This window comes from Pleurodeles waltl, chromosome 3_1 (assembly GCF_031143425.1).
Source record: "Pleurodeles waltl isolate 20211129_DDA chromosome 3_1, aPleWal1.hap1.20221129, whole genome shotgun sequence".
Taxonomy (NCBI): domain Eukaryota; kingdom Metazoa; phylum Chordata; class Amphibia; order Caudata; family Salamandridae; genus Pleurodeles; species Pleurodeles waltl.
Genome location: NC_090440.1, coordinates 540,461,397 through 540,528,428, shown reverse-complemented (window position 1 = coordinate 540,528,428; position 67,032 = coordinate 540,461,397). Strand labels below are relative to the sequence as shown.

At 44.8% G+C, this 67,032-nt stretch overlaps 1 protein-coding gene across 1 annotated transcript; it reads left to right on the top strand.

The window, feature by feature from the left end:
• The first annotated feature begins 12,230 nt into the window (after positions 1–12,230).
• On the top strand, positions 12,231–52,331 carry LOC138284278 (uncharacterized). The gene is made up of 2 exons (XM_069222864.1): positions 12,231–13,353; positions 47,739–52,331. Exon 2 carries the CDS (start codon positions 47,989–47,991, stop codon positions 49,060–49,062), a length of 1,074 nt encoding a protein of 357 aa, XP_069078965.1. The 5' UTR covers positions 12,231–13,353; positions 47,739–47,988; the 3' UTR covers positions 49,063–52,331.
• The last annotated feature ends 14,701 nt before the right edge of the window (positions 52,332–67,032 follow it).

Sequence of the window (67,032 nt, the reverse complement as noted above, 5' to 3'; positions counted from 1 at the left end):
TCCACGCTGGCAGTCACGTGGCGGCAATGAGTTCCGAACTCATAATGACCCCCCATAGTATTGATTACAAGAGAGAAGAAGGGAAAGAAGGAAGTTCCAAGAAAGCAACTAAGCTATCCCTCCAGTACTTTCATCTGGTCGACATGGGATTTCTGTGGACTTAGGGGGGTTATTCTAACTTTGGAGGAGGTGTTAATCCGTCCCAAAAGTGACGGAAAAGTGACGGATTTACCACCAGACGTATTACGAGTCCATTATATCCTATGGAACTCGTAATACGGCTGGTGGTATATCCGTCACTTTACCGTCACTTTTGGGACGGATTAACACTCCTCCAAAGTTAGAATAACCCCCTTAATGTATAAAGAAGAGCATTGGCCGGATGGAACAGTAAGAGGTCCTTTGACTCTGAGAGAGAAGAACACCTGGCGTGTGGCTAGTTATATCTTTGTTGTGAATATACTAAAAATGATTTAGCCCTGTCCTAAATGCCCCTTAAGCAATGCTGAACGTTTTCAGTCTTCTCCTGGGAAGAATACAGGCGCGCTCTAGGTCTCTTACAGTGCACCTTTTATGAACAATGCTGATAATCATTGTTCCTCTTTCTATCTGTAATATAAAGAGAAACAATATTTTTGCCTCTGCATCGTTGGGATAGTTGTTGTAGTATACTTATTGATCTGGATGGTGCCCCATAGAATAATAGTCATAAAAGACTTAAGAAATAGCTTTGGGTCCTACATCTACAGCTACAGAGTAAATCAGTTGCAGAAGCGAAAACCTGTTTCAAAAAGTGAAGATCCTTCAAAAGGCAAGATAAATATGCTGATGAAATAAGATCAAATTCTGCTTCATTTTTACCGGCAGAGAAAGTGTGGCTTTCTTTTCGTTTTCTACCAGTTCATTCATTGACAATCATTTCAAACACATTTTCTGTTCCATTTTTGATAACTCGTGTAATCAGTCTTGTGACGTTCTGGCTGAAGTTGCCTCATACTTGGAATATTCATTCTGTTTTTATGGTACAAGGACATTTTGAAATGTGTGGTTGCTGGATGTTTCCAATTTGGCTTCAGTTATTGATCCAGTGAAAGGGTTACCCGCCTAGTGCACACTCTTGGGATAATGCTCCTTAAGTTCACAGCCCTGTAGTAGCTTTCCATTTCTTTCAGTGGCACCCTGAGAAATTATTTTCTCCGAAGGTTGGTCAGGAGCATACTGTACTATTACGTTTCTGCTGGGATTGATGCTGATGGCAGTATCAAGTGCTAATTTGAAAGCACCAGTGTTCAGAGGGGGAAGAAGTTTATCATGTGCGTTTCATTGGCACGTTGTTAAATGCACCAATCAGAAAAACACAAAGCGTTCTAACCACTTGGGTCGTTCTGCACTTTTGCGATGACCCAGGTGGGATTTTGCAAGTTATGTGAAGGGTGGTAGTGGAACTCCCTCCAAATTTATGCACACAGGAAGTTTAAGTTTGGCTTCTTCTTGGTAGTTGAACGGATATCATTGTCCGGATTCCCGTATAAGAGGGAAGGGGTCACAGAGGCCGATGTTCAAACCGAGACACACCTGAATTATGTATAAACAGTCACATTATCATTCTGTTGGCCCTAGTATGCATCTCCGAAACACCTGATTCAAACATGGAAGAAAGTGGAAATTGGAAGATTCAGCAATGACAAGTGGTATGGTTAGACCACTAAAAACAGAAGGGATGAGAACTTCCAGACCATGATTGCACTCCTTGGTTATTAGTGGGCTGTACGCATAGTTTTCCTTGCATTACAGCGATTCATAGTTCTATTGGATTTTCACTTGCATTTAGTTCACTGTAGGAAAGTACCATCTTGCCTGGCATGTTACCCCCATTTTTTACTTGTGTGCCAGTTTGTTTTTGCCTGTCTCACTAGGATCCTGCTAGTCAGGACCCCAGTGCTCAGAGTTGTGGCCTGCATGTGTGTTCCCTGTGTAGTGCCTAACTGTGTCACTGGGGCTCTGCTAATCAGAACCTCAGTGCTTATGCTCTCTCTGCCTTTAAAATTGTCACTGCAGGCTAGTGACCATTTTCATCAATTCTAATTGGCACACTGGAACACCCTTATAATTCCCCACAAGTGTCATATAGGGGTGTATAAGTTTAAAAAGCTTTTTCTTCACCATGCTTGATAGCCGCAACTATCCTTGACTATCCTCAAATATTTAAGGATATTTGAGAATATTCAAGAAAATGCAAACAAATTAAAAAACAAAAACATTCACAGGCTCATTCATACATTAATTCATTCATTAATACATGGACTCAGAGACTCATGCGCCCACTCAGACCCACTCATAGACTCACACACCCACTTTCAGACCCACTCAGACACTCACACACCCACTCACTGATCCACTGACAGACAGGCCCTGTGGCCAACCCCTGCTGTGCACGGCCAAAGGCAGTACGCGCTGTGGGGTTGGGTGGTTATAAGTGTTTGGCTGCAGTGCCTGGCTGCAGGCCAGGCCCTGCGGCAGCCCCGCCACACACAGCCAAAGGCAGTGAGTGACAGTGTTCAGATTAACATATAGTAATTAAAATTACTTTACGTTAAAAAACCATCGAAATTCACTGAAAAAAATCAAAGGTTACAAGGACGTTATATTTAGGTTCTGAATTTACTCGAACAAAACCACAGAAATTCAGCAGTTATAGTTATTTCAATAACCATAACTCGTGCCCTAAGGTAACTATAACTTGCGCCTTCGCCATGCACAGCTAATTACTCCACATATTATATCATTGAAGACATCTTCTATGGCATCTTTGATATTGTCACTGCAACATTTGCAATGAAATTATTGATAAGAAAACTGTGCATGGCAAGAGCTTGAGTTATAGTTAGCTTAGGGCACGAGTTATAGTTACTTGCAATAACTATAACTATAACTGCTGAATTTCTATGGTTTTGTATGAGTAAATTCAGAAACCTAACTATAACATCCCTCTAACCTCTGTTTTTTCAATGCACACACACATATATATATATATATATATATATATATATATATATATATATATATATATATATATATATATATATAGGAAGCTAGTCTGGTGTTTGGTGAGCACCTATGGTGTTATCACCTTACTCCGGGTATCCCCTATTAGTGAGGTATAAACAGTGTCAAGGAAGCTAGGGCTCTCTAGAGGTAGCTGTGGATAAGCAGCCAGGACTTATTTAGGAGACATGCAAAGCTTAGGCAATACCACTGTAGTCACACAGCACTTACACACATGAAAGATCCACACAGTGTTACAAAAATAAAAGTACTTTATTATGGTAACTTTATTATGGTAACACAAATACTAAAATACTGTATAGGCAATACTCCACTAGCAGGTGAGTAAATACACTAGCAGGTGAGTAAGTACACTGTTTTGTACACATTAGAAGTCAGGAATTGGCATAGAAAGCAATAGAAAACAGTGAAAGAACAGAAAATAATAGAGACCCTAGGAGGAAACCAAACCATATACTAAGTAAGTGGAATGCGGAGGTCAGACTCCCACCCAAAGGAGTGGAATCTGTAGAGGGGAGCTGGAGGAAGTAGGAACCCCAAAAGGAGGTAAGTACCAGAGTGCCCCCCAGCGACCAGAAGAGAAAAGAGAAGCACCTGGGTTTTCCCCAAACCCACAGGCAAACTTTGTGAAAGGACTATGCAAGACCCAAGCAAGACTGGAAGGAACAGAAGATGGATCCTGACAGAAGAGGTCCTGCAAATGAAGGGGACTAAGTCCAGTTCCATTTGGGGTGTCCGGTTGGGGCAAGAGCCACTACCCACCCTTATGGATATGCAGGACCAGGTGGACTGTGAAGACCAGGAGTGATGCAGTCAGTGTCCCATGTAGGAAGAAGACGTGCAGTCACTCAGTGATGTGGAAAAAAACACCAAGAAGCTTTGGCAAAGGCAAGAGTTGCAAAACAAGAGTTACAGAGCTGCTGGGGACCAGGAAGATCCAGGGGGGCTCAACCCCAGGAGGGGAGTCCCCGGTGACCCTCAGCAGTGAGGAGAGTCAAAAGTTGAGGAGGCAGCCCCCACAGACAACTCACAGGCAGCAGGTACAGGAGACGCAGTGAGGTGCACTCAGCACACCTGGACAGGAGTTCCAGATCGCTGGAGCAACAGGCAGGAGACTATGCTTTGCAGGTAAGAGTGCTGGAGGCCGGGGCTACACAGAGCCTGAAGATCCCTTGGAAGAACAGCCAACAAGCCTTGGTAGCTCCAAGAGTCGCAGTGCACAGAGGTACAGTCCTGCAGGGACAGGTAAGGGCTTGCCATCTCCCAAGTTGCATTGCTGATAGAGAGGACCAAGGGGACTACTCCAGACCACCACCCGTGATGCAGGATCCACGCAGTTCCGTAAGAGAGAGGACCCATGCAGCTGGCCATCATTGCATTTGGTGTGTCAGAGTCACCAGATCCTCGGGGTCTGTGCATGTTCCCAACACGTCCACCACTGAACAGCTCCAAGACTCTGATAGATAAATCACAGAGGCTAAGAGAGTTCAAGAGGGGAAGAGGGGATTAGGAAGGGAAACAGCTGGGAAGGAGACCTGTAGTAAGAAAAAGGTTAGAACACACAATATGAAAATTATATCTCCTGAAATCAATACTAGACTATGTATGATTCTAAGCATAGTTATTCTGAAAACATGAACAATCTAAGAATTAAGTTTAAAATAACTAAGTTTCAAGATGGCCGGATACCTGTAAGGGAATCAAGATGGATTAAATGAAAACTTTCTTATTCAAGTACTTTCCTTTACATGAGAATCAGAAAAACGTTCTGACTAAATTTTAAACCAGTCATATAAATCCTTTTTTGAGAATGCATACTAGGACCATACAATATTGCATCTAGACACTCTGATCTTCTGTGTAATGTTTCAACATAAATTGCGCACATTGTAGATTTATATATATATATATATATATATATGTAGTAAACACTATAAAAGGATTGTGCACCATGAATAACACAATATGGATTCAGGAAAAACAAATCACATAACTTGTCAACTCGAATATTATATGATAAATATCTTAGAATAGTGGCATACAATAAACAACATGAATTAAACTCGAGGAGAGAGTCGTGCGTCTTGCCGATTCGAGTGTCACCATGTAAAAAGCCAAGAAATGGTAGTACGCAATGAATATCAAAGTCAAATCATCATTAAACGAATCGTGCGTATTGCCGATTCGTAAACCACGATGTAAATGCCAAGAAATAACATCTCACAATGAATAACAAAATCAAAGTACAGTGAAACGAATCGCGCGTCTTTTGCCGATTCTTAAGCCACCAGGTAAATGTCAAGAAATGGTAGCGCGCAATGAACAACAAAGTTAAAACACCATAAAACGAATTGCGTGTCTTGCCGATTCTTAAGCCACCATGTAAATGTCAAGAAATGGTAGCGCGCAATAAATAACAAGACTAAATTATCATGAAACGAATTGCGCGTGTTGCCGATTTGCAAGTCACCCTGCAAATGTCACAAACACTCAAGCGCATATTTCACACGCGCAAAGTACTCTGCCAAATCATAAAAGAATTAGGCCCAAGAACATAAGAGTTCTCGATAACGGCGTCGGGAGGCCAGCCCAACCACCGTCTTACCACCCAGAACAAGGATCTCCAAATGAAGAATGAAAGTCAGATGTCTGGAAGATCAAATAGGCCACCGGGACAGGAGCTCAGGAAGTAGCTGCTGCTCTGCACCGGGACCTCTGAATAGTGAGCACTTGGAGCTGGGCTGGCTCCTTTTTATAGAGTCTTGGCCCAGCCCACAACACACCCAGGCATGTTGCAGGGAAAGTCTCTAGAAGGCCCTGGAAAGGGACCACACCCTAACACACTCTGAAAGCCTGCAGCAATACATTGCAAATGAACAGCATTTGTAATCACATTAAAAATAAGTCTTCAGGATTAAACTCTGCAATGCAAAAGGTTAAACAACAACATATCAGCACAATGCATAAATTACATTGTTTTGTGAGTGCTGGGTTTTTGCATTCTAGTCGCCAATAGAGCGCGCACTGCCCTGGTGTTGACATGGTGCCTGCGGATGCAGGGGAGTGACTCCTTTTCTCCAAGGGAGATTCCTACCTGCTTCTTGTGAAGGCTGAAGACTCGTTGCCCTTAGAGGATGCAGAGCCACGGAAATGTTGCAGTTGCTAGAAGGAGCTGGAGAAACAATGTTGCAAAGTCGTCATTAGAGTTGCAGATTAACGGTTCCTGGAGCGTCCAGTTGCAGCCCCGGTGGCTAGAAGATGAAGTAAACGATGCAGAGGAGTCCTGCTGGAATTTTTCACGTCAAATCTGTGGATCCACTCAAGAGGGAGACCATAAATAGCCCAGGAAGGGGGATGGGTCACCCAGCAGGTTGACCAACTATCAGGAGGGGGCTGTGACGGCACTTGCCTTACCTGGCCACTCAGATGCTCCCAGGGTCCTCTGCTCACCTTGGATTCAAGATGGCAGAATAAAGCGGCCACCAGGAGGAGCTCTGGACACCACCCCTGGGGTGGTGATGGACAGGGGAGTGATAACTCCCCTTTCCATTATTCAGTTTTGTGCCAGAGCAGGGACTAGGGTCCCTGGACTTGTGCAAACTGGTTTATGCAAGGAGGGCACCAAACGTGCCCTTCAAAGCATACTGGTGGCTTGGGAAGGCCATTCTTACCTAGCCATGTAACACCTATTTCCAAAGGCAAAGGGTGTTGCCTCCTACTCCCAAAGGACATCCTTTGTTCTGCCTTCCTGGGCTTGGGCTGGTCAAAGCAGACGGAGGGTGGAAACTGTCTGTAGGATGGCAGCAGCGTGAGCTGCCCGGGAAAACCCTGCAAACTGGCAGGAGCAAAGCTGGGGTCCTCTAAGGAGCCCCCAGAGTGTGTGGAGCCATACAACCAATATTGGCTACAGTACTGGGGCATGATTCCGACATATTTGATACCAAACATGCCTAGGTTCGGAGTTACCATTATGTAGCTGGACACAGGTAGTAAGTAACCTGTGCCCATCACACGGGTAAAATGGCTTTCCGGCACTGACGAAGTCCAGGAAAATGGAGCTAAAGAAACCAAAGGTTACAGAGATGTTATATTTATTTGAATTAATTCGGTCTAAAAGTCTAGACCATTTGAGGTAATAACAACAATCATACATGACAAAAAAGAATGTGATAAAAACATGGTGACAATATAAGACAAGTAATCGTCAGAGCATTATAACAATAAAAACAGCAGGGCAAAGCAATTAATCATAAATATAAATACAATAAATAGAACATAAATAGGTATAGTAAAAAAGAGAAAAAGATAAAAGCTAGAATATAAAGCTTTTGTCTAGAAGGCCAGTGTACACAACCAGAAGGCAAAAAACAAAAATAGAATTCCCATTTGAGTAAAAGAAACGATATCAGAATACCAATCAAAGATCAACAAAAAAAGCTATAAGGAAAAGCTCTATAAGCTAATGCAGTCTCTGGTAAACATATAAAAGGCAACAAATTCCTAATGGAGATTCCTGCTAAAAATAATACAAAGAAGATAAAAAGAACAGATTAAAATCCTTCTAAACATTAATATAAAGGTAACTCAGGAGCCTTTGGGTATAATGAACTTGCGACGGATGTACCAAGCCTCCGATAAATATTTGGTGACTGGAATAGCTACCATAGGAGAGGAATCATGCGTGCAGATTCTAGTGGCAGTCACTCTGTACTGAAGTGACATATTTTTGCAAAGGGGAATAATCCACCTCTTTCTGGGTATCTTGTACAAAGGGCAGAAAAATAATACGTGCTCTGTTGTTTCTTTACAGTGTTGGCAGAAAATACACCTATCATTTGAAATGATATTAGATGACCAGTGGGCCGTGAAACCATTGGTAGGCAATGTGCCATATCTTAACTGCAGGTATAGAGCACGAGCATACGGAGGGATAGGGAGGTTCAGGAAATTCTCAGCCCAGGGTTCGTGCTTAATTTGTAGAAAATCCATTGTTAGCCTGCCCACCCCCTTTTGATGCAAAGAATCTTCGTTAACTTTCTCCCAATATCTGCTTGTAACAAATCTCCTAGCCTTGTCAGGAATTTGATCCGGGTACTTCCAATAATGGGGAAGACCCAATTTGTCCCAGGCAATTTTCATCTCTTTCAGCCAAGGGATTTTCAGAGATGTTATAGTTAGGCTGATGTTTTATATTTTACTCATGCAAAACGATAGAAATTCAGCAATTATAGTCATACTTATGTTAAGAAACTACTTGTTGACCAAAGTTACTTTCCGGCATGAGTTATAATATGGTTTTGTGTGGGTAAAACTTCAACCTTTGGTTTCTTTAGTGAATTTCTGTGTTTTTTGTAACGCATACGTTAATATTTCTGCCAGGTTGAAGCGAGCCAATCAGGGTCTTGCTTTTCCCTTGGATTCGAGGAGAATACGCAGAGGATTTGAGGAGGATTTTAGGATCTGCAGATCAGCTGAAAAAAGAGCTATTTCAGGGGGGTTCTGTGGTATGTTCCAGTACCATAGAATACTCCTTTGGACATATGTGTCTAAAATACAGAGATGGCATCCAACATACAAAGGTATGCATTGTAGAATTTCTGCTATTTGGCCAAGCTACTGAGTCACATGTCATGGCCTCCCAGGAATCTACACACTGCCTGCACTATAGTTCTGTCTTTATGACTTATGTGAATGTGACAAAAAAAGCTATGGGAGTAAGGGACCTGTCATGAGTCAAAGACATGCATTAACATTGATGCAAAATGCATATATGGACTAGTTCAGGGATTTACCTCTGTACCCATTCCTAACCTAGTCAATGGACTGAGGCATTCAGGGCAAGGTTTGCCACTAGAACATCATATTGGACACATGACAGGATCTACTGGTGTACAGGGAGTGGGCACAGTGCCACAGTTACATAGCAACAGTGACTCTCCCACAGCCTGTAGTATGTCACATACTGAGAGATACATTTGACAGGCCCTGGTCTCTGCAGGCTGAGGATACAAAACCTACATGACACACACATTTCCATCACTTCCATGCATGACTGCATGACAGTACATCATGTGGCCATCATCAATGTGACATGTGCTCTGTGCGGCAACCTGGAGGGCAGAGTGAGTCATGATATGCCTTCCAAACAACAGTATTGCAAGGCCAGTGGTGGGTTGAAAGTTCTGTGGCGCTATCCACATTAGCATTTACATCCATCAGAAAGGAAGAAATGCCATTGGTTGGCAGTAAAGTCTCCTTGCCTAGTTATGTTCATTGAACACCAGGAGAATCTAGGACCCCAAAACACAGCACTAATGAACACAACATATAGTACTGTTCACCAATACCTGCACCATATACATCCCATTGATGTCACACAGTCTGCAACAGGCACACAAGAAGTCCAACTGGCACACAGGAGCACATTGTAGCCTATGAGGAGGGAAAGGAACAGAGTAAAGTGTGCATTTGAGATATCGACCTCCTCCTCTGGTGAGCCACAGAGCTGTCCATACAGGGGAAGGACCTGGCCCTTTTTGCAGGGTAATTCCCAAACTTTTTACCTCCTTCCTCCTAATTTTTCTAACCTGTTTTGTTGGCTTTAGGACTCTGGGCACTTCACCACTGCTAACCAGTGCTAAAGTGCATATGCTCTCTGTCTAAATAGTTTTGATGATTGGTTTATTCATGATTGGCATATTTAATTTACTATTAAGTCCCTAGTAAAGTGCACCAGAGGTGCCCAGGGCCTGCAAATCAAATGCTACTAGTAGGCCTGCAACACTGATTGTGCCACCCACATGAGTAGTCCTGTAAACATATCTTAAACCTGCCACTGTGTCTGTGTGTGCAGTGTGGTGTTGCCAATCTGACCTGGAAAGTGTGCCCCCCTGCCAGGCCCAAACCTTCCCTTTTTCTACATGTAAGCCACCCCTAAGGAAGGCCCAGGGCAGCCCCCTGGGCAGGATGCAGTGTATTTAAAAGGTGGGCCGTGTACTGGTGTGTTTTATATGTCCTGATTGTGAAATACTGCTAAATTTGTTTTTTCACAATTGCAAGGTGTTTCTCTCCCAATGGTTAACATGAGATATTGTTTAAGTACAGTTTCCCATTGGGAACAGATAGAGATATTGAGTTTGGGGTCTCTCAACTCACAATTTAAAGATACATCCTTTGTTGAGGTTAGATTTTAAATTGTAAGTCTAAAAATGGCACTTTTAGAAAGTGGGCATTTTCTTTCTTAACCATTCTATGCCTCTGCCTGGCTGTGGAATACATGTCTGGGTCAGACTGACAGTTGGGCTGTTTGTGAATTCACTCTAGACAGTCACACAAAGGGAGTTGAGGGATGTCATGCATATCCTGATGAGTCTTCCTGAGCTAGAGTTGAGGGAGTAGCTGACACCTGCACCTGAATAGGGCTGTGCCTATCTTCACACAAAGCAGTCTCCAACTCCCTAGAAGAGGCAGGGTCTTGTGCACTACAAACACTTTCCTTTGAAGTTTGTCTACTTCATAGGCAGAAATGAGTATAAGTATTGGACTGCTGACCCCACAACTTTAGAACACTCCTGGATTAAGGATTCTTCCAGGGAGAATAGCTGGATGCTTAAGGAGGACCTGCCACTCTTCCTGTTGCTTTGCTGTACTGGCCGGCTGATACTGCTTCTGCCTTGGGAGTGAAAGGACTGGACTTTGCTTTCTACATCCTGCTTTCCAAGGTTTTCTAAGGGCTTGAACTGAGCTTGCCTGCTGTTGTGAATTCTCAGGGACATCAAAGACTGCATCTGTGCCTGGGCCCTGCTGCTGAGAGTCCTGACTTTCTAAGTGGTGCCAAATCAAGTCCTTGGGCCCTGGTAACCTGAGTGAAAATCCACTCACTGGAGCCATTGTGGCAGAAAAATCGACACTGTGCCTGTACTGCAGCTGAAAAATCAATGCAACACCTGTCTCACAGCTGCAAAATTGAGGCATCGCCTGCTTCATTACGGATCCATTGTTGCTGTGCCTCTGGATTTCCCACGCATCGTCCCTGGGTGTCAAATCTTCAACAACAATGCACATACCTGAGGCTACGTGTCTGGAAATCGACGTATCATCCTCCTGCGGGGGAAAGAAACCATGCATCACCTGACCGGAGGGGAAAGAATCAACACACTGCCTCACTTGCAAGTAAGGAATCAATGCATTGCTTGCCTTTATGACGCATCACCTCCCTTGCGGCTTTAATTGTGACGCTTACCAGGTACTTCGTGCTAAAACAACTCAACCATTGACTTTTATGGATTAAGACTCTTTTAATTCTAAACATTGATATCTTTACTTGTGTGTGTGGGATTTTTGTCGTTTTGGTGTCTTGTTTGATTTAGATAAATGTTGACTATTTTTCTACACTGTTGTGGAGTCCTTTTGTGATGTTTTTGTTGTGTTACTCTCTGTGTGTGTATAAACACACAGTAACACAGGCAATGTGTAATCTGTTACACATTGCCTCTGAGATAAGCCTGACTGCTTGTGCCAAGCTACCAAGTGGGTGAGCAGGGGTTATTTTAGGTGTGTGACTCCCTGATTAGAGAGAGGGTCTCTACTTGTACAGGCTGTAAACTAACATATGGATGTGTACACTGCGTTTGGAACCACCTAGCACGTGGATGACTTCCGCCGGCGGTCGCGGGTGGTTCGAAATGTCCAATGGAGTAGGTTAGGCATCTGCCATTTTGATGGGTGAAAATACTGTATATGGCTTGTAAACTGCGTCACACATTCAATATATGTTTAGATTCATCACAAACATCCCAATGCTGTCTTGTAGGTCCTACTACACAGCTACCAGTGTAGTGTGTTGAAGGGCACAGATGGCATATGACAGCGGTGCAAGGGCTACCACCGCCACAGTAGTTTTTGGCGGTCATGAAATGCAGTCATATTTCTAGGGGCAATTGTGTAGCATTTAGTTGGGTATCGCCCAAATCCATGTTGTGCACACAAGTGTGGACAACCATGGGGTCACATGTGACCCTTGTGTTGTTGCTAGCTGGGTTGTGTACTGTGTGTCATGTCTATCCAGTCAGAAAGGCTTTGTCACATAATATTATTGGCATGCATCATGTATGTTGCTGTAGACACACTGACTAATGTTACAACTCATGTCTTGTCACACATAGGTACCCTTGGAGAGGGAAGATGCGACAACCTCCTGTCTACCGTCCACTGCTAGACCTTCAGACCAAGAAAGAACGCCTCATCATACAGTTGCACCGTCTGAATAGGCAAACAATAGTAGACTTATGCTGTCATTTGGAGCCATATCTGATGCCAGCTAATGGTAATCCAACCTGCATACCATCCATTGTACAGGTCATGTCAACACTGTACTTTCTGGCGTCAGGGTCCTTCTAACATTCAGTGCACTATCTGCTGGTATGTCCCAATCTATGTTCAGTCTGGTGTTGAAGGATTTCCTTTCCACAGTGTTGAAACACTTTGACAGCTACATCATGTTCCCCCAACGTAAGGATTTAGCCAATGTGAAGGTTGACTTCTATGGTTTTGCCCAGTTCCCACATGTGGTGGGGGCCATTGATGCAGACACGTTGGCTTGGTGCCACCACAGGCCACTGAACAAGTCATTGCAACAGAAAGAACTTCCATTCCATCAACATGCAAGCTATCTGTTGGTGGATCTCTACATCTCAAATGTGTGAGCCCGTTATCCTGGATCAACTCATGATTCCTTCATAATGCGTAACAGCACCATACCCCAGCTGACGTCACAACTGCACCCAGAGAGGGCCTGGCTGGTTGGTAAGTCACGTCTGTCCTGAATGTGTGTGAGCAATGTCAGGTGCTATAATCTTGAAGTCAGTGACTCAGTGTTGCACTTAGGTCCCATTCCTTAACAGGAGACTCAGCATATCCAAACCGTCCTTGGTTATTGACGCCTCTGAGGAATCCAACTATGCCAGGGGAAGTCCGCTTCAATGAGGTCCATGAATGAACATGGCTGCCAGTGGAGTGGGCTTTTAGGCTCCTAAAGGACAGATTGTACTGTCTGGACAGGACTGGTGGATCCCTTCCCTACCCACCCGGGAAAGTGTGTTAGATCGCTGAGGAATGCTGCATGCTCCACACCATTGCCCTGCGGAGGAATATCCCATACATCCCAGAGGAGGGGGAACCTGTGGTGCCACCAGGTGAGAATCCTAAAATGCCAAGTGAAGATGACAGAGGTGAAGATGAAGGAGCTGACTTGCAAGAAGATCTCATCCACAACTACTTCTCATGAGTGTAAGTATGTCATGTGATGTAATGACTGTGACTGTACAATGAACTGTCCTTCTGTTCCTGCATGTCCCTATGCATGTCCCTCTGTAGCTGCTTGATTTCCTGGAGTTCGGTCAACACCTGGCCCATCATGGCTTGGGACGCCTGATAGACCCCCAAGACGTAGCTGATGGTGTCCTGGCAAGATCAGCCCCAGTGGCCTCTCCAACTTGGTACTGGACTCTCACTGTCTGAAGTGTTACACTGCAACTCAGGATCTAGGACTGGGGGGCACAAGATGGTAGACACTGTGCTAGGGACACAGGTTGGGGGGCGAATGGTTGCCTGTGATGTTGAGGCAACAGGGCCGGGAGATGACGTTGTGGGCACAGTGAGACTCACTGTTGTCATCTGACCAAGTTGCCCAGATGGTGCCAAAACCATACTCCACGTCCAGGAGAGTCGTCTTCACTGAGGGCTTCATCCAAGGGGGTAGTGACAGTCTATTCCATGGCCTCTGTATGCCCTTCTGTTGATGTAAAATGTGCAATGTTACTGGTTGTATTGTGACAACTACCTCCAACGGTTTAGAGTTACAGTAAGCAGAGATCTTGTAGAAAGATAAGTTAATCCAACTGTGGCAAGTAACCATGGCAGTGGGTGTATTGACATGACATGTGTGAAGCATGCCTACCGATTTTGACCGAAGCAGCTGCTGAAATGTGCAGATCAGTTGCACTTGGGATGCTGGCCTGAAAATGACATCTTGCCACCAGTGCAGGCAAAACAGTGGCTAGGCAAAATATAACTTTGACCATTTGGAGGCCTAGTTGGTTGTGATGTAGGCAGACACAGGACTTTGTTGTATGTGTGACTGGAGTAATCATGTGCACAGTGATGTGTCAATGTGTCTGCTGCCAATACCATTCTGGTGATGCATCTTGAGGCCTTAGGAATATTTGTTGTACACACTGAGTAAGGTGTCATTCTTGTCCTCAATAGTGTCATCTTGGGTTAGCAAGTCTAGATAGAGCTATGTCGACAGACACTTCTGTGATTTGTGCATGATCTGTGCTTGATCACTCCCAGGTGACAGACAGGGGGTTGACAAACAGGGGTATGTGGACAAGTGACCACTGTGCTGGTGTTTGGAGTTACAGAAACAACGCCCACTGGGAGTTGCAGTCAGGTCAATCCCTGTACTATACACACTATATGGATGTTACGCCCCAGGTGAGTACACTTTAATTGAGAGTTGTCACACAAGGGTATTTGGACAAGTGAACATTGGGCTGGTGGTTAGAGGTCCAGACACAAGGCCTGCTGGGAGTTGCAGTCAGGTCAATCCCAGTACTACACACACTATACAAATGTAATCCCCCCAGGTGAGTACACTGTATTTGTGACTTAACAAACAGATGTACTGGGGCATGTGAGCACTGTGCTGGTGTTTGGAGGTACAGACACAGGGCCTCCTGGGAGTTGCATTCAGGTCACTCCCTCTCCTACACACACTATACAAATGGTATCCCTCCAGGTGAGTAAACTTAATGTGGGAGTTGACAAACAGGGGTAGTTGCACAACTGCAGACTGGGCTGGAGTTTGGAGTTACAGACCCAAGGTCTGATGAAAGCCGCAGTCAGATCACTCTCTCTACTACACATACTATACAAATGTTATCCCCCCAGGTGAGTACACTTCATTTGGGAGATGACAAACAGGGTTTTTTGGACAAGTGGACGTCAGTGGTGGGAGTTCCTGAAACAGGGCCTACTGAGAGTTGCAGGCAGGTCACTCTCTCTACTACACACACTAAACAAATGTTATCCCCCCCGGTGAGTAAACTTCATTTGGGAGCTGTCAAACAGGGTCTTCAGACAAGAGAACTCTGGGCTGGTGTTTGCAGTAACAGAAACAGTGCCTCCTCGGAGTTGCAGACAGGTAACTCTCTCTGCTACACACACTATACAAATCCTGGGTATTACATATCTGTTGAAGTTTGGGCATACATTTACATGTTGAGACATACCATGGGTCCTGGGCTTCTTTTTGCATATTGAAAGACAACATACATCATTTGGACATGCGGCATGTGATAGTCCTTGGTAGCTGTGATTTTGCTTCCTACAATACAGATTGACAGTGTTAAAACTCAGATACTTTGGGTATTGAATGTTGGTGGGATGCATGAACACGACAGTGGCAAAAGGTGAGGTATGAGCATGCATGACATTGTATTTTTTGTGACATTATTTGTGTTGTGACTCACCAGACTCCACTCCCCCAGGAATTCCTGTCAATCCCTCAGGATGGCCAATTACCTTCTCCTCCCAAGGAAAGAGTATTAATGGGGCACTGAGAGGGGCATCGCCAGTCTTCTTGGCCTGGAGCTGGTGCCTGGAGACCAGAGAACAGACCTTGCCCCTGAGGTTGTTCCACCTCTTCCTAATGTCCTCCTTTGTGCGCAGGGTTGTGCCTCCAGCATTCACTCTGTCGACAATTCTGTCCCACATTTCCATTTTTCTGGACTTGTGCTCCAAACATTTGTGGTTCTACTCTTATGATTTCATCCACCATGACCCTTTGCTCATCTCCGAAAAAACAGGGATGTTTTTTAACGTGGCATGGTGGAACAAAACTATGGGTGACAAGGACTTACTTAACTGGGGGAGTGCAATAGGGTGTTAATGGACAAAAGTGTATGCAGGGTGTTCTATAGGATTGTGAAAAAAGGGGTCCCTAATCTATTAAGTCTATGGAAAATAAGGTTATTGGGCTGCTGTGTCTTGAAGTGGAAATGCAAAGGATTGTGGTCAGTGATGGGGTGTGTTTTATAGTGTTATTTGCAGGTGTATCCACTGTGCCAATGTGTGCCAGCTGTGTTGTTTTTAAATCCATCTAATGTGCATTTGTCTGTTACTTTGCTGACCGAGAACTGCCGTGGTCCGGACTGCCATTGGTTGACCACCACGAGGGGACTGCCACAGCGACTATGTGATTGTAATAAGCTCAGTGGTTGGCCACCGTGCTGATGGCACTAGAGCTTGGACCACCTATTTCCAGGCCACTGTGCTGCTAGCGGTCTTCCATTTTTTCTTGACGGACAACTGTCCTGTCTGTATAACTCGTAATAGGGCCGTCTCCAAGACCAAAGGCATAGCAGCTTTTTAAGACTGCCAACATGACGGGCTGGTGGTCCGACTGCCAAACTTAGAATGAGGCCCTAAGAGTCTGCCCCATGTGACCTTCATCAGCCAAACATATTAATTTCTTTCTTACTGCATTTGGTGGTACAAACATTTTGCCTCTCACAATGATACTGCACCCATTCAAAGACAATTAATCCATCAACACATGATATGGTTTCACTGCATCAGGAAATGGACTCTTCCTTTGCTCTTCCCCTTTAATCATCCTCACCATCTCCTTAAGGACCTCATCATCGTTCATTGCTTTCTTCCACTCTTCACTAGAAACGGTTCCCTGCATGTTTTCCACCACATCCTCCACATCTGCTAGTGTGGCACAATGGTTAGAGTGGCAGACCCTGGTGCAGAGATCTGGTCCAGGACCAGGGTTAAATTCCCACCTCAGCGGGTCTTGGGCTCAATTCCTTTGGACCAGATAATTCTCGCCTCAGTGCCTCATCTAATTAATGGGTCCCACTCTGTAACTCTGGGCAATAGCTTGCTTAATCTCCACAACGGCCCTCACAGCGCTTGGATGCCTGGCTTCACCCTGGGACTGTCCAGGAGTGAGTGCCTCATAGGGAAAAGCCAGGAGGGGTTCTACAGCGGTATGCGTACAGCACCTTGAGACCCTAACGGGTGAGTAGTGCGCTATACAAGTGCAAAGTTTACAGTTTTACAGTTTTATCTGCTACAACTTCCTCTGTGTACAAATCCTCTTTAGCCACAGCTTCATCCACGGTTTTATCAGGCAATCTCGACAAAGAGTGTGCTTTGCACACGTGGATTTGAATCCCATCCTCGTCGCCAAAGAATGTTGTAATCTCTTCCATAAACAACCACTGGAGTCCTCAATGAGTGTTGAAGTTTGTCTTTATTCGGAGACATGAAACCTGTGTCCGACAGACCAAATACTGATTGTCTCTCACTTTGACAGTTTCACCAACCGTAATGGAATGTTTACACGACATCACAATACTTCTTACATCACAAAACTCCACATACTAAGATACAATGTAGGAATGTTAACCAACAATTACTCAACATACACAACACTTAATATGACAGTAATGTTTTGTGCGGGTGAGTTTTTCACATTTATTTTACAGGTTTTTCTATAGGCTTTTGGAGTTTACATTTTTTAAGGAAGTCAGTTTTGGTTTATTATAAACCAATGGGTTTTGCTTTGATTTCCTTTTTTCAGGTTTCCTACAACGTTTTTTATCAAAACACTTTTTCGTTTTTTTTCGGAACCTAGACTTTGGATTGCTTTGAGGGATTTCAGCTAGATTCCTCATATTTTTGCATATTTGTTTTGGGCCTTTTGGATTTATTTACTTCCTTTTTGTTGGATTACTATTTTTGTTATGTGGCGATGGAAAAAGATCTGCAGCTACACAACAGTAAGTTTTATTTCTCCCTTTTATTTTGGGTGGGAAATGTGATAATCTATTTTTATGTTATGTGATTATTATGTGCCATTGTTTGTATTATGTGTTGTAGTTACTTGATGTGATGTTTTGAGGTATCCTTTACGTTTTTTGGGTTGGCATTTGTTTTTTTAAATAATATATATCAATGTTTATTAACACTGTGATTTAAAATAATTGTTTCACTGATGCAATAAAATATTATGGGCCTGATTCTAACTTTGGAGGACGGTGTTAAACCGTCCCAAAAGTGGCGGATATACCACCTACCGTATTACGAGTTCCATAGGATATAATGGACTCGTAATACGGTAGGTGGTATATCCGCCACTTTTGGGACGGTTTAACACCGTCCTCCAAAGTTAGAATCAGGCCCTATATTTATTACTTTAAAAACGGATTTGGAATGTTGGTTTAGTGTATATTGTAGTGTGTGAGGGCTTTGGTAGATTCGCATTTGCAAGTAGTCAACACCTTTGCTATTTATGAAGAGCTTTACTTTAAATTGTAGCATGTTCTACATTCTTTTAGTTAGTTTGCTATTTTTTTTTTATAAACAAATTTTGATTGCTTTTAATAAGAAACATTAGTAACAAAAAGGGAAAAACTCAACACAGCCTGCACAGGTATGCACAAGTACTACCGGTTCTGATTTGCATCCAGAATAATACAGAACATAAAGGTTGTTAATGGTGCCACTTAGCATAACAAAAGAAAGAAAAAAACACACACACAGGAACGCACATCCACCGAAAAGACTTCAATCAACTAAGCCCATCCATTTCCCCCCACACCTTCCCATGTTTGTGGGGGCACCCCCTAGACACCACTTTTTCTTGGGTCGTGCACTAGTCCACTCCTCGCCTTCATTTCCGTACGGAGGGACTCCTGGTGGAGTTCCAGGCGGCCTCAATGTCCCTCTTTGCCATCAGCAAGGCCGTTCCAACAAAAGTTCGATCTGCTCTAGAGCCCTCCAACTCTTCCATCATACCCAATAAGATCAATTTTGGGGATAACAGTTGTTCCTTTCCCAGCACCTTGTTCAGCTCTTGATTTATCTTTCCCCAATAAGCCTGTATCACAGGACAAGACCACACCATGTGAAAGAAATCGTCCGGGCGTCTGGCACATCGCAGACATTGGACAGATACCCAAAATCCCATCCGGTGCAGTCTGTCGGGAGACAAGTATGCCCTGTGCAGGAAATAAAATTGTATCGCCCTCAGCCTCACCGACACCGCCAACACTCGAGGAGCCATCAAGGCTTCCGCCCACTCAGTTTCGTCAAGCGGCCCCAGCCATGCCTCCCATCTGCTCCTAAGTTGACTGAGGCCACAAGGGGTGTTGTTTATTAACATTTTATAAATTTGGAATACACCTTTCCTCCCCAAGTTACCCATAAGCAACTTAGCCTCAAGTGGGCTGAATTCCGGGTCAGCGCCAGTCAAGTGAACGCCCAGGGCATGCTGGAGTTAAAGGTATCTAAAGAATTGTGTTTGAGACAGTTGAAACTCGTTCTGTAATTTCTGAAAGGACTTCAGTGCATTCCCTCTCCAAACATCTCCCACTAGAGAGATGCCCAACGTGTCCCACCCTGTGAAGCCTTCTAGTGCGGCTGTTTCACTCAACCATTTACCTTGCCACAGTGGGGTTTGTTGGGTGACAATATTGCTCCATCTGGTATGCTGCAGCGCTGCGCGCCAAGCAAGAAAGACCACTTTAGTTACTGGTTCTAAGTCCCGGGGACTGGCATGCCATATAGGAAGTCCATGATATGAGGAAAACCCAGCGATTCTAATTCTATCTGATAAGCTGAGTCCGCCCATCCCCCGTTGAACCAATCATGAACAACCAGGAGTTGAGTCGCCAAGTAATACAGATGCGGATCGGCCATACCCAATCCTCCATCATACACCCCTCTAAGACAGCATTGTGTTGCCACCCGGTGCCTCGCTCCACCCCAAAGAAATTAGGAACATTTTGGAGCACATATAGAAGTCGAGGCGATGCCATCATTTTATATAGGGCTACACGACCCAAGACCTTTAGTGGCAATGCTTGCCACCGTTGTAGATCTGCCCTGGTGCAGGACATGAGCGGTGCCAGGTTCAGGGCCCAGGAGAGCTCCTGAAGAAGAGTGACCCACACTCCAAGGAATTTAAAACTCAGCCGGCGTAGGGGCACCACTTCTTGCCACTCGAAGCAGTCTCTTGACAACGCCAGGGGGACCAACACCGATTTGGCAGGATTCATTTTGAGCCCGGGGCCTCCTAAAAACAACGAAGAAGATGAATCCTCCGGGGACCCGTCACACTAGGTTCCTCCATATACAGCAGGACATCATCTGCATACAAGGCCACTCGGTCTTTATACGAAGGACCCCATTTCCACCCACGGTATATTGGATTTCCCCTTATCAATTGCGCCAAGGGCTCGATGACCAGGGAAAAAAGGAGCGGGGACATGGGGCAAACCTGGCGCGTTACCCGATGGATAGAAAAAAAACAAAGACAAGGTCCCATTCACCTGCACTCGTGCCGTAGGATTAGCGTAGAAGGCCTGGACCATGCGGCGAAATCGCTGTCCAAACATGCCCGCTGGAGTACCAAGAAGAAAAAACCCCGTCAACGGTGTCAAAGACTTTCTCAAAATCAACAAATAGGAGGGCCAGACTCTGGGGCAACCGGTGATGCTTCGCAAGGGCCACGTGAAGCCGTCGTATACAATGGCGTGTACTGCGGCCGGTCATAAATCCACACTGGTCTGGGTGTATCAGTAGCGGCATCACCTTCTTAAGGCGGGAGGCAAGAACCGTGGCATAAATTTTCACTTTGCTGTTAGTTAGGGCTATGGGCCTGCAGTCAGCTCAATGAAGAGACGGGGGTTTGGTTTTTGGTAAAACCACAATGGTGGCTACACCCAGTCCCTCTGGGAAGGAGCCCAGATGGCCCACCTCTGCGTATAAAGCCGCAAGGTGCGGCACCATGTCGTCCCGAAACACCTTATAGTACTCTGGAGGAAACCCATCAGGCCCAGGAGTCCTACCCACTCCCGTCACAGAGATGGCCTCACTGACTTCCATTTCGGTGAAAGGTTCATCCAACGCCCGGACCTCCCCCAGGGGCAATGCCGGGAGGGGGACATCTGCCAAGAACTGCTCGGCATGCCCCGGAACAATCGTAGCCGCAGCCTGGTATAAGACCCTGTAGTATGAAGCACACGCTTCAGCCGCCTCTTGGAGTTTGGAGACGTGCTCCCCTTGATTATTACAGATTTTGGGGATGATTCTAGAGGTCTGTTGGTGGGATGCCAACCAGTACAACAATTTCCTGGTCTTATCTCCCCAACCATACACCCTAGCAGTAGATGCTCGCCAAAGGTGCTTAGCCACCTCTAAATAATGGTTGCGAATCTCCTCCGGTATCAGCAAGAGTTGTCTGGTTACCCTCTCACTGGGCTGGACCCCTTGCTCTGCCTCCAATCTCAGGGCCCACGCCTCCAGCTGGACAATGCGGGATGTCAAGGAACGCTCCAGCGTGCGGACAAGGCTCCTGGCCATCCCCTCTGCACCGCCTTACTCGCAGCCCACAGAACCCCGGGCGACGCCACCGAGTTCTCGTTTATATTGAAGTACTCGCGCAGTGTCTTTTGAAACTGATTAGCATAAGCCTTGTCCTGCAGGTACCATGCATTCAAATGCCAAATGGGGCGGACCACCGAATATGCCTGACCTATAACGAACTGGAGTGGAGCATGGTCAGAAATCCCATGTGGTCAAATTTCAATGTGTGTGAGGTGGCAGCAGTCGGTGGCCGGCACGAACATGAGGTCAATTCTAGATTGCGTATTATGGGGCGCGCCGCAGGTGTCATATTTTCCAAGTGTCACAGAGCCCCGCTGCCGATAGCCAGCTGAATAGGCTGGCAGGCATTGCCTGTCTATGTGCCGAAGACTCCCCACTCGTGTCCATCCCAGGGTCAGGAACTGCATTAAAGTCACCACCCAACATTGTTACTCCTTGGGGCAAGTCCAGCAGCAGTTGAGTCAGATCCCCTAGGGTCCCGCGCACCACTGTCAGCGGGGCGAACACACACACAACATTTATTGTGCGACCCTCTATTGTCCCGGAGATCGCCACATATCGCCCCTGCGAGTCTCTCCATCCTTGGACTACCACCATGGGCAATGAGCGGTGAAGCAATATCGCCACGCCCTGTGAGCCCCTTACAAACCCTGCGTGATATACCCTGTCATACCCCTTACGGGCCAGAAAGGGGCAGTGGTTCCCTAGGAGGTGTGTTTCTTGCATCAAAAGCATATCAGGTTTGTGGCGGTGGGCATATTCAAACACAGCTGCGCGTTTAATCTTGTCTAAAAGACCATTAACGTTCCAAGATATGATATGTGTCAGACCCATTCGTTTAGTTTGTGTGTGCACGGTCACCTCGGATCTCCCCCTCAATTTCCTTTGTGTGCGCCTGGGCAAATACCACTTCCCATTGTGCTGTGTGTGTTCCATGCCATGACAACCTTAATCTACCGCCCCATGCAGTTGTGAGAGATAACAAATCAACATTAAATTCAGATAACACTAACAAACGCCCTCTGACAGGGCCAGAACTCCCATGCCCCCCAACTCCCACCCCACCCCATACTTCCCCCCGAGAAGCATCCGTCGTCCTTATCAAACAGCTCACTCCCTAACATAGTAAGTTGAAAACACCAATTGTCTGAGCAGTGGTGGACCCCTCCATCTCTACGGATTAAAGAATGTTAAGTAATAAATAGACATAATGCGACCACATCGTCTTTGTAAGCCATGCTGGCCTCACCCTCCCCTCCCCATAAGGGGAGCTACAGCACCGGACTCTGGGACAAATCAGTGTCATCCGCTGTCCCCGGGCGTAATTGTTTTGGGCCTTCCTTCCGAGAGCCCTCCCCCACACCTCCCAGGCCAGTATCCGCTGGGTGTTCTGAGGTTGATTCTGTTATAGGCTCCACAGGGGAACCGGAGCGTGAGCCCCGCCGCGCCCCATCCTTCCTGGAGCGTGTTCTATTGCGGGGGCCATGCGGTCGGTACATTTGGTTGTCTGTCTGCCGTGTGACACAAGCTTGCCGCAGCTCTCCTCCGGCAGGGCCCAAGGGGACCTCCTCTGTAAGCCATGTCCAGGCCGCATCCGGGGTATCAAAAAAATACGTCCTATTGTTGTGGACCACCCTAAGTTTTGCAGGAAAGAGAAGGCGTTGGGGCACGTCCATCGCTCTCCGGTTTTGTTTCACATCTATAAAGGAGCGGCGTTGCACCTGCACGTCTCTCATGTAGTCTAGGAACACAAGGACTTTTGCTCCTCCACACTGTAAGTCGCCCCTCGAGTGCACCTCTTGCAGTATTGCGTCTCTGTCTTTGAAGTTGAAGAGGCGGAGAATCACTGGCCTTGGAGGGGAGCCCAGCGGCGGTCTGGCCTGTAGGGCCCTATGGGCTCGTTCAATCGTAAACCACGGAGTGAGGCGGTCTCCGGGCATCCAGGATTGGAACCACTCCTTTCAGAAGGTGGCCAGGCAGGCGCCCGCTGTATTCTCCGGAAGGCCCACAATACAGAGGTTTTTGCGCCGAGACCTATTCTCAGCGTCCTCAGCCCTAAGGTATAGTTCTCCTGTACGGGCTGTTAGTGTATACACTTGTGTTTTAAGGGCAGCCAGGTCGTCTTCTACAGTGGAAATTCTAGATTCCGCTTCTGTGATCCTGGCTGTTCGTTGCGGAGGTCCTGGTGCACTAATGCCACGTCCACCCTTACCTCTCCAATCTTGGCCTCCACTGCTGTCTGGGACGCCTGAATAGCCTGAAGGATGCCTGCCACATCGCCGGTCGCCGCCGGTCTCACCACCACCTCCATCTGACTCCTGATCCTCTTTACGAGCTCCGCCCGGGCCAGTGGCGAACTGGAATATGAGCCTGTTTGTCTTTGCCTATTGCAGCAGAGGCAGTCCTAGCTGTCGTCAAATCTTCTCTTGTGCCTCACTTCACAGAGCAACCCACAAGAGTCCTTAAGGGCTAGGTCTCAGTTTCTGCAGAGCCACCTCCTGATGGCCACGGCCCTACGACTGCTTGCACCTACATGGGTGTATTTTCACCCCCAGGGAGTGTGACTCGCGGGAGTCTCCTTTTCAGCACCCGAGTTCCCGACCTTCTCTCCCATAGTGCAGTCCACCAGCAGCGACCGGGAGGCTCACCAGGTTCGGACTCGAAGTCTAGCATCTTCCTCTAGTGGCGGGGGGCTCCCCCATGGGTCTCCGGCCTGCCCGTTGTATTTCCTCTGTACCTCCTGGTACACGGCGGCCCCCGCTTTGCTCCCAGCTCCGCCCGCCTCCAAGGTCCTCCTGGACCGGATGGGACAGAGAGGGACGTGAGGGAGAAGCCAAGTCTCCTGCTGCGTCTCTCCCCCTCAGAGGGGTCGCCTCACCTTCTCAGCTCCCACCTGAATCACCCGGCGCCTTCCTTCTGTCACAGCACCGGTGGGGAGGGGAAACCGCCTATCCGAACGGCACGCCTCCCCTGGCACCTCTTTTCAACCCGGGAGAGAACCAGGTCTCAACACCGCCTCTATATCCCCTCCAGCCCGCCTGGGCGATGCTCTCTGCTACCTCCCAATCCGTCTGGTGTTCCCCCGCTGGCTGGGCGTCCCGCGGCCGTCCCCGCCTCCTGGGGCCACTTCACCCCTCAGGCCCACTCCTTCACAGCCACTAGCCGCTACTCTCACCGTCCCGGGGGCCCTGGAAATAAGTTGGGGAGCCGTATCAGCCGTGAACTGCCGTTAGCTGCATCTCAGCTCGATCCAGCCGCCGACAGCTCCTCAATCCTGCGAGCCCACCCGCCATCTTGGGAGCGGGCCGCTCTTCATAATTCTCCTGTCTGGTCGGGCCGCTAAGCCTGGGGCACGGCTCGGACGCCCCAGGGACCTCCAGCAGTCCCCCAGAGTCTCGTTCTGCTGCCGGGACGGGCAGATATTAGGCGTTGCTTAGGCAGATGACAGAGGGGATGTAGCACTACGAGAGTGCGACCGCCATCTTGACGCCTAGCCCACGCCCCATCCTAGTTTGCTATGTTTAGGGCCAGTTTGCCCAACAGATTGTTCTATTCTTAGTTCTTAGTACCTTTGTTCTTTTTGTAATGCTTCAATAACTGTGTATAGTGTAGGTTGTGTCCTGCCTTGTGTGAATTGGAAGGGTTTGTGCCATCCGTCCACAACATTGCTTGTTTTGGCTTCCTGTGCCAGGGTGCTGTCGTAGACATTCCACCATGGCACCTGGAATTTGGCTTGCCATCTGTGTCCTAATCTAGTCAGTCTGCCAACTCACTTTGAAACAGCTCTTTAGGGGTCTAATGTTTTCTTCATTTTGTTGGCAGATAGGGCTTTCTATTAGTAAGTTGTAGTGGTTGGCTGCCTCTGTGACTTTGACATAGGCTAGTGGATAATATGTTTATAATGGGTTGAATCATGGATTTCTCAATGTCTACGATTATTTTTTAGGGCAGTAGTTATTTGTTGGTTTTATATAGTTTCATTGTTTGTAGTATGTGCTGCTTTGTTTGTTTGTTAGTAAAGCATGTATGGGATATTAGTGTGTTGATATTAACCATGTATGGTGTATACCTGAGTGAATGGTTTGGACACATTTTGAATGTCCACTCCATCATCTATGTTTCACATTGTTTCATTTTTAGTAATTTATCTGCTGTAGTGAAGATTAGGATTTGTTTTTCGTTATTTGAGTTGTCATATAAAAGGAAAGGTTCATCTTTTTGTGTCATTGTTAAGTGTTCAGCTATGTGTATATCTTGGTATCTTCTGGGGCAGGTGCAGTATCGCTGCTGGCTTTTTTAGTTCATTCAATTAAATATTTCAAAGTGGGGATAGATGGTGTTTGGCATGGTATGTGTTCTGGGATTCTGGGTAGCATGTCTTTCAGTATTTTGCTTGTTGGTTCCTGGGAACTAGTGCTTACCTCTCTTATATCTTGCAAGATTTCTCTAACTTCTATTTTGTCACATTTGGGGAGTGGCTGTGTTCTTTTACATGAATTACAACATCATCTTTTGCAGTTGCCCTCACATGGCATACATTAGATTAATATTTAGTAATCTATTAGAATAATATTTAGTATATAATTTATGTTGCTGCCTTTCTTGGCTGTTGGTGTAGCTCATGTGGTTTGATAACTGTTTTCCTTCGTGTGAAGATATACATTTGGCAGTTTCTGTCATTGTATTTGTAAGTAGTTTAATAGTATAAATATATATTATATTTTATATTTCGCATGTTTGTTATAAATATGGAAAATGTAAATACTTGTATTTTGTTTACTTAATGGAATGTTATGGTGAGATGTTTTGCACAGTTTTGTAGCTTTTCTGTTGACCTCATTTTAATATGGAGCAGCTGCTTTATTTTCTGTTGAAAGAGAAAAGAAAGTTAGTTTAATAATAAATGATATTTTGTTGGTAGTTTGTTGAGGTCTAGGATGTTATGTTTATTTTGTTTGCTTTTTGGGTGAGTTTATAGTTTATTATTCAAGTATACTTACTTTATCATATCATTTTGCTGGTTTGTTATAGTTTATATTTTCTGGCAGTTTGTTGTTGGTCTGGAACTTGTTTTTTCTTTTGGGTAGTCTATGTAAAAAGAATAAAGTTATAGAGTGTTTTAATATTTATTTTTTATTAAAATTCTTAAATTTAATAACAGTTATGTTTTAGTTTAACTATAAGTATGGCTTACTTGATTATGTAGGTGTTGAGATAAATATATTTCTTTTTAATTGTTTGCTGAGAGAATTTGGCAGAGTTTCTTTATTTATTTATTTATTTATTGGATTTGTATAGCGCACAGCTACCCGGAGGTTTCCCGGCGCCAAGACAATGCAAGACAAAAGGCAGAGTCAGGAGATCAACTTGGGCGATTACTGGTTAAAAAGCCATGTCTTAAGCTCCTTACGGAATCTAATGAACACCCTTTCATGCCGTAAATGAAGAGGAAGAGAGTTCCAAAGAGAGGGAGCTAAGAAGGCAAAAGAACGTCCCCCCATTTTGGTACGTCTGAATCTGGGCACCTGGAATTTATGTTGATTAGAGGATCGAAGAGAACGAGAGGGCCGATAGAGTTGGACCAAAGTTTTAAGATAGTTGGGAGCTAGGCCCATAGTAATTCTATGCAAATAGCATAGAGCTTTGAATTTGATGCGATTCTCAATTTTCAGCCAATGTAGTTCACAAAGTGCACCAGAAGTGGGAGCAATTCTGGGAAGTTGACAAAGAAGCCTGGCCGCAGAATTCTGAACAACTTGAAGTTTGTGTAATACTTCTTTATTTGCACCCAAATAGAGCACGTTACCGTAGTCCAGTCTAGAAATAACCAGCGCTTGGACCACGGTTCTTTGAGCAGCCACAGGAAGCAACCAGAGAATTTTACGAAGCCACTTCAGGATAGCAAAGCAGGTAGAAGCTACTTTGGTCACCTGCTGTTTCATAGTCAACTGGTCATCAATAATGATGCCCAGGTTACATGCAGAAAGAGAAGGGATTGGGGGGGCACCCATCTCAGAGGGCCAATGTTGGGGGCCCCAGAGTGATTTTTTGTTTCCAAAAATGAGGAGTTCTGTCTTTCCTCCATTAAGTTTGAGTTTATTAAAATGCATCCAATTGGCTATCTTAGATAGTCCTATTTGCAAAGAGGAAGAGTTAGAGGTTTCTTTGGGAGAAAGTGAAAAAATAAGTTGAGTATCATCAGCATAAGAATAGATAGTTAGACCAGCTTGTTCTGCTATGCTTGCCAAAGGACTGACATATATATTAAAAAGTAGTGGACTAAGAATGGAGCCCTGAGGGACTCCGTAAGGAGATGCATGAATCAGAGAGGAAGCTGTGTGAGAAAAAACCTGAAAAGTCCTATTGAATAAAAAGCTGGACAGCCACAAGAGGGCTTTTCCGCCAATACCCTTGATATTAAGAGTTTTTAAAAGAGAAGAGTGAGATACAGTATAAAAAGCTGCGCTTAAATCCAATAGGATGAGAGCTACTGTTTCACCTTTATCAATTTGTTGACGGATATTTTCAGTCACACCCTTAAAGTTGCCTCCGTTGAATAGCCGGCACGAAAACCAGATTGAGAAGGATGGAGGATATTACTGGTTTCTACAAACTGGGTCAATTGAAAATTAACATGTTTTTCCAGAATTTTGGAAAAAAGAGGAAGGAGAGAAATTGGGCGAAAATTGGAGAAAATTTCCGGATCAGAGTTATTTTTCTTTAATAAAGGAAGGACCATTGCGTGCTTCCACAAAGCAGGAACATAAGTTTCCGTAAGTGACATGTTAAGAAACTGCATAATGGAAGTAAGTATGGAAGGGTCTAGCTTTTGAAGAACCGTAATGGGGATAGGATCATGCGGGGAGCCAGACTTGATGCTTGTAAGAATCTTAGAAAAGGAGGCAGTATCCATGGGGAGCCAATCATTAAGTAAATTAATATTATTAACTTGAGTCATTTCTTGAGTGATAGAAGAAAGAAAAAGGTGGTTGGATTGAGGTTTAGTGCTAGTGCTGGGATTGTTAGAGTCGTTGTGGAATTCAGAATAAATTTTGTCAATTTTATCCGCAAAGAAATTTGCCAGATCGTTGCATTTTTTAGGGTCAAGATCAGGGGGCTTAGATAAACGGGAGTCACCAGAAAGTTCCTTAACTACTTCAAACAGCACTTTGGGGCAATTCTGAGATTGTAAAATAATCTCGGTGGCATGTTCGGCACGCGCGATGTTACATAGTCGGTGATAGTTAAGAAGGGCTAGTTTGTAAGTGGATTTCCGGTCAGGATCATAGTTTTTACGCCATTTCCTTCCCAAGTTCTTGCACTTAGTTTTTTCTGTTTTGAGTATTTCTGAGAACCAGGGGGCGGGGGGATGCTGGTAGCCCTGTTTATTCTTTTTATTAGATAGAGGTAGACATTCATCAATTGCAGAGGTTAGCCAATCACGGATAACCCCGTCATCTCTTATACTCGTAATTGATGGTAGGGTTTTTTCCAACATTAAATTCAGGGTCTTAATATCTACATTTTTCCAGTTTCTATAGGTACTGGATTTGGCAAGGGATACGGAGGGAGTAGGACCCCGTGATTGTGCAATCGTAAATTCCACCAAAAAATGATCCGACCATGGAATAGGAGTGGCTTGTTTACATGAAATGGTATCAAGATTGGAAAAAATGGGGTCTAATAAGTGTCCTGCCTTATGCGTGGGGCCTGAGTTATGTAAGAGAACATTTAATGCCGCTAAGTTAGCTATAAGAGTAGAGCTCGTAGTGCAAAATGTGTCATTGAGATGTAAGTTCAGGTCACCTAAAAACAAAAAATTAGTGGTTTCTAATAGAAGAGGAGCAATCAGGTCAGGAAGGGTCGATGCCCAAAGACCCGCAGGGCCAGGAGGACGGTACATAAGGGCCCCGGAAAGAGTAAAATTAGGTGATAAGTGAAGTTTAAAAAACCCGGCTTCACAATTTATAAAATCCAGGTCTACCCATTTACATACATAGTCAGTTTTATCTGGCAGAGTTTGTCGTATTTAATTGCTTAAATTAGTGTGCCTTTTATATTGTTGTTTTAATTGTTTCTTTAATTTTATTGGTTAAAGTTGTTTATACTTTTATCTTATTGGTTGGTTTAGTGTAGTTTGAACTTTTTTGATCAATTGAGTCCTTCAATGGCTTATTCATATTTTATTTTTAATATATAATATATAGTTACTTACTTGAAATATAAATGTATTTGTTTACATATATTAATTAGTATTTAGGTTTGTGTTTAATTGTTTATAGTCTATTTTGTTGTTGTTTTATTGTATGTATTCTAGGGGTGTACAATTGTTGGGGAATGAATGTTTAATATTTGGTTGAAGTAATATATATTTCTATTTAATTAAATATGTGTATAAGAAGTTTTGGGTTCATTTCAAATAATTGTTTTATGTTAAAGTATTTTTTGCTACTAAGTACTAAGGTCCTGATTACGAGTACAGCAGTCTTGGGACCGCAATCCAAAGTTGGCTGGCAGACCACCGCGTCCTCGGTGCTCAGAGCTGCTGTGGCTGTGGCAGTGTTGACCACAGCTGTCAATCTTGGCGGTGCCAGCAGTGGCTGCAGTGGCACTGCCAATCGTATTTCACCCTGCCTTTTAGCTGAACTTTTCATGGCAGGGACACTGTCATGAAAAGGTCAGCAGAAAGGCAGGAAAAAGGGCCACAGGAAGGGCCCCAGGATGAAAATGTCCATGTCCTGGGCATGGTCCTGGCCCCCCTGGCAGCATTGTGGTGGGCATACTGTCTGCCAAACAAAACATGATGCATGGCAGACAGTGTACTCGTCTTGCTGGCTGCGCAGTCAGTGCAGCCGGCTTTGTGTCTGCATACTTTGACAGCTGGAGCCAGTGCCGGCTGCACTGACTGCACCACCAGCTTCACGGGGATGTTGTGATGCGGTGGTCAGGGGGCCGTCCCCTTGGCGGCTTCCTCCCGACCGCCCCCACGGCAGTCTGTCAGTCTGACCACTGGATTCATAATCGGGCCTTTAGTTATGTTGCTGATAATATTGAAGTCAATATTGTTTGAATTGATATTTTTGATATAGTATTTATTTATTTATAGGTGACAATATTTTTGTTTCTGATATTTTTACATATATGTATATATCTAAAAATCAGTATTTTGTACCACAACATTAGTTTAATCAATATTTCAGATTTTTATAGTTAGGTATACAGAGTCAATATTTATGTTAACAATATTGAATGTCCGACTTTTGTGTATTTCAATATTTAATGGATCAATATTATATCTGATTCTGTTCCCTATTTAGAACTTAGAATAATTTATGATTTTTGTGTTACCTGTATAACTCTCCAGTGGGTACCTTCATGGCATTGACTATGTATTGTCTTATATTTTACATTTGTAATAAAGCAATTTACCTTTTTCTTTGATCTAGAATTCAGTTATTGGGTGGGCCCATTCAATTTCACCCCAAATTATTAAATTAATTTTATTTTCTGATTTCTGATTATGATGCTGTGAGAGGTGCCTTAACGTGCGACACACTGCATCATGAAATTAAGGTTTAACATGTGGGAACATATTTTGAGGTAAATTTTGGATTCTACAGATATTGGGGTACAGTATTTTATTCTAACAGTTTCTTACCTGTGGTCCCCTTTCTGGACAAAAAAGAGGAGTGGTATATCTTGGTGTGAATGAGATAACACTATCCCCAAAACTGGCCTGTGACTCGGAAAGCCCTATTGTTTTAGGGGAGGAGGGGGGCAATTGTAGTTGTGTCCTTGAAAGGGGTTTAAATCATTCTATTCCCACCACCCTCCTTTTACCTAACACCCAACACATGGACTGGTTTTGTATACCTCACCTTTTCACACTAGAATGCACAATATTTCTTAATTTTACACATTCTAGCAGAAGCATTTTTGGTCCTGAAGAAAGCCTCAATACCTCTATGGAGGGTTATTAGCTGAAACATGTCAACCTCACATGGATATTAACAGCGGGTCCAGATTGTTTCCCGCTCTTAATTTTAATCCTGGCCCAGGAATGCAGAAATAAAGTTAACAGTGTAACCTGTAGCCAGTTTTAACTTTATTTTTCACTCTCACATTGATGCTGTTATGCCCCTGCCATCTTATGCTCATCATTGTGTTAGTTGAAATACCATCCTCTACAACTAAAACATCCCTGAGCTCCTCCTTCTAAGAGAGGTTCACGTTTTAAAAGCCTAACATAGAGAAAAGACTGCATTGACACGTATTTTAAAAGTGCTCACACTTTATTTTATGGTGGGCATTGTGCCTACCAGAATTGACAAAGTGCTAATAAGATTAAATTATAATGATGAAGTATATTTTATGCATTAAAGTAACTGCTAGTAGAAATGAATTTGTTGTGATGTATTAGTATAAAGTTATGTGTCCAGAAAAAAATAAATGCACATCTCTTAGTGTGATGTTTTAACAAAGATTGCAATATACATGAAATGCTTTTACATAATCTGATGATGTATTATTAATGCTGAATTTATACATTTTCATATTGTGTGTTTTTATTCATAACTATATTAATGCATTATATTTCTTGTGTTAGCATAACTAGGCCTAGCGAGTTCGTATTCGCAGTCACATAAAGTGATGAATTATTTATTTTCTTTTAACATTATTTTTTTCCATTAGGTTGTTTCTCATGAATAGTAAAGGGTCCCATTGTTCAATGTGTAAAACTTCTGTTTCCCAATGACCTTGATTCTGGTACACTGAGACCTGGTAACTGATAGATAAACAGTTGCTACGGTTCAACAGAACTTTTCTCATGTAATCTGTTGAAATCGCCTTGCACTGTGAGAAAGATTGTTGATTGCAACAAGTGATGTACAAAATTGTTAAAACTATTGGATTCACACAGAAAGGAGAGATGACTTCTCACCAAACCTGGGAACTTTCTATGATCTTGCCAACGCGATTTGTGCTAAAGGTTCAATTGGATATTGCCTCTTTTGCATAATGCTGACTCACAGAACTGAACAATTGAACTGTTTTGAGTATTTTTGCTTAAAGGATGGACTTCCTAAGTTTGAGTCAGTCCCCTTTAGAATCTTGTTCTGTTTACTTGTTCCTTGGATGTTTCCTGATTTCCCTGTGCATTCCATGCTCTGCACTTACCCCTGATGGTGCTTCTAATGGACTCTGCTGATGATCTTCATGCATTTCTGACGAAACTGAATTGAGTGCTGACCCTAGGAGAGGTATATTCAAATGCAAATGGTATTTTCCCCTGACCTGCTTTTTTGACCAGAAGCTAGCATGCTGACACCTGCCTCTTATATTTTTCTAGTTAGTTTAGCTTAGCCCGAGATAGATGATTTCCAAATGATTTTTGTCTTTCTTTTTTACGTTTTCCCACATGTGTTAGCCCGCTCCCACACGCTTGTCTTAATTTGGTTAGCCGTAAGGAGAACCTGTGTCTAAGATCCCGAACTCTAAATCTTTGTATTTTTATTTGACTAATATATTCACAGTCTCAGTTAAAGAATGTTTATGTGTCTCAATTTGTGTCTCTATTAATATGAATTCTTCATCTTGAATGTTTAATGGTGTTGATGTTGAGTAGATTTAACTTGTTTCGTAGATGTGGTCAACCTATGGTGTTTCTTTACCTTTACAATTTGCTTTTGCACACTATTTACATGACTTTAGCTTTGTGGTTATAAAATAAAGCTTCAGAACTTTTTTTTGATTAGAGTTTTCCTTCATTGCCACATGGGTCATGGTATTTAAATTTGTTGTGGGGATTAAATTGATTGTGTATAGTTAACACAATCTTCACTTGGTCCAGCAATCCTGTTGACCTCGGGTAAGCATATTCAAATCCTGCAAAGATTGAGAAAAACATGTTAGAAAATTCAGTAACAGAGAATGGTTTCATCTCATGAGGAGGGGAACCACATATTTGTGGAATGTTAGGAGTGACAAATCTGGCGACAGAGTTATGGTTCTGTCCCATAAGGAGGAGAACAATACATTTTGATTAGTGTTGAGGGTGACAAATCTGGTAGTAGAGTTGTTCTATGGCTAATTTGAGAGGTTGATGAAATTCCAGAGTTGTGTTACAAGTATACGGTGTATGTGTAAGTAGGGATTTGCTCTTGTGGTGCTTTTTGCTATACATTATAACGAAGTGTGATGTTGTGAGGTGATTGTGGAGTTGTCATACTCAAGGTGATTGTGGCGCTTTGTGCTAAAAAATGTCTGCGGTTGTTGTTGTTATTGACAGGCTCGTCAAGGCCTAAGACTTCGTAGTAACGCACAAGTGTATGGAGACACTTGGTTAATTTATTGTCTGCGGTGAGGCATTGGTCATGAGGCGCCATTGACAGCACCAGTAGTTTTCCTTGAATGAGTGTGAGTTGTTGGTTGGTATTAGATGAATCTTAAGTGCATGTGGATGATCCGTATCACCCAGGGTGAGATTTACTGATCAAGTATTTCTTGTGGAATTGTGGATGCAATAGTCAGTAGTGTAGCCCATACAGCTTCAAAAGCATTTGAGGTTCTACCCATAGTGAGATGACAGCTTTTTGCTTTTTCTAGTGCTCCAAATAGTTTGCATTTAGAGTATGTGTGAGTAGTAGCGTAAGAGACAGTTTCAAAGTGATTCCAGCTGCTGAGTGAAGTGAGTGAGACGTCAGTTGTACCCCACTGGAATAGGTTGGTTAGTGAGAAAGCTGTGTACATACTGGTGGACAATACTGCGTTGCCATTGGTTGACAACAGCTTGCAAAAAGAATTGTGGCATTGAGTTTACTTCCTGGTTTCAATGAAATTTGTATTATTGAATAAAAATCAATGCAAAAATTACATTTTCAAAGCTTTAAGAAGTGTGCTGAGAGGAGAAGTGTTAATTCCAGTTAGGAAAGGTGAACAGACAGCATCTGAAGTGACAGAGACAAGAGGAGTTTCAGAATGCATTTGGGTTAAACAGTGGTGTAAGATCACAATGAAAGAAGGTTAATTGACTTTTCCATGTTACGGAACCTTTAATTTGAGAATTTTAGAACATTTGAGGAGAATATTGTGCAAATTAAAGCCTTCTCCTAGACCTGCACAGTTTAAAGCTGCCCCATGTGACCTTCATGAGCCAAATGTATTAATTTCTTTCCTACTACATTTGGTGGTACAAACCTTTTGCCTCTCACCATGATACGGCACCCATTCAAAGACAATTAATCCATCAACTCATGATATGGTTTCACTTCATCAAGAAATTGACTCTTCCTTCGCTCTTCCCCCTTGATCATCCTCACCACCTCCTTAAGGACCTCATCATTGTTCATTGCTTTCTTCCACTCTTCATTAGAAACGGTTCCCTGCATGTTTTCCACCACACCCTCCACATCTGCTACAACTTCCTCTTTGTACAAATCCTCTTTAGCCACAGTTTCATCCACAGTTTTATCAGGCAATCTTGACAAAGAGTGTGCTTTGCACACAAGGATTGAAATCCTATCCTCATCGCCAAAGAATCTCTTCCATAAACAACCACTGGAGTCCTCAATGAATGTTGAAGTTTGTCTTTATTCGGAGACATGAAACATGTGTCCGACAGACCAGACACTGATCGTCTCTCACTCTGACAGTTTCACCAACTGTAATGGAATGTTTACATGACATCACAGTACTTCTTACATCACAAAACTCCACATGCTAAAATACGCTGTGGGAATGTTAACTAACAATTACTCAACATACCAACACTTACTCAATATGACAATAATGTGTTGTGCGAGTGAGTTTTTCACATTTATTTTACAGGTTTTTCTACTAATGCTTTCTATGGGCATTTGGAGTTTACATTTTTTTAAGGAAGTCAGTTTTGGTTTATTATAAACCAATGGTTTTTGCTTTGATTTCCTTTTTTCAGGTTTCCTACAGCGTTTTTTATCAAAACACTTTTTCTTTTTTTTTCGGAACCTAAAGACTTTGGATTGCTTTGAGAGATTTCAACTGGATTCCTCATATTTTTGCATATTTGTTGTGGGCCTTTTGGATTTATTTACTTTCTTTTTGTTGGATTACTATTTTTTGTTATGTGGCGATGGAAAAAGATCTGCAGCTACACAACAGTAAGTTTTATTTCTCCCTTTCATTTTGGGTGGGAAATGTGATAATCTATTTTTATGTTATGGTTATGTGATTATTATGTGCAATTGTTTGGATTATGTGTTGTAGTTACTTGATATGATGTTTTCAGTTTTTTGGGTTGGTCTTTGTTTTTTTAAATAATATATATCAATGTTTATTAACATTGTGATTTAAAATAATTGTTTCACTGATGTATTAAAATATTATGGGCCATATTTATACCTTTTGACACAAAACTGCGCAGGCGCAGTTTTGCGTCAAAAATATTACTGCCGGCTAATGCCATTTCGGTGTGCCGTGCGGGCGTCAAATTTATACTTTGACGCACGGCGGCGCAAACCACAGGTGTAAATAAAAAATGTTTACGCACACCGCAGCATCAAGTCGTAAAGCAAAATGACATTAACGCAGCGGAAATGACTGTGGGTCAATTTACGACACTGCACACCGGATATGCTGCGTTTTTTGATGCAATACCGTCAAAATTTCCCCCGAACACAGACATTTCAGCAGAAGAGAGCCAAAATGGATCCCAGATGCCTGTAGAGACCCCAGGAAGATGACAACAGACCAGGAACCAGTCAGGAGGACCCACACAAGAACCAGGACAGTTTGAAGAAGAAAATAAAGTGTCGCTTCAGTGCAGAGGAGCAGGAAATTCTGGTTAAAGAGGTGACGGAACACCAGCACCAACTGTTTGTCACCTCAAAGTTGCCAATCAGTAGGAGAGAGGCAATATGGCAACAAATTGTTGACAAGATTAACAGTGTGGCAGAAGTACGCAGAACAGTCATTGAGTGCAAGAAACGCTGGCATGACTGCAAACGCAGGGCCAAGGAAAAGAAGGCCAGGAACAGGAAGGCAGCACTGCAGACTGGAGGTGGGAATACAACCTTGAATCCCTGTGACGATCTCCTCAGGGATGACGGCTGTGACCATCTCCTCCTGGACCACATGGAGGAGATGGTCACAGCCGTCATCCCTGAGGAGATCGTCACAGGGATTCAAGGACAGGACAGCGCAGACTACCAGGAGACAACACACATGCACGGTAAGTTGCATGGGGAATTATAATGCACCAATGTCAACTGTAAGCAGGGGGGGATACGGACCACAAAATGCATGGAAGTCATCATATACATGGAGTGGCATGGGTAAAGGAGTATGGCATGGGGGCATGGCCTGCACAGAGAAAAGCTGGGGCACACCATAACACAACACCAACAACAGTTCCATGGGGGCATGCTGCCATGCAAGTGATGGAGCAAAGGTAAAGCCACGCCAGGAGGGAAGGGCACAACGTCAAACTGACATCCTGGCACACGTCAGCCACTATACCCCCTACAATAACTAGGGCCCAATTAACAACCTCTAGTCATACCGACAACTGGAATGTAACAGTGACAAGAGTTGCCACTACCACCTCCGCTCTGTGTGCAGCTCAAGTAGCCAATGGCAGTAATATCCCCATGGATCATACACACATAAATTAGAGGGTTGAGGATGACAACTTCAATAATCCCCTGAAAGAAGACCAAGGCTCCAGTCCTGTCAAATGTGAATGCCCATAGTTGTTGCAAACATCAGCCAATGTCATCCACATTAGGAGCTACACAGCACTAAGGTCACACCCATGCTGCATATGTCAGGGTCCATCCTGTGCCTGGCTCACAATGCAACATCCCAAATGTCATACTGCTCAGACAACAGCATGGAGGGGGAGGACACATGTAACTGGTCAATGACATACACCTGCACAGTCAGAGGAGGAAATAGGACATTGCTACGACTATCAGGGCAATCCAATGTTCCACACATTCCCTAACATCAGCTGTACACATTACCAATGCCAACATCCATATTGTGCCATAACAATGCTATGCATAGAATACGCTACATGTCAACTACATATAAGTGGATGTGAAAGATCAGAGACTGGGGCAGGTCCAGATTGTTAAGTGTGGTGCCAGTGCCATCAGCGCACCCACAGCCAGTGAAAGGTCTCACCATGAGAATGGATGTAGACGGAGGCCTGAGTAGGACAAGAAGGTGGCCATTCACTATTTGGCCTAAAACAACACTAGAGGAGATGATGCTGACAAGTCCAATAACTTAATACTATACATGTGTTCTGCTTTCCCTCTTATCTCATAACCGAGCTTACAGAACCTCTCTGGAATGCACTTCTGAGTTTAAAGAAGACATTTATTGTTATTATTTCTTCACCGCAAGGTTCCTGAGAGACGAAATTAGTAGATTGGAAGCACACGTTCAAAAGTAGTCGCAGCAATGAAAGCAAAAGATATCAAAGTACTTCTCAGTTGCAATGTACACAGCAAATAGATGTGATTATATTATATCATAACTTCAAAGCAAAGCATAAAAGTCAAAATTCATCACCGTATGGGCAAGGCTATAGGGCCTATATTCAGCTTCATCTTTCTGGGGTCTGCAAGTTGATGACTCCTGTCAACTGCGAGAAAGAGATTTTCTACCCAAACGGGAGACAGGCAACTGACGTCTACGTTCCTGTCTGAAGTCAAGCACATTCAATCTACCCCTGCTGCAGCCCAGAGTCATCCTTAAAAGCAAACTCAGTGTGAAAACCGAAGAAACCTGGAGAGTGGCCAATTCTCCCGAGCTCCTCAGACTGGATTGCGAGGTAAACACAAAATCTACGTGCTCTTATCAGCTAAGGTCTGGTGTGAAGAAAACAGCTTGGTCCATCTTGTGGAAAAACACAGCTTGGTAAACCACATCTCATCTGCAATGTCTCAACTGCAATGTCTAACCCCACGTTAAAGCCAATAGGCAGCTAACCTAAATATCAAATGTAATGTCTAATGTCATGTCAAAGCCAATAGACAGCTAAACTGAATACAGAATGTAATGGCTAATGTCATGTCAAAGCCAATAGGCAGCTAAACTGAATACGGAATGTAATGTCTAATGCCATGTCAAAGCCAATAGGCAGCTAAACTGAATACAAAATGTAATGGCTACTTCCATGTTAAAGCCAATAGGCAACTGACCTGAATACAGAATGTTATGGCTAACTCCATGTTAAAGCCAATAGGCAGCTAAACTGAATACAACATGTAATGTGCTACTGTTGAACATTGAGCAACTAATATGCGCAACGGTGAAGCACAAAGTCATTGGTCAAACACAATTAATAGCATCACAACATGTGACATGCAGGTGGGCCATAGGCCTGGGAGAATGCCCATCTGAAAGACTGGAGCAATGAACAGGAAACAAGATCACAATGTGAAATCATTACAAGGCAGGTATGTCACATCACAAATGCCACAACACACACACTAATTGTACCCCATTTAATTTCAGAGGACAATGGATCTCCTGCAGATATGCCTGTCCCGGAATACCCTGATGACATGGATGACGAGCTGACAAACATTCCCCAGGAGACCATCCAAGATGTCCTTGGAACCCTCCAGACCCCACCTTCAGTCACAAGGAGGAGCACAGAACAAGCAGCCAGCGCAGAGGATCCACCCACCACCCCAATTGTAAGACCTGCCAGCTCTAATACAGCTGAGGACTCAGACGACACAGGCACCAGCTTTGAGAGAACTGGAGTTGGAGTACAGCGGGAGCTGGTCAAGGAGGTGCGGGTGGGGATGCAAACTATGGCAGCCAGCCTAGAGGGGATGCGTTTGTGCATGATGTCATCTGCAGATCAGGCAGCAGCTATGCAAGCCCTAACATCCATCCTGCAAGGACTACAAGAAACTGTCGAGGAATTCACCACTGCAGTAAGGGAGTTGCCACAACACCTTGAACCCCAAACCTTCCACTGCATGCACAAATGCAATCATGACCCCCTCAGGGCCGACCTGGCTGCCTACCATCGTGATGTGGCTGCTATGCTTAAGAATCAGCAGATCCTCCTTTCAGCAGTACTGCCCCTAAGAACCTCACAGGTAGCAGTGACCGGGATGTCTGACTCCACGTCTTCTAACACTGAGGTGTGTGTTGCCACTTCACAACCACCACCACCAAGGACAGAGGAGGCCACACACACATCAGAAGAAGAAGACATGGAACAGATCACCTTCACACCGAAAAGTACCCAGTAGCACTAGTCCCTGCCACATGGCCAACTATTACTAAGGTCCAGCGCTTTGTAACATGCCAGTCTTACAACAACTGTACTCAATGACTGTTCTGCAAACCACTGGTAATCTTGTCATCCTGCCCAGTGATTGTCTCTCACTTACTCATTGGCAAATCCTGTCCCTCTGCACTGTCTGACACATCACCCCAGCATGTCAAAAGCATTTTCCTTTACCACTTGTGTAGGATCACAATGGAAGGTGTCACTATAATGGACTCACAATCATGGACAATGTACATATAGCACTACAGCACTTTTCAATAAATAGCACTTACACAACAACTTTGTCTCTGTGTAATGTGACACATCAACTGTGCAGTAGATAACTGAAATGTGACTCCTGTCAAATTACATAGCTTGACAATACAACTGGCCTGAAATGATGTAGTCAAATAAATTTGCACACTAGCCAGGATTGCATCATAATCTGCCCTTCCTGAGGGTAATATCTGATGAAGTGAGAAACCATACACCATCATGCTGTGTTGGACAGAATAATGCTTCCTCAAGGGATATCTAAGTCATCAAATAGTGGCAGCAATATGTTGTCACCATGCAATACTAACACATATACCAGTGCACACAAATCTAAGCAAACACTCCAAAAACTGCATGAATGAAGGTGTCTGAGTTTACATCCAAATAAGTAATCATGCTGAACAGTGTCACAAATTATGTCTGTGAGTCATGAAGACGATACTACAAGAGTGCTTACGACAACTCACCTTATAATGGTGTCCTTGAACATCACACTGCAGTCGCACCTAAAACAGTTCCCCCAATACCAAATCTGGAAGCACTGTTTGTGACTTTGAAAACATACTTATTGACAATAACACTATGGGATCCATATTAACTGTGATTGGTGGTTGCAATGAATGGTGGAATCATTGCAAGGTAGCTGTGGGGTAGCTGCCAATCTTACAGCTCAGTTGGGATTTGTTTGTAGCATAGGACACAAATGTAATAGAACAAAATTAATGTACACTAATGCCAAGGCCCTGATCAACAAGCATTTAACACATACTGTAAAGGGTTCACTATATATTTATTAAACAGTAAGCACAGAAGAAGAAACTTGGGGAAAAGTCTTACCTACCCTAACTACGCATTACCCACAACTGTCCCTAATTAACCTAACCTAAACTTACTTATCACATGTAACGAAACGTTCTAAACATCACTCCACCCCCCTTATGAGACGGGACACATGGAGGACAACTGATACTAACCTAAACACATACTATACTATCCCAAACAAATATATATATATATTTTTATTTTTTTTATATATTTTTTTTTGTAAACACACAAGAACCCCAACATAGCCCCCCACCCACCCACACACTTAAAAAGTAAAAATAGAAAGAATCAGGACCCCCCACCCTCCACCCACTAACACTAACTAAACTAACAGCCTATACAAACCTAACACTAAGCCCCTAAGCCCACTAAGTATAAGAACAAGGAAAGAGGAGAGAGGGGAGGGAATCATGTCCATATCAAAAGTCTAGAGGTTGGCCCTCCGGAGGGTCCGCTTTATGGACTGCACACGCCTGTTCATATGTCGAACATCCCGCTGCAGGTGACTTTTCCATAGCATATGGTCCATTTTTCTTACCACTGCCTGAAAAGGTGCAGGGCCAACTGTAGCAGCTGGGGCAGTCTGGGTACCGGTGGAGGATGTGTGTGGGCGTGTAGAGTCAATGCCTGTGGGCTGCCCTGAAGGTGTTCCACTGCTGGGGCCTGGAGCAACTGCAGACATTGGGACAACAGTCCCAGCTGTGGGTGGTGCCACCTGGGTGGAAGTGGTGGTTGTGCTGGTGGTGGCTGTGGTGGGCATAGTAGGGCCACCCTGTGGGAAAGCCCTCCATGCTCTGGAGGCCCGTTCATTCCGGTATCTTCGGGCCATCCGTATGAACCCCAACTCTACCAGCAGGATATGCTGGTACCTCATAGCCCGGCTCTGGAACTCACGGACCTGGATGGGTGTCATGTTCGCAGCTGTGAAGACAAAGGCAAACAATTTACATTAGGAACTGCATTGTGTGAAATGGCACAAGCAGTAAATCAGACAGTACATCTACTGTACTTGTAACAGCTCATATCATCATACAGATCATTGAATGTCCCTGAGGAAGTACATGGCAGGGCAGCCTTCAAAGGTCATATCACACATAGCACATCCAAACCCTACAAGATGGGTAACAACTGGCATTAATTTGGCATCTGAGTTCTGCCAGTTGTCAGCTAACAATCATGCTGCGCATCCTCCGCCAATGCCAGGGCTACAGATGTCAGTGTACGGGATGGAAAGCTAAACCCACATGATCTGCAAGTTGTAATTGGACTTGTTAGTATAGTACTCGTGCCATACCTGAGTGTGTATACTTGGTTCCGACCAAACATTCACTTATTCACATGTCTTTGTAACATACTGGTAGCATCAGTCCTAGGTACCCTATTCACAAACCCATGCCTGTGTTTGAGTGTGGGGAGGGTGGAGAAACAACGAACAATTCCAAACAACATGGACACCCAGGAGTCTATAGAAAGCTGGACATGTGTTTGGCTCTACACACACACCACAGGTAAGGTCTATCAACAAATAGGAGACAGCAAACCCTTGACCAATCCTAGTGTCACACATGTCAGGAAATGCAAACCTTTGTCCACATCATATACTTCCAATAAGGCATGACTTACAACAGACACAGAGTTGCAAGAACACCCATGATCATGATTTGCATGCAGACCTAGGCCATTGCACTCAAGTGCCACATACTTGTATCACTACATGTGGAACTACATGCTGCTAGGAGGTTCCTCCTACATTTTAATAAGTACTTTGGTGACTAGGGAAGCAGAAGTCCCAGTCTCGGACAATGTGGGTCTGACAGGCAGACTAAATCTGAGATGAGTTCCAGTGTGACTCTTGTTGATACAAGTGTTATCCACATGACTCACCTCAGTTCTCACTGCGGGCCTACAGGAATGACCTACAATCCCTAGATAATACAATAGGATAAGCATTGGCCAACTCAAAAATGGTGAGAAACTGAAATCCCACTCATGAAACCAGACAAATGATTGGCCAGCTCATCACACCTTGCTATGTGTTCAACACACAGGAGTCCATCACACATCACCAGCAAACACAACACATAACAGACATATCAACACTTACTGGAGTGGTCGGGGTCCTCAAATGTAGCCACCTCTCCCACAGTGTAGGGTGCCGGTCCACCTGTAAGGCATGGAAGGAAGAAATGTGCTCAAAATCTGTGCACTGATCAATAATTCCAAAGACAAAAACAATGTGTAAGATGGAATAAGTAATGAAAGCCATTCAGACATGATGATACTGCATCTGATATATCATGGCTAATATGTACATAGCATGGGTCTCCTGTGACAATTACACACATATCTGCACACATGCAGTGGCCCTAACTATCATGTGGTGGCAAACATTCTCCTTCATTAGTGAGCAGAAATGATAATGGTGTGTAATTGTCTCATCATGTGCATCCAAGAGAGACATCCAAAGCCTGGTTACTTGAGGACTGCATTACCAGTCAAACAGCCCATGTGGCCATGACACATTTATGACACATAGGTACAATGTACAGAGGGGCAGGGACTTTTGTAAGCCCTCATGTTGTTACAGTTTCTTCATTTGATGTGGCCCAGCAATGGTGATTTGCACCAAACATAGAGATATGAACCCATGTGCATACCTTTGGACTGCCATCCCTAATTCGAATGTGGCACAACAAACTCCAAATACCAGTGTAAGATGTTAGCTGAGGGCACCTTACACCTTTTCCCGATGTTTTCAAATCCAGATCTGACATGTATCCAAAAAGATGAAGGACCACAATAATCCCTAACATTCATAGAACTTCCAAAAACGCTTTCCTTACACACTCACCAGACACACATGAGTCAGATGTCTGGGCCACATTGCTATCATCAATTGACGTGAAGCCAGCCCTCATTTTGTGCATCATGTAGTGTTTCTAAAGTCAGTCTAGCTATTGTGTCAACAAAGGTTGCCAATATTTTAGTAAATCTATACTTCACTGGCAAATGTGACCTATATAGACATGACTGGCTCCTATTTTGTGTTGCTGTCTGACACAAAGGCGGCACCAAATTACATTAAGCAAAAGTATTCTGTAAGTTTGCAGAGCACGTGCTTCCTGACAGCTAGCAATTGTGGTCCTTCACATAGTCCATCAATGACCCTGTATGTTTCCGCAGCATTCCACACAGTCAGCAACTTAGCCGGCAGATATTGTACAAATCATCTGATGTCACTACAGAGCTTTTAATTGTGCAGATTTACATGATTTGTACTCACCAACACTGCCACTAATCACTATTCCCTGGTGGTCCAGCAGATCTTGCTCCCTGGTGATGAGGTCAGCCCAGCAGTGCTTCAGCTAGTGGTCATTCCTCTGGCTCCCATACACGCGCTGCAAGTGATGCAGCACCTTTCCCCGCCGGATTCGTCGCGCCTCAGTGTGGTACCCCTTTATCACCCTGCCCCCTGCCTCGATTATGAGTGGGAGGAAATGGTACACCAGCCATATAAACCCCCCAAGCTCCTCTTCACCCATCCTGCCAAGATGTGGCATACCCAACATCTCAGCACCGAAAAGGGGAATAGGGGATAAAGAAGAAGAAAGGAGAAAAGGGGGAAAGTAGAAGTACAAAACAAAAGTAAACTTAACAACTAAAAGAGCCCAACTATCCCCAAACTAGCACTACCCACAACAGACTCCCACAAACAACAAATACAATACCAGACAATTGTAAACAAAACACACTGAGACAGTATACAACAACAATATTTATTTCACAAAGTAACAAGTAAAATAGCACACAGGACACAAAAGCACAAAATCACTGGACAACACTCTGAACACAGCCACACAGTCTAGAAGATTCACAGACTGCAAAGTGAAAGTGAAAGTACACCCACTGTACATATTCTGTAAACAGAATATCCTATTACATCACTTCCTGCATAAAATGGCTGCCGTTTTTATCGTTATGCATCATATTTTTTCACGCATACAGATTGTGCGTCATATTTTTCGACGCACAGGAGAGAAAATTAGGCCGCATCCAACTAATAGTAAATAGTCTTTACAATTATTTGGATGCAGCCTAATTTTCACTCCTGTGCGTCGAAAAATATGACGCACAATCTGTATGCGTGAAAAAATATGATGCATAACGATAAAAACGTCTAAATTTCAGAGCATGAACTGGTTTTGGGGATTTTTTCCATTTTAATGTTATGTTACATTTGGGACACAACTGAGATAGGCTGATTGCACCCACTTTGGTGTTGATGGTGTTTGTTCACGTGTGAGACATCATACTGCAGCGGACCATGACCCGCTACTTCATTAACAGGATTTTGACGCTTGGCTGACGCACTAGATGGCCATATGTGTGGCCTACATATATGTATTGCACAATTTGGGCATGTTTGGCATCAGGAGAGGATAGCAAGGTGACGAACATGAGTACAATACCTCAATGCCTATGGCTCAATGTGTGTGCAGTGGCTACTAATGTATTAGTCGAAACAGTGTGTGTGCATCACAAGATGCATTATTGCAAATATGCTTGTATGAATGTGAAGTCAATGTGTCCAAACCTTAGATGCAAGTCATTGTGGAAATGAGAGAGGACATGTGTTTGTCATACATGTAGCAACAGCCGTTGTGTGCACTTCCAAGATTTTGGGTAACGTAGACACCACAAATGACAAAGCATGCACCAGATAGATGGCAGACGCTTGTTCATGTCAATGGTCCACAATTTGGCCATCCCATGTCCTAGGTTTTTGGTAACTGCTTCTTAGGCACTTGTTGGTGAATCCCATAGCGAGTCAGGCACATGCATAGACGAAGTGGGTACCATGTAATTGGCCCAGACAGCCAAAGGTGAACCACAAATGTAATATGACGCCACAGTTGAGGTCATATAACTGAGCCACAACTCTCCAGTGGCTGTGGTGGACCAGCAGACGAGGCAGCACGTGTCCACATTTTTCCAGTGATCAATTGCACAGAGGTGTCTTGTTCATGTGTGTGGTCCAATGTTGATCCTGTATATTTTTAAGGGTGTATGTTGTTACAGTTACGTCCAGGTCTCATCATGAGTCAGTGGCAGCTATTCCTGTATCTACTGAGTATCCTTTAGAGATCAATGTGAGTAAAGTCAATGAGGACATGAGAACCTACATGGGGATGGTCCCACCCTGTCACTGAAGACGTGTAATGAGACTGTCAACAGGGCAACCTTGGTGTGCTGAGTGGGATAATGTCTCAGGTGTCATGTTCCGGCAGGTGTCATGACAACATTTGTACACAGGTTGGCCTTTAAAATTCCCACTGCATCTGGGAACATAATAGCCTCTGTGATGATTATTCTCGCAGCTTTTCACCATGCACGGCCCATCAATATTTTGTGAGCAATGTGATTCAGCGTGTGAACTGTCAGGGTCCTAACATGTATGGACTTTTCATGGACATTATCAGGGGTAGCTGGTTCTGCTGGAGGCACCGTACCCAATCCCTGCATACGGCCCTGGGACACTGTCCCACTTTGTCGTTCATGCATACATGAGACCCAGACTAGGGATGGGCCATGATTTTGGTATTCAAAGACAATTTAACAAATATGGTACAGTTAAAAGGCAGATGATGCTATACAATGTATTTGGGTATGCATTGATGAAGCACATATCAAAATACCCTCTGAGGAATGAGAGGTTTGGTAAAGCAAGTGTAGTACATATGTAGCCACAAGGAATCTTTAGGGTAACGCACAGACAGGTGCCAGTCAGGCTGACAGGATGCAGGGTCAATCAGGATCCAGCAATTTCACAAGTTACATAATCAGTGGTCTGACTAAGGCTGGTCGGAGGAAGGAAGAACAAGACAGTTGACATGTAAAACTGTGTATGTCCTGTGTTTTTGAAGGTGACACACGAACCCAAGGGCTGTGTTACACGGCTTAATTACTAGCAATGCATAACGGTGTATTTGACAAAATGGCAACTTCTATGCTGTTTGTCAGAGTCACCAGATCCTCGGGGTCTGCGCACGTTCCCAACACGTCCACCACTGAACAGCTCCAAGGCTCTGATAGATAAATCACAGAGGCTAAGAGAGTTCAAGAGGGGAAGAGGGGATTAGGAAGGAAACAGCTGGGAAGGAGACCTGTAGTAAGAAAAAGGTTAAAACACACAATATGAAAATTACATCTCATGAAATCGATAAAATCTGTCAACAAATTAAAGTTTCCACAGTTAGACGCCCGCAGCAGATGCCCCTTCTAATATCGAATAAACCATTACAGTGTGTGTACTTGGATCCTTGTGGTCCGCTGACACCAGACAGTGCATACAAATATATATTAGTAGCTGTAGATTCGTGCTCCAGATTTATGTGGGTCTGGCCACAGCGCTCGGCTGACACTCAGACTGTTATTAAAGATTTGTGCATCTTTGTCGATACATATGCAGTTGCGGCTTTTCATTCGGACTAGGGCCCTGCGTTTGCCTCTAAATGGCTTCATTGGGGGTCCAACTCCAGTTCTCGTCTCCATATCATCCCGAGGGAAATTCGGTTGTGGAGCGATTAAATCGCGATTTAAAGCAATCCTTAACGGCCAGAGTTATAGGTACGGGTCGTAGCTGGCTAGCCCACCTCTATGGAGTACAGAGAGAACTGAATAACTTGCCTAGAAGGTCCCTGGGGGGGGTCGTACTTCATATGAGTGCCTGTTTGGAACACAAATGTATGTTCCTGATCTAGATGGTCCTGGTGTGGAGGCAGCAGATACGCCCTTTGACATAAATGATCGTGTCACTGTTTTGCAGGATTTACAACAATTCCGTGAAGATAACTCTCTTGCCAGTGCTGCCTCCACAGGAATTAAGGATGAGCCAGTAACGTCTACTGGTTGGATTCCCAGAGTTTGGGATCTTGTGCGTGAAAAGGTAGCAGTGAAAAAACAATTTGGCCCTTCATAGCGAGCACCAGTCCTTGTACTGGGGATACACGGCACAAGAACAGTGATTTTACCGCCGTTGCAAGGGGCCAAAGAAAATCGCTTTGTATCAATCGACAATGTCAAGTTACAACATGTGGCCGATTCTGCACAGCAGACCAAGAGGAACGCCCAGTAGTTCCCGAATTCCTCTCACTACTGGGGAAGATGTTCCGCTGCAGGTGATTTGCACCAACACTGTTTCCTCTCCGAGCTTGGGGAGGGTGGAAGATGATTTTGCGATTGTTCCACTAACGGCAAATAATTTGGAATCTTTTGATCAAGTTGCTGTGACTACTGATGTTGCTGAAGGTGTTGTCTACAGCGTACCACGGCGTGAGCCACACTCTGCTCCTTTGTTTACGGTTGCACCTTTTGCGAGAACTGCCTCCGGCTGCTTTAATAACAATGATGATACCGTGTCAGACTCTTCATCCTCTTCGACACCAGCCCTGGGTCCACGTAAGCTGATGTGTTGGCTCAAGCATAAATATTTTGTTTTTCCTTGGAACTATCTGTGGCTTGTCATGACTGTGATGGCTTTTTTCCTATGGCTGGGGTTTGTTGTCACCTTTTTTCTGGTGATACATGGTCATTTTCTTCCTGAGCGATCGGAGATTGAACAGGTGGATAAGGTGTTGAAACCGCATTTTTCATCACATATGGTTCGAAGAGACTTATCCTTTGTGAACATTTCTGCTGTACCTATTCCGGATGGAATTGTGTGGGATAAAGTATTGTTTGATATATATGGTCCCACTGAAATAATACAAATGCTGTATGTTCTGAAATTATCAATGAATGATATCGTTATACCAGGCATTGTATCTGATGATTGGGATGTGAAGACACTTGATTCTATGTTGACAGAATTGCAGTATTATACTGTCTATGAAAATGAAGATGCTTACCAGTTTAGAGATAATTATGGTGACATGTTTTGTTACAATTATTATGGATACCATTTTATTCATAAAGCAAGTAGCCCTAAATCAATATTTGAGTATAAGGAAAGTGAGTACCAAGTTCAAATCCATAGGGGAGTTCTAAAACTTATTCTGAAAAATTTGCATATTTTTCTGGGCATCATCAACAAAATGCTAAGTCATATTATTTTAGAGTTACTCCGCATGTTAATAAGCAGATGTTGTTGACTATACTAAATTACTGTATTCAAATTTGTTTGTATCCAAGCTATCGGTTGAGGGGTATGAATATTGGTCCAAAACTATTGATTTGAAAAGTGTTTGGGGAACAAAAGATTGGCAAATGCGGGGTAGGGACACATTGTTTAGGGCATGTATTAATACTGTCCAGATGATTTTCTTAAATGACACTGTACAACAGACTAGCTGTTTAGGCTTAGCGACGATTAGGGAGTTAAATATGCCTGGCATACCTGTCCCTTCCAAATTAAAAGATTGGCAACATTATATAAATGCCACATTTAGTGAGCTTATAGACTGGGTCCAGAATGGTACGCTTAACACTTCATTGACACGTCCGGGCGGGTGGTTATTGTGGCCCATAGACACTAATGGGTGTCATCAACGTTTTGTCACTTCTTCAGGAGGTTTCCGGACCAGTAGGGTGGACCCTTGCTACATATCACCAGAGCATGCTGATATCATTACTACATATAGTGTGGGGAAACTTTGTCAACAATGGTTAAAGTCATCCACGCTAGATGCAGTTAAGACACATCTCACTTTACTGTCTAATTATACTGACTTGCAAGATTTTTTGTCAGGTCCAAGAGTGCCCCGGAAGAAACGTTTTTTGTATGAAGTATACAATGAGATATGGAAACTCTCACAGCAGGAGGCAGCGGCCCGGTTGAGGCAGATAGATCAGGAAAATTTGAAACAAGCATTGTCTGTTGTGGATAATGGGATGCATACCCTGTCCGACCGTGTATATATGATGACAATATTGTTTCCTCTGCTATAGACATTATTAGATCGGATATGTCTTCTTTATATCATGGGCAGAGTCAAACGCGGTCCATTATGCAGTTGGGTTGGACTCTACAGACATTGAAGGCGGGTCGCGTTCCATGGCAGCACATCAGAGCCAGGGAGATATTTTTTTCCTTTAATTTGACACGTCAGCAGCAGCTGATGGTTAAAAAGGAGGTGACATATGTCATGTTAAATATTGAAAAATTTGAAAAGTTGCCTTTTACTGTGGCTGAGATTCCGTCGACTGAATGGTTAATACACGGGGTTATAAATTTGGCTATTTCTACTCTGCAATTCACTTCTTGTTTGAAGCATATTCCGGTGGGCAGATATGAAAAATTGGGAGACAGTTACATACATGAGGTGTGGGAGCTTCCCTTTTTATACAGATGTCTTAATGGTATGAGGGAGGTTTTTCTTAGCGGTAGCGAATGTGAAACTTCTGTCAGCCATTCGATGGTTTGTAAGCAGCTGTCCTTGCATGGGGCGTGTAATGCCTTGGTCGCGAATTTAGCTTGCTATCTAAAGGGAGTTCCAGTCCCCGTGATTAATAACACATTCCAGGTGCTTTCAAACGGCAGCTACGTCCTTCTTAACAGTGAAGCCTGTTGTGGCAAGCGTGCCGGAATAGTTTACGTGGTCGTTGTCACCAAGGCCGTTACGTGCTGCGGAAATGTGTTGTTTCCCCCCACTCAATTTAGGGAGGTAGCAGACATCTGGCCTCACATTGCTACTTCCAAGGTGAATTTCGACAAGTTGAGTCGACTAAAGGCTCTATTGTTTCAAAAGCATGTGGCCCTTACATCTGCACGCAAGACCTACGCACTTCAGGTGGCGAGGTCATCAGCAGAAATACAGTCCCTTTTAAATACTAACTTTCCGAGCCACTTTGGTGAACTCGTGAGATGTATATTTAATGCGTCCAGCACTGCTGGAATTGCACATTTTTTCAAAGCCGTTGGTGTTGGGTTTGCTCATGCCTTCTCTTCTATATTTGGTTTGATACCTTCGGCTATACATTCTATTTTCGGAAGCATCTTTGGGGGATTTCCGATCACTTTGGCTTTATTGGCTGGTGTTTTGCTGTTGCTGTTGTTCTTCCGCAATGGCTGTCCCGCCGCGACAAGATCCAATTTGGGCGCTCCCATCAGCGCAGCTGTGTCGTGAGCACATGATGCAGCATTTTGGAGCAACACTGCTGGGACATTTGGAGTGTGACTGGTCTCTGTCATTCCGACCAGTTTTGGATTGTGTGCAACCCGTGTTTTGGTGCCTCTGGTACTCGTTTGAACATGCGATGGCTCTCTGTCTCTCACTGCAGCGCCCCCCAGTGGTTGATGCTAATCTGTTGGTGTTCCCGATTAGGGCTCATTCCCAGACATGTGCACTGCTGTTGTGTTTGCTTCGTGAGGCAGTTTACGAGATTCCCTTCCTGGAGGAAGATGGTATTGTCTCGTTCATTGGCCCTACACGGGATGCCGCCTTGGATGGTTCTGGGGCTTCGGAACACACCTGCTCCATGATAGTATTTGGCGTGGATTTTCCGATGTTGACAACTGCCGAAGTGGAGGATATCTTGCTTTCCGTGGCTTCCTTTTGAAATTGGGTTTTCTTTTAAATTGACATTATATTGATTCGGCTTTACCGTCACATCCTTAGAAAATTAAAATATGGATCTGTGCTTTGCTGTCCTCTGGACTTGTCGAAATATATATTATGTGTATTTTTATATCTGGGGCATATTATTAGTGTTTGATTAGAACCACTTACTACCGACAAGGGGAGGGTGTAGTGTGGTCAGGTATATGTATCCTTTGCGCGTTTGCTTCAGGCGTTAGGCCTTTGTGCACTTTGCCCTGGGTGTATTTTATTCCTTTGCTTGCAGCATTGAGCCTTTGTGCACTTTGCTCTAAATGCATTTTATTCAGCTTCGTACTGTTATTTTTCAAATAGCCAGTTCTACGGTCTTGTTTTATTTTTGATATCACACTGTTTAGCCTACTTCAGCGCTGGAGTTCTCAATAACACATTCTTGTTCACTCTGGGCTCTAGTCAAGGATACAGTCTGGTACATTGCCGATAGACGTGGTAGGAGTTTAGTCTTTGGATACATTCTTGCGTAGGGACATTTTGTGATCACACTGACATGTTAGTTATAAAAACACTTCCTTGTCCTAATACACGCAAGAGGGAGATTCTGACCAGGGAACCACAACTAGACGCTGACTGCCCTGTTGCAGATGCTGAACCAGATCACAGGCCTTTGCTCAGGTATGAGGGTTGATGTCTTCCCGGGGAATCTGAAAGGCAAGTTAATAGCTTAACACGCTGTGCTCGAAATATAACTTACTGAGAGAGAATAGAATCTATTAATACCATGATATCGTTGTTTTTATGTTTCACTCTCATCGTGACTATTTCAATCTTACTGTGTTGTATGGTTCTGGTTATTGCGGCTCACGCCTTAATATCTAAAATGCAGTTGTTTTATTAAAAACAATATATAAAACTTAAACTGCCTTTGTCATTTATATATGAGATCACACCGTAAATGAGAGAGCTGGTTGGGACCTGAGTGACCACGACTTCCCTGAGAAGTTCTATAGATGTCATGCGCTCGGCTGCCCAATCATCCCTTCCTCTTGGGAGAGATGAGGCACTGCTAGTTAGCCGGAACAAAACCAGATTGAAGGTGACAGAGGTCCTTCCAAGTGGGTAAGACTCAGTCCCCCACACCAGGAACGACCCTGCTACCTAGAAATCCAGTTGTCTCATTTAGGATAATGAGAGCCCACGCGACAAGTTGATTCTATGTTAATTGAAATGAAGGACTATTCAGTATTTGAAAATGATGATGTATACACAAATACAAAGAATTATGGGGAAATGTTCTGCTATAACAACTGGGGTCATTACTACCTGCACCGTGCCACTAGATATAGACCAGTATTTAATCACACACAGTGGGAACACTGTTCAACTCCACCTGTGGAGAGCCCAAAACATTATTTTGATCAATTCAATTATTTTTCTGGGCATGACGCAAAAAATCCAGAGTCATGTTATTTCAAATTACCTCCTTCAAGAAATAGGAAAATTTTGCTAACTTACAGAAAACTGATTTATTCAGACTCCTTTGTTTCCCGTCTTGCAGTTGAAGGTTATGAATACTGGAAGAACACTATTGACTTAAAGAGTGTATGAGGAACACAAGATTGGCAAATACAGGGTAGGGGAGCTTTATTTAGAGAGTGCCTTATTCCTGTGCAAATTATCTTTTTGATGTCAGCAGACATCCTGTCTGGGGTTAGCAAAAATGAAAGAGATGAATATGCCCACCTGTGGAGAGCCCAAAACATTATTTTGATCAATTCAAATATTTTTCTGGGCATGACGCAAACAATCCAGAGTCATGTTATTTCAAATTACCTCCTTCAAGAAATTTCTTTAAGGCTGTTGGGTCTGGATTAGTGTCCATCTTCTAGACTGTCTTCTGAGTCATTCCATCAGCCATCCATTCACTCTTTTCCAGTGTGTTCGGTGACTTCCCTATAACCGTGGCATTAATGGGCGGAATACTGCTGCTATTTCTTCTGATTCACAGTGGTTGTGTCTTTCCAACTACGCGAAGCAATGGAACCACTGCCACCAGCTCAACTGTGCCGTGAACGCATGGTTCAGGTCTTTAATGCTCTGTTGCTGGAAGAATTAAAGCATGATTGGTCATTGTTATGCTAACCAGTCCTATTGTGCGTGCAGCCGGTCTTTGATTATGTGTGGTGCCTCTTCGAACATTTGCCTACAATGTGTCTCGCTGTCCCGCCAGTGGCTCCTGTGGACCAAGCACTGCTAATGTCCCCCCTGAGGGTTCATTCACCTTCGTGCTCCTTGAGACTAAGGCTGATTCATGAGGCCACTTATGAGCCACCCTTGGTGAACGATCTGGCTCTCTTTAGCTCTGTGGAGAGTGCTACTCCAGCAGGTGGACCTGCACTAGAGACTGCTGCGCACCACTGCTCCGTGGATCCCTCTGCCTATCCGGTCATTGATCTAACATCTGACGATGTGGCCTTTTTCCTGAGGTCCTTTCATTCAATGGCTTTGAAGATGCTCTTCAAGATCATGACTACTGTTAAATAGATTTGATGATTGATTTATCTTACCAAATTCAAAGTTTGCATTTATTGCCCCTACTTTGGCCTGCTGTGATTTGATGGTCGACGTTATATCTCTTTGTATGTTTTTAGCTGTTTTTTAACATGTTTTTAAAATTAAATTTTTAGCTAGTTTTTATGATTTTAGCTTTTTAGTCCAGGGCATTTTAGCTTGGATTCATTCGCCTTCAAATGGCATCATCCTATGGCGTCATACTTGTTACGGCAATGGGGAGGGTGTAGTGAATCCTATCTTGTTTTAAGTGAAAACAGGAGTTAGCTTAGCCTTCAGGGTTGCGGACTTGTGCCCCGTCACTGAGTGACTTTTACCCTCCTTAGTTTGCCCTGTTTTAGTGCAACTATTTAATTATATGTTTCCAAGATGGCTGCAATGTTTCTAGTTAGGCCAATTTTTTAGTTTCCTAAGACCCCGATTGGTCAGGCCTGGTCAGGAATGTCCTTAATAGACTTAATCGATTGGCTAGTACTTTCACCAGAATGTTTGCATCGCAGTTGATGAGTGATAGTGGGCAGTAGGACCCACAGCTGAAGGCTGTTTTATTTGGTTTTAGTAATGTGATGATCAGGGCCTCTCTCATAGAGGGGGGAAGTGTCCTTTCCTGTTTAGCCTCAGTATAGACCTCTTTCAGCCATGGGACAAGTATGGCCACGTAGGTTTTTTTAGAAATCGGCTGGTATGCCATCAGGGTCTAGGGCTTTGCCTGACTGTTACTGCATTATGGCTTCCTGTATCTCATCTTGCTCTATTTCGGCCGCAAGAAATTTCCTCTATGAGTTGCTGAGCCAGGCCATTACTACATCCTCCAGATAGCTGTCAGTGTCCGGGGATGTTGTCCTAGTTGAGGAGTATAGTTACTCATAATATGCGACAAATGTCTCAAGTGTGTCAGGGGTGGCCCTAAGTATACTGTCCAATGCAATGTCTCACGTATCTCCTATATGGTGTTGTCTGAGTGTGTCATGCAAATGGTATTCGCCAGTGCCCTGCCCGGTCTCTTCCCCTCTCCGTAAGCCTGCGCCCATGGGTATATAGCCCTGAATAAGACCTCCTGCTCCACCGTCCCCTGATAGTCTGTCAATGCTTTCCTTAGACGCCGAGCTATGTCAGTAGAATGCATTGTAGCTACAGCATTTCCTAAATTTTTGATTTCTGTTTGCATGCGAGTGAAGGTGGATCGGATTTCACATAGGATTCCAATGCCCTTGGCTAGGCAGCTTCCTCTCAGTGTAACCTTGGAGGCCTCCCACACTATGCCCACTTTGGATACCATGCCCTTGTTCCTATTGAAGAATTCCACTATCTCCCTCTTGAGTTCCTTGCGGAATGGGTCATCCAATAGCATATTTGGGGAAAGTCACCAGTTACTAAGTGGGGAAACAACAGGAGGTAGTGTTAGCTTAAGAGTGAATGGAGAGTGGTCAGTGTATGTGGGGGCCAGGTGTGTAGTTTGTCTTAGCCAGGGTACCATAGATTGGGATACAAACCAATAGTACAACCTGGACCAGCTGGAATGTATGGCAGAATAAAATGTGCCCTCCCTGTCATGCGGATGTAGCCAGCGCCAGCTGTCCACCACAGCTATGTCAGTGCGCAAGTGCTCCGCCGCTCTGCTGTGGTATGGTACCGTCCCGGTCCCTCTATCCGTGAGGGGGTCTATGGCCAGGTTTAAGTCTCCTCCCCATAATAAATACTTTGTTCCTATGTCCACCACATGGTTCCAGATTGTGTAAAAAAAAAAAGGGGGTCATCAACGTTTGGCGCATAGCAGTTAACTATTGTGATGGACCATTGTGCTAGTCTGCCCCAAAGGATAGTGTATCTCCCCTCGGATCATTTCTAGCCCCTTGCAGTATATATGGGGTGCCTTTGTATATTAAAATTGCTGTGCCATGGGAGTAGGAGGAGTAGGTCCATATGAAGCCCATCGTGTCGCGAATGTGACGTGTGCCCCAGGTGCAAAGTGAGTCTCCTGTAGCAGTGCTAGGTGCGTATTGTGTCTCTCTAAGTATGCTATTATGTGCCTTTTCTTGCGTGGGTCTTACAGTCCCTGCACATTCCATGTAAGACAATTTAGCGTAGAGCCGGTACTAAACAGTTGAGTTTTGGTTCTGCTTCCTGTCATCTAATGATGTTGATATGAACTGGACTTTGTCTGGCAAGATCGCTGCACACAGCCTGTCAAGAAAACCTGATGTGTGTAGTTGGGGTGTAGTTGTGTAGCAGTGTGTAACAATTGAACTACCCTTCCCTCCCCCCTCCCACAGTGACGGCCCAACTCCGTCAAGTATAACCCTTTCTTTGAACTCCCAAACCATTACTACCAACTTTAATCATTGAATCTCTAAGGGTACTGGGGTATTTCCCACTCTGGTTCTGCCAGAGGGTTGCACAGGTTCCTCCCTAACGAGAGAGGGTGCCCGGGCAACCTGTGTTAGGCCCAGTGAGGACCACAGCTGGCTAGCTGCCTGTGATCTCCAGTATGTTGTGGTTCGTCAAGTTCCCCTCTCAAACAACAGTTATTGGGCGTTGGGGGGGGGGGTACATAAGTGTGGCTCAGCTCTTTGTTCATCTCATGTGGACTGCCCCTCTCTGTCACAATGGTTCATGGTTTCAGCAAGCTTAGTCTTGGTCCGACAGGGGGGAGGCCGGTCCGGATTCAGAACGGGCGCAGCACCACATTGACTTCCTCTCACAGTTTTGTTTCAGTTATTCACTAACTTGCTGCGGTGTAGCAAACATTAAGCATTTTCCCATATAAGTGACCTTTAGGTGGGCTGGATACAACATTGCATAAGGAATATTTGCTTGTCTCAGTTTCTGCTTAACGCCGGTATATTTCTTTCGAGCCTCCTGCACTGCTATCGTGAAGTCTGGATAGATTTTATTTTAGATTTTTAGAATTTTGTCCATTTGCAGTAGTTGTTCACTTTTTGCTTGCACTGTGTCTTTGACATTCGAGATACGATGTTCAGCCTCCGATATGTGTCCTGCATGCATCTCCAGTTTATTAGTAAGCAGGTCCAAACTGGCGTTCATATTATCCATCCTAGTGTCTATGGAAGAGAGGCTAGATTGCATTGTGACCAGGAGAGCTTTCATTTCCCCCATTTCTGAGGTCTCCCCCAGTGCTGGTTGACTATATGTGCCAGTCTCCATGGTATCTGGCTGTAACCTGGTCGCTTTTTTGGCCCCAAATTGTATTTTTGCTTGCTTAGCATCTGTTTTCCCTATTCCCGTTGCTCTTAAGGACGACGGGCTCTGCCTGCATCTCAGCTGTCTTGGGGAGGGGAGTGGGCCTGGGTCGAGTATTCGCTCCTCACCACTTTGATATCCCGTCTCCCTGCGGCCCCCGGCCCATCAATCCAGGTCTTTTGTGCAAACAAGGGTGGTAGCCGTTCCAAGCGACTCCTTCCTCAGCCACCACTTCATCCCCCCACTCGGCCAGAATTGCTGTGAGCCTCTCCCACACTCTCCAGCCTGCTGCATGCATTGCTCTGCCTGCAGGCAGCCAGCAGCAGCCTCTCGTCCTCAATGTGGGCCACGTCGCACTCTGCTGGATGAATGGCGTCAGCCACCCGTCCCAGCCGCAGGGCCCCGAGATCCGCCCCGGCCAGGGGCTTCTCCCTCCCGCACCCGGTCTGGAGCCTCCTCCTTCCTCCTCCAGTATCGGCTTCACAGGTATGCACGAGGCCAAGCTGCTTCACGGTCTGTTCTGTACAGACGTCACGGGCCTGCACCTCGGTCTAGTCCCCTCGGTTCTGGTGGCCCCATCGGGGGCTGCTCCAGGCAGTATCCCCCAGCACCCTGGCCATACCAGGCAGTATCTCTCAGCACCCTGGCTGTAGCACAGCCCCTCCACAGTTACAGATTAGAATTTTGTTTCAAAGACATTGCAAACATGAGATCACCCAGCATGTGAATGCACATTAAAAAAGTTAGCTATGAATGTTCAAACATGGGAAGCATTAGCTAAATGAGAAGGAAGATGGGCGAAAGAGACCAAAAGAAAACAAAGAAGAGTTTGAGTCTGGCTGGAGCAAATCAAGCTGATGAGAGTGTAAAAATGCTGCCAATGAGGGAGATCGCAGGTGCAGGGTATGTACATGTCCCATGGAGCAGAAGTGACATATTATCATTCACAAATGATTACCCATGATTGAAGGAGAAACCAGTATGAATAGTATAAGCAAACAGAGAGGTTTGTGAAACTTTCAAAATGCCTGTGGGAAGATTTGGATACATTATTTGACATTGTGGTTCCAGTCAATTTATGGGTTGAGTGCAAGCGGAGTGTTGATTGTCCAATTTGTGAACTACCAAGAGATTCAGTAACAGGTGTGTCGTCTCAAGAGGTGTGGAAAGGGTATTACAAAGTGATTGAGTTTCTGAAAAACAAAGATTCCCCCCAAAATTTTGATTGGAAATAGATTGGCAGGACAGCAAAGGAAACAAAGGAATCGATTCATGCTTACTATGAAAGATTATTGCAAGCTTTCAAACAGCATAGTGGGTCGGAGGTTATTGACCTGAATGACATTAGTCATTTTGGGCCAGATGTATCAAGCTCTCAGTTTGCATTTCTTAAATAGCGAATTTTAAGAAATCACTATTTAAGAAATGCAAAATGGGATGTATGAAAACTGGTGGCAGTAATAGCGATTTCTTAAAATTCACAATGGTTATTACCGAATCGCAATTAGGGAATGGGACTCCATTCATCCCTATGGGCCTGTAGGCCCAAGGTGCGAATGGTTTTGCATTTCCCAATTTGTGAATTCCAATTAGGAAGTCGCAAATTAGGTAATGCAAACCCCAGGGTGCTGGGGGCTTAAGGCCCCCTCTGATGCACACCAAAAAAATATTTGCAGACATGTGAAGCACACACATGCCCTAGGGGCATGCGTGCGCTACATGTCATTTTTGGATTTGGTGGTAATTGCATTTTCTAAATGCCAAATTTGCATTTAGGAAATGCTTGATACATGTGCTTTGGAAATCGCAAATAGGAATTCCCTATTTCCGATTTCCTATTTAGAGAATCGCAATTAGCGATTCTCTAAATGGGGTCGCAATTTTAAGGAATCCCTATTTTTGTGATTCCTTAAAATTGCACAGTGAATGCCATCTTGAAAGGCATTTTTGCATTCACAAAAGGCCGAATTTTGCGATTCGCACCGTTTGCGAATGCAAAATTGCTTGATACATCTGGCCCAATGTGTTTAGATTTGTGCAACGATTGAAACCTGAAATTGGCAACATGATTCAGCAGCATTTGATTTGCTGGCAGAATAAACCAGTTGATGAAGTACTGCAGTATGCTAGGTACTGTAGTGATGAAATCAAATTGAAACAGAAAAAGCTGAAGGAAAAATTGATGGTGATGAAAATTAAGTCTGCCCAGATAGGAACACAGAGTCCGCAAATGATGGTGAACACTAGTGGAACGCAAGGTGTGCAACAGCAGGTTAACAGTGTGCCTCAGTTTAGAGGTAGAGGTCGTGGTGTTTGGATGGATCAGAGTGGCTATGTGGATGATGTTCAGTCAATGAAGAAACTGAGTCCATGTCATGCATGCAGAAGTTTCAGGCACAGGTCTGTACAGTAATGTGAATAATTTGGTGCAGAATTGTGGTGTTACTCAGATTGTTGACAACAGTCAAGTTCAAACTCCAAAGACCCCAAATTCAAAATGTGACTATTACTATAGGATTACAACAGATGGATGTCCCCAACAGATTTAAGTCCCTCAGCAATTGCAGGTTCCTCAAGGCCCGATAGAACAGCAGCAAGTGATGGTTCCTTAACAAAACATGAATCAGAGAGAAAACACAAATGTGAATCAGTTAGTGATGAGGAAATTTCAGAAAAATATAACAATAACAGTTCCAATAAGGAAGAATGCATTTTAGCATCCTCTTTAGAGGTAGATCAACATGGTCCTTAGGTAAATGCCAATGTTATGGGACACAACCTTTCATTCCTGGTTGATACTGGAGCAACGTGTTCCATTGTAAGAACAGCAGAAGTACCACATTTTCCCTTCATCACGAAGAAGAGTTCAGGTGGTAGGAGTAGTGAATCAGCAGTTAACTAACCCAATTACAGAACATATACCAGACAAAATAGAGTCAAAATAGAGTCATTTGAGGACAGACACCAATTTGTGGTTTGCTATTTAAGTCCTGTGAACTTGCTAGGACGTGACCTATTGTATAAGCTAAATTGTTCCATAAGCTGTTCCCACAAGGGAATAGATAGCCAGACAAATAAAGATGATGAAACGTCCAGTACAATTGATGAAATGTACACTCTCATTTCATTGTTACCAATGATGACAGTTAAGGATTTGACCGAGGATTTGCAAGAGACAGTTATGGCAAGAGTTTGGGATTTTTCAGGGAAAGATATTGGACTCATAAGAGGATATGAGCCCGTTAATATCGCAGAGAAGCCAAATGCAATGTTTCCACGGGTACCGCCCCATAATATGGCTCCAGAATGAATTACTGGAATTCCCCTCGTAATTGAGACTTTTGTTGAGCAAGGTGTCCTGAAAGAGATCCTAGGATGTCTCTGTAATTCCCCTATTTTAGGTCTGCGGAAGCCCAATGAAAAATACCGCAAATTCCAGTATTTGAGAAAGGTAAACAAGATTGTTTTTCTATGTTGTCCAGTGGTACTGAATCCTGCAGTGATTTTCTTCCAGATTCCTTGTGAAGGGGAATGGTTCTCTGTTACTGACCGCACCAGGCATTCTTTTCCATTCCACTTCAAAAAGATAGCCAATACCTTTTCCCTTTTTAAATTCTGAAGCCATGTTTATTTATAGAGTCTCTGAATATACCATTTCATTCAGTCCTAGTTCAGTATATCGATGATTTGATGGTTGCATCAAATTTATGTGGAATCTGTAGAAGAGATACCATTGTCCTGTTGAACCACCCTGGAGAGAATGGCCATGAAGCGTCCCCTGCAAAATAACAGTACTTTCAAAGACAGGTGAAGTACTTAGGTCACCACATAGAGAAGGGGGGCAGAAAGGTGTCCCAAGAGAGACTCTCAGCAATCATTCAAATGAATCCCCCTCCAATAAAAAAACACAATTCAGAATGTTCCTGGGAATGGCCAGCTACTGCCACCAGTGGATCCCAAATTTTTCATTGTTGTCCAAGCCATTGTTGAAACTCACACACAAGAAGGTGTCTGATCCGGTACCATTTGATGACACCTGCAAGAAAGCCTTCTCCTGGCTGAGAGAAAGTCTGTGCTGAGCTCCAGCTCTGGGAATGCCTGATTACAATAAATGTTTTTCTTTGTTTTTTTGTGAAAGAGATGAATGTGCACTTTCTGTTTTGATGGAGTCACATGGAGGGGTCAACAGACCATTGGCTTATTTGTCTGCTACACTGGACTCTGTAGCTGCTGCTTTGCCTGGCTGTGTAAAGTCAGTTGTTGTCGCCATTGTCAGCATTGGCCAGTGCAGAAGCATTGTCAGGGGGCACCTGTGAATGTTTTTGTGCCTCATTCAGTTGAAGTCCATTTGACACGAACAAAGACTCAGCATTTAACCAATGCCCTTTTGAACCGTTATGAATAGTAAATTCTAGGCTTATCAAATGTGAATATTCGACATTGCACTGTGTTGAATCTTGCAACGCTTATGCCCAGTACTGTTGAAAATATAAATGACCAAGATGAAGTGGTACATGACTGTCACGCTGTGACTGAATTGTGCACCATACCAAGATGTGATATTCAAGATACTCTCTTAGACGAAAATGACTATATCATGTTCGTTGATGGCTCCTGTTTAAGAGACAATGATGGAACTCTGAGAGCTGGTTATGCAATTTGCACATTCTCAGGAGTGATAGAAGCTTCATGGCTTCAAGGAGTCTTTTCTGCCTAAGTAGCCAAATTGGTGGCTCTTACTAGAGCATGCTGTGTTTCTGAACAGCTTAAAGTGACCATTTTCATAGACAGTCAATATGATTTTGGTGTCATTCATGACTTCAGACAGTTATGGTCCTAGAGAGGTTCTGTAGTGAAATATTCAGCACATCAAAAGTCAAGTGAATACATCTCTTTAGGCAATGCCTATGCTGATCAAGTGGCCAGATATTGTGCTCTCCATAGCACATCCTTTAATGAGCAATGGAGCGATGGAAGTAGTGCCAGTGAGACAAATCAAAGTTTCTTGATGACAGCAATTGATACCTAGGAAGAGGTTAAGAGACTGCAGGAAGAAGTGACTGAAGAGGAACGTAGAGGTTGGAATAGAGCAGGCTGTGTTCAGAGAGATGAAGACAATGTTTAGGTTTCCAGTGAAGGAAAAGCACTGTTGCCAAATAGTTTGTTGCCTTCAATGGCAAGGTATTACAATGGTCAGGCACACATTGGCAGAGGCGCCATGATCGGGACTTTCAGGCTAACATGGTGCAACCACAGATTCAGAGTGGTTACATAAGCTGTGTGTCACAGATTTGTAGCATGCCAACAGATGAATGTGAGGAAACGCACTGTGGTTAATCTGAGCCACATAGGCAGAAGGTCCTTTCAACCGAATGCATCTTGATTTCATTGAGATGCCTGTTTGCAATGGATTGAGATATGTGTTGGTAGTGGTGTGCATCTTCTCACAATGGGTTTAGGCGTACCCAACCTTGCAGGAATTATAGCCTCACTGTTGCAAGGTTGCTTTTAAGGGAATTAATACATAGATTTGGATTTTCAGCTTCTTTGGAATCAGACCGAGGATCTCATTTTAATAACGAGAGCACAAAATTGTTGTGTGGGGCATTACAAGTTACAGACCAGAGGCCTCTTAATTGTTGGAACAGATGAATGGAACTTTAAAGTCTCGACTGGCGAGAGTGTGTGCATCCACAATGTTGAAATGGCCGAATGCACTGCCACCTGTTCTGATGAGCATGCGTTGCACACCCATCAGAAAGACAGGATTGTCCCCCATAAAATTGTTATGGGTCATGCTATGAGGTTACCAGGTGCACCGGCAAATGCACTTGTGAACATTTCAGATGACTTAGTGCTGGATTATTGCAAAGGACTACCTGATGTGGCTAGCTGTTTGTCTCGCCAAGTTGATGAAGCAACTCTTCAACCAGCACAAGAAGTGTCACGATTTGAGTCCAGGAAATTGGGTTCTGGTGAAGAAACATGAAAGAAAGTCATGCTAAGAGCCATGCTGGAAAGGGCCAGTTGAGGTTATCTTGGTGACTACAACAGCTGTGAAGTTTGCTGGTTTTCCAAATTAGGTTCATGCGAGCCATACCACAAAGTTCCAAGTCCTCTTGAAGACACAGTGCCTGTTTGTAGGAAGCTGGGTCTGTATGTACTATATCATATAGACACTCATTACAACCCTGGCGGTTGGTGATAAAGCAGCGGTAATACCGCCAATAGACCGCCAGTAACAAAAATGGAATTATGACCACAGCGGAAACCGCTCAGACAGACAGCCACTTTAACACACTGACCGCCACGGCGGTAGCAACAAGCACCACGGCGGTAACCGCCAACAGCCAGGCGGAAGACAATGTACCGCCCACACAAGTAGCACACACATATCCACCACCTTTTCTGGGGTGGTACCAACGACATCAAAAGCACAGCAGAAACAGAACACAGAAGTCAAAGGACTCACCTCTAGAGACTCAGGAAAGAACCACACTGCCATGGAGCCCGAGCTGCACATTTTTCCCTTGCTTGTCTACCTTTTCCTGCATTACGAATATCAACGCCAGCAAAGACGACCACAGTGAGCATTGCCACCTAGCACACAAAGGAGGGGGGAGGAAAAAGAGAGTGACACACACATGCAACACCCCCACCCCCAACACCCTACACACAACCAGATGCACTAACATTACATAACCACCCCTTACCCCTCAGGAATAATGCAAGGACAAAATGATTGGAAGAAAGTGAGTGTAATAGGATTTAAGAACAGGAATAAGTGCATCAATTTTCAAACGTATATACATATTTACAAATGGAGGGACACTGTCCAGTCCTCATTGTCCGTGGGCCACAGGGCCACAACACATAGGCCAAGGCCCACCTCACTCCTGCAACAACATGGAAAGAACCCTGCAGGGGCATCAGGTCGAAATAACCCAGGCACCTCAGCCGGAAGATGGTACAACACCACTGGTCCGGGAGGGGGCTACATGCCCTGTGCGATGTTCTGGGGAGTGCAAGGCCACAGTCTCTCAAGTGGATGGTTTGCCCACTGCTTGTTCCTGGGGAGTGCAAGGCCACAGTCTCTCTAGTGGGTGGTTTGCCCCCTGCTTGGTCCTGGGGAGTGCAAGGCCACAGTCTCTCTAGTGAGTGGGGAGTGCAAGGCCACAGTCTCTCTAGTGGGTGGTTTGCCCACTGCTTGGTCCTGGGGAGTGCAAGGCCACAGTCTCTCTAGTGGGTGGTTTGCCCACTGCTTGGTCCTGGGGAGTGCAAGGCCAGAGTCTCTCAAGTGGGTGGTTTGCCCACTGCTTGGTCCTGGGGAATGCACGGCCACAGTCTCTCAAGTGGATGGCTTCTCCACTGGTTCTGGAGAGGGCATAGTGCCCAGTGTGCTTCATCCTGGGAAGGATGGGGTGAGTGGATGGCTTCTTCCACTGGTTCTGGAGGGGGCCTTGTGCCCAGTGTGCTTCATCCTGAGAAGAATGGGGTGAGTGGATGGCTTCTTCCACTGGTTCTGCAGGGGGCTTTGTGCCCACTGTGCATCATCCTGGGAAGGATGGGGTGAGTGGATGGCTTCTTCCACTGGTTCTGGAGGGGGCCTTGTGCCCTGTGATGCAGATCTTGGGGAATGCAAGGTCACAGTCTCTCACCTGGGTGTCACACCTACAGGATTTGCAGAGTCCAGGATGCACTACAGCCCAAGGAGGCAGGACTATACACTGCCCACCGGCTGTGATGGCTGCTCAGTGGTGGCAGTAGCAGGGCTATTGTTGGGGCTGGCAGTGGTGGGGGTAGGCTCCAGCCTTTCTCCTGCAGCCTCGGACGGCTGCCCACTGGGGCTGCTGCTGCCGGCAGTGGTGCTGGCAGTGGTGCTGGTGGCAGTGCTGGTGGAGGTGCTGGTGTCGGGGCTGGCATTGGTGGGGGGAGGGTCCAGCCTATCCCCTGCAGCCTTGAACAGCTGCCCACTGGGGCTGCTTCTGCTGGCTATGGTGCTGGCAGTGGTGGGGGGAGGCTCCAGCCCATCCCCGGCAGCCTCGGGCGGCTGCCCACTGGGGCTGCTGCTGCTGGCAGTGGTGCTGGTGGCGGTGCTGGCAGCGGTGGGGGGATGCTCCAGCTCTTCCCCTGCAGCCTCGGATGGCTGCCCACTGGGACTGCTACTGCTGGAAGTGGTGCTGGTGTCTGGGTTGGCAGTGGTGGGGGGAGGCTCCAGCCCTTCCACTGCAGCTTCGGACGGCTGCCCACTGGGGCTGCTGTTGCTGCTGGCAGTGGTGCTGGTGGAGGTCCTGCCAGTAGTAGGGGGAGGCTCCAGCCCATCCCCTGAAGCCTCGGACGGCTGAAGCGCCATTGTTGGTGGTGGAGGGTCCGAATGATTAACAGCACCAGGCCTCCTGTCCTTGCTGCCTGCAGGTGCAAGCCCCTTGCCCTTCCCTTTCGCAGCTGGTGGTGCCTCCTTGCCTTTCCGTTTCGCAGCTGGTGGTGCCTCCTTGCCCTTCCTTGATTCACCTGGTGCAGGCACACTTTCAGTGCTGCTGGCTGGTTCCTGGGATCCTCTCCCACCTGCAGTAGATGTCAATACTATTGTGGCCATGGACTGGATGGCTGAGGTGCTCGCCGGGGTTCTGACCACCCTGGCCCGACGTGAAGGACGGGGGGCGGTAGGGAAGAGGTCAACGGTGGAGAGGAAAAGCTTCTTAGGGACATTGGGGGGAAGAGGGTGGAGGTTTGGGAGTGGAGGAAAAAGAAGTGGTTGTAGGAGGTGTCTGTTTGCTGTGTTTGGGTTCAGGTGCATGGGCTGGATGCTGTTGTGAGGTGGATGGCTGTTGGGTGTCTGAGTGCTTGTGTTTGTGTACTTTGGGAGGAGGGGGAACAGACACAGTGGGAGAGGACACAGGGGACGTGTGCATGGATGTGAGGGTGGTGACTGCCAGTGAGGGGCATGCTGGTGATGGAGGTAGTGGATGAGGATGTACTGCATGTAGGTGTGAGTGGAGGCGCGACTGGGAGATAGGTGCAGGATGAGGAGGAGGGGGCCACAGTGGAGGCTGTGGATGTTGCTATGTCTGCATCTGGATGGTGTTTGTGTGAGTGCCTGTGGGATGATGTGTGGTGCTTGTGTTTGCTTGAGCCACTCCTGTGTGTTATCCTGGGTGCATGCTGATCTGAATGTGTGCTTGGGATAGGTTGGGGTTCAGGGGAATGAGACTGGGCAGGGAAAGTTGGAGGGGGGAGGCTAGTAACAGGGACAATGGCTGCCATCAGGAGGCCAGAGCCTGGATTGATCTCTGTTGGGCCGCCACGCCAGAGTGAATGCCCTCCAGGAATGCATTTGTTTGTTGCATATGGGCTGCCAGCTCCTGGATGGCATTCACAATGGTTGACTGCCCAACAGAGATGGATCGCAGGAGGTCAATAGCCTTCTCACTCAGTGCAGCAGGGCTAACTGGGGCAGGGCCTGAGGTGCCTGGGGCAAAGGAGATGCCCACCCTCCTGGGTGAGCGGTGGCATGGGAAACACGCTGAGGGGCTGCTGGGAGAGCACTGCTGGTACTGGGGTGGCAGCTGTACCTGTAGTTGGGGTGGGCATAGAGGTGTCCGCCACCACCAGGGAGCTTCTATAGGAGGAGGTATCACTGTCAGAACTGTCATCTCCTGTCTCTGCAGTGGTGCTCCCCTCACCCTCCGTCCTAATGGTGCCCTCACCGTGGGTGGATTCCGCTTCCAGGGCCATGTGGGATGCAGCTCCCTCCGTCGCTGGTGCCTCTGCTCCTCCACCAGATGATGCTAATGC

Coding starts and splice junctions, on each gene's coding strand:
- LOC138284278 (XM_069222864.1), top strand. CDS start 47,989: ATGTCAAGTTACAACATGTGGCCGATTCTGCACAGCAGACCAAGAGGA.